Source organism: Crassostrea angulata, chromosome 4 (assembly GCF_025612915.1).
Source record: "Crassostrea angulata isolate pt1a10 chromosome 4, ASM2561291v2, whole genome shotgun sequence".
Taxonomy (NCBI): domain Eukaryota; kingdom Metazoa; phylum Mollusca; class Bivalvia; order Ostreida; family Ostreidae; genus Magallana; species Magallana angulata.
The window spans coordinates 48,054,031-48,126,119 of NC_069114.1; the positions used below are offsets into that span (position 1 = coordinate 48,054,031).

The 72,089-nt window shown below is 34.1% G+C and overlaps 3 protein-coding genes across 8 annotated transcripts in view; all 3 read left to right on the forward strand.

Annotated features, from left to right (window-relative positions):
• Positions 1–10,321: 10,321 nt before the first annotated feature.
• LOC128181979 (uncharacterized) lies at positions 10,322–25,952 on the forward strand. 5 transcript variants are annotated; one of them, XM_052850563.1, is made up of 11 exons: positions 12,195–12,377; positions 13,786–13,915; positions 14,005–14,270; positions 14,396–14,642; positions 15,494–15,679; positions 21,873–22,085; positions 22,181–22,691; positions 22,896–23,103; positions 23,944–24,171; positions 24,633–24,857; positions 25,006–25,952. In XM_052850563.1, the coding sequence occupies exons 8-11, from the start codon at positions 23,043–23,045 to the stop codon at positions 25,236–25,238; spliced, it is 747 nt and encodes a 248-aa protein (XP_052706523.1). In that variant the 5' UTR covers positions 12,195–12,377; positions 13,786–13,915; positions 14,005–14,270; positions 14,396–14,642; positions 15,494–15,679; positions 21,873–22,085; positions 22,181–22,691; positions 22,896–23,042; the 3' UTR covers positions 25,239–25,952. The 5 variants fall into 5 exon arrangements, 1 of the variants encoding a protein (XP_052706523.1); XR_008243388.1 differs by lacking the exons at positions 21,873–22,085; positions 22,181–22,691; positions 22,896–23,103; ... (1 more) ...; positions 24,633–24,857; positions 25,006–25,952 and adding exons at positions 16,013–16,381; positions 16,503–16,615; positions 17,291–17,447; positions 17,661–18,613 and having other exon boundaries at positions 13,786–14,270; XR_008243389.1 differs by lacking the exons at positions 21,873–22,085; positions 22,181–22,691; positions 22,896–23,103; ... (1 more) ...; positions 24,633–24,857; positions 25,006–25,952 and adding exons at positions 16,503–16,615; positions 17,291–17,447; positions 17,628–18,613 and having other exon boundaries at positions 13,786–14,270; positions 15,494–16,381.
• Positions 25,953–31,697: 5,745 nt separating this feature from the next.
• On the forward strand, positions 31,698–52,308 carry LOC128181988 (uncharacterized). 2 transcript variants are annotated; one of them, XR_008243392.1, is made up of 4 exons: positions 31,698–31,829; positions 49,443–49,608; positions 49,749–51,488; positions 52,215–52,308. XR_008243392.1 is itself a non-coding variant. In XM_052850573.1 (3 exons), exons 2-3 carry the CDS (start codon positions 49,462–49,464, stop codon positions 50,610–50,612), a joined length of 1,011 nt encoding a protein of 336 aa, XP_052706533.1. In that variant the 5' UTR covers positions 31,698–31,829; positions 49,443–49,461; the 3' UTR covers positions 50,613–52,308. The 2 variants fall into 2 exon arrangements, 1 of the variants encoding a protein (XP_052706533.1); XM_052850573.1 differs by having other exon boundaries at positions 49,749–52,308.
• Positions 52,309–67,743: 15,435 nt separating this feature from the next.
• The window catches only part of LOC128181205 (protein SPEC3-like), a 5,280-nt gene continuing 934 nt past the window's right edge, over positions 67,744–72,089 (forward strand). The window contains exons 1-5 of the mRNA XM_052849511.1: positions 67,744–67,863; positions 67,979–68,021; positions 70,601–70,809; positions 71,167–71,242; positions 72,007–72,089. The exon at positions 72,007–72,089 is cut by the window's right edge and continues 934 nt beyond it. Of these exons, the coding sequence (XP_052705471.1) occupies positions 68,013–68,021; positions 70,601–70,809; positions 71,167–71,242; positions 72,007–72,024 (312 nt within the window). The 5' untranslated portion in view covers positions 67,744–67,863; positions 67,979–68,012 and the 3' untranslated portion in view covers positions 72,025–72,089. The remainder of the gene's footprint in view (positions 67,864–67,978; positions 68,022–70,600; positions 70,810–71,166; positions 71,243–72,006) is intronic.

Here is a 72,089-nt window from a genome sequence, read left to right on the forward strand (position 1 = left end):
GCAGATATGCCATTTAAGTACATCACTGTCTATCTAGTTACCACAACGTTTACAAAAGTCGCTTATACATACTATTCTTTGTCGACATATCGGCTATTTTCGTCCACGTTCGCCTTTCCTTGGATGGTTATGTCCAGTTGCATTTTCCAGCGATCTCACATGAAAACTAGTTTTAATACGAGTTTTTCTGCACAGGGAATAATATCACAAGCTATCGCATGTATTTTCCTTTCGTTTTCAAGTCAGCCGGTTCAGATTTTAACTCACTATTTGTGTTTAATCCATTAAATTCAGCCCAATAGCTCTGCATCAGCTGAAGGCGCATCCATTTTGAATACTGTTGCTGTTGTTGTTTTGTATTCATACGCACCGCTTCATTTACATTATTTACATGTTTGATCAATGACACTTCACATTTTTTTATTTGAAAATGTTTTATTAAATGATAAGAAATGAAGATAATAATTTTTCTATTGATCGACGTATCAAAGAAAAAATTGACCGGAAAACTTTTTCATCAATGCGCTACGCGCATTGATGAAGTTTTCCGGTCAATTTTTTCTTTGATACGTCGATCAATAGAAAAATTATTATCTTCATTTCTTAAATTCTTCTTGTTGTTATAGAGTACTATTTGTCTTACTGTTTCCGTCACCGTTTGATGGATTTTTACAAGAGTACACATACCTGTCAAAGAAGTACAATTGAAATCGATCTTATATTTCTTCATTTACATCTCATCTATTTTTGCCCGGAAGAATTAAAAATGAGCTGAAAAAGATTTCTTTCCGAGATTCAAAATGGGAAATTTTGACATCTTTTCTCCATTTAGAATTACTCGGGACACCTCACAGAACTTTTCAACGTTACCATCCGGGTTCTTTTCATGTTGCTCGCAAAGCAAAATCCCCATAGACTTTCTATTACTGGTTGTGTATTGAAACGTGGAGCGATAGAGGAGCGTTTTAAAACTACAAAAAAAAAACTGGACTTATGCATATTAATGGATGAGCGAAGTTTGGGCACAGCGGTAATAGTGATTTCAAAATATTAAGCAAAAAATGGTGGAAACAGTAACTTTGGATAGAGTATAGTACGGACGCTGTGATGTAATATTCTGTATAGCGGAGGATACAGACAGTTACATGTAACCACAGAGGTCTAGGCCTAGTTTCTTGAACTGTATAGCGGAGGATACAGACAGTTAACCAAGGAGCTCTGGGTCTGGTCTATTTGAGAAATAAAGTACGAGTTTTCGTGTATGTTGCAGAATAACCTCCGAGGTCGAGGAGGTTATCCTGCAACATTCACGCTAACAAGAATTTTATTTCTATTCTACTTCTACAGATTGTTTCTCCTATAGAGAGACGATCTAGGTCATTTTGACGGCTGTTCCGTGTAACCCCAATGGTTTTGTTAGTAATGTTTACACGTGTATCGATCAAAGGAATCACATGCAGACGACAGAATTTTTCTTTGGATTTTTAATACTCTTTACTTATTTATAAAATATCTTTGAATCATGTTCCTCATATTTTAGGGGCAATTTAATACGTTAATTACTACTACACGTTATATATTTTATGTAAAAACACGCAGTGAAAATGTGCCAGGGAGGTCCTAGGAATAACCGCATTGATCTCTTAAAAATAAACATTTGAGGCAATACACATCGTTTTGGCTGGAACTAACACGTGAAATTGACATCGTTTTAAAACTTTTTACGGTTTGAAGTTGTACTTTCATGGTCAGTGCGAGACAAATAGGTATTTCTGATCTGATAATTTACTGATGACGTTCGTGGTAAATTGGAGAATTATGTCCGCGGCATCTCTTTGATCTCGGCAATAGCTGTAGTAGAATGGAGGAGTCAGTTAATGAAGGAGTTCTGGGTCTGATCTGCTGACACTCTTTCAGTTTTATTAACCCCATAATCACTTTTTTTATAGATGAGTATGGAACGCCATGGCTGCCTTGTGTTAGATGATTTTATTATATGCTGTGGGTCTATTATTATATGCTGTGGGTCTATTGTTATATGCTGTGGGTTTGTAATTATATGCTGTGGTTCCCTTATTATATGCGGTGGTTTTAAAATTATATGCTGTGGTTCTATAATTATATGCTGTGGTTCTATTATTATATGCTGTGGTTCTATGATTATACGCTGTGGGTCTATTATTATATGCTGTCGATCTATTTTCATATGCTGTGGGTTCATGATTATATGTTGTGTGTTCAAAATTATATGCTGTGGTTTCATTATTATATGCTGTGGGTTCATAATTATATATGCTGTCGGTTTATTCGAAACTAGCTATTCGAATCTGGATTTCTCGTTTTGGAGTTTACATTTACAAGCACTTTCAACTGACACCAAGGACAATGGTCGTGTGACCTTGACTGAGACCCATATGCTAAAAATTGCTTTTTAGAACTTTGTTGTCGCCGGGCACATAGTGTTTCACAAACACATCTTGTTTCAATTTATCAATATTATACTTTCAGACAAAGCAGAAAATGTGTTTGTGTTTTAAATCTTTTATTTTTTTTAACTACAATAAAAAATGATTAAAATACTGATTATGCAAAATTGATTTCTTAGTTTATTTACTATATCAACTATAATAATTTAAGCTTAACTATTAATCGTTGATGTTTATGATTCTTTAAAGGGAGTGTGCTATTGAAAATCAAGTACAAGCTTGAGAATTTATGCCGTCATTTGAGAGTACGTTACTGAAAGTCCAAGTAGCTCAAAAATTCTATGTCTCGGCATCTCTCTTAGCGCAGCCGTACGTGTTTGCTCACGAATTCTATCAGGACACATTTTTATGCGTCCGAATCGTATATTGTTTTTGTCCTGTTTGTCTGTCTGTTGTCAACTTTAACCTTCGCCATAACTTTTGAACCATAGGAGATAGAGACTTCGTATTTGGTATGCATACTTCACTAATTAGGTGCTTTTAAATGACACCTAGGACAATGAGTTTGTGACCTTATCTGTGACCTATATGCTAAAAAATTGCTTTTTCGAAATTTGTTGCCGCCGGGCGCATAGTGTTTCACAAACGCATCTGATTTTAATTTGATAATTTGTTTGCCCTCTAACTGCACCGTCACTGTATTTCTTTTATGGATCCGCCATCATATTTTTATAAAGAGAGTATGAAAATTCTTATCTTAAATTCATGTCATTTGATAAATTATGAGTAGTTCTTCAAAGGGAAAAAAGCCAAGTTAACCAAAATAAATACAAGATGTGTTTGTGAAACACTGATGTCCCAGAATGGCAGCGTATGGCGAGGGTTGAAGTTTCTCTAATGCAAGTCAAACTCCAAAGGTCAAGGTCAAAAGACAAAATTTGTTGTTATCCAAAGGAAGAGCTTGAAACAAGGAATACATCTATGAAATATGAAAGCCCTAGTGCTAAATGTTCAAAAGTTATGACCAAGGTTCAAGTTTTTGAAAAGTGAGTCAAACTCTTGGGTCAAGGTAAAAAATATACCCATTGAAAGGTCTTGTCAGAATGAATACATATGTGAAGTATGAAAGCCTTAGCACCAATTTTCAAAAGTTATGGCCAAGGTTAAAGTGTGAAAATGTTTTTAAAAGTTGATTAAACTTCAAGGTCAAATTTGGTGTTACCGCAAAAAAGGCCTTGTCATAAGGGATACTTTTGTAAAATATGAAAGCCAGAGCCCAACCCACTCAAAAGTTATGTGCAATTTTAAAGTTTTTGCGGACAAACAGACAGACCGATGGACGGAAAGGGCAAAAACTATGTACCCCCAAATCTTCGATGACAGTGGCACAAAATAAAACTGCTATTGCATAAGAATATTGCACGTACTCTATTACCACTACATTGAGTAGGATCCCCACCCGCCAAATTGAATCTGTGTTGGATTTCCGGGCATTTGGCGACGCTGAATGCACATCTCTACTTCAGTTCCTCAAACAAATAAAAGATAGTGTTTTCAACATTGCGTACATGTATAGAAAAGGTAACGCACTACAAAATGTGAAGCTTAGTTCCACACAATATTTTTAAAAAAAAAATTTCTAGTAATTTTGCCCAAACGCAAAAGACAGGTAACAAGATTAAAACAATATATGTATATATGTGTGTATGATGTGAAACACTGGTAGGTATGTTTAATATCTTGTAATTGTACGTGTATATATCTGAGCTGTCCCAGTTTCTAAGTGTATCTTTCAACAATATCCAAACATCTTTGAAAATCAGCTATTCCATTACTTTGACAATCCCTGTGAAATTCTTGTTCTAAAGCATTTTGGCATTCTTGACTGATCACTGTGGAAAGGGATTCAAATATTGGCCTGCCTTCCTCAACAATGAATTCATCTACAAATCCCTCAACTCCATAGTTCTGCATATTTTCATGTTCATCCATACCAACTGGGTTTTGTAACTGCCCTGAAGTCCATACAATTAATGGGTTTGACTTTACTGTGCGCAGTCTATGCCTAGCCCATGCATCACTCCAAAATGCAAGCTTTCTGTTGATTTCTGAACAGAATAAAAAATAAGGAACAGCTAAATGAAATGGGTTGAGGGAGTCCAGAATACCAAGGTCCTCCATATGATAAAATAAGTTATAAAAATATACAAGAACCCCATCGTACACGTCTCTCCAAAGTCTCTCAATGCGTTGATTGTGTGTGTTTTTTTCCAGTAAGCATACTCCCATGACCTTTTTTGGACAACGTGTAGTCAGCCACAGAAATATTTTCCATACCTTTATCTGATCTAACCCGATTTGGTAAACCATATTGTTCCACGCCTGACAAAAAACACTGCAGTACTGTTTCAGCTGTATTAGCTTCATACTGTGCCATTCTTCTGCAAATCGTTCTTTTTGACACTGAGAGAAGGTTTAAAATGTAAGTAATTGTGCATCCATTTTCAAGGAACATTTCTAATACTGTTTTTGGAATATCATACATCGGAGGACCACACTGAGGCCATACCTTTTTTGGCTTTTCAGCTCTATATTTCACACACTCGTTTCTTAATCTCATCATATCCCTTGTATTTGAGATCCCCAAAGTTTGGAATTCGTGTGCAGATATTTTCACATACAATATCTGTGGTTATTTTTTCAGCCCTGAACCTGTCGTGATACAGATGTAAGTTTAAATCCTCCAATACCTTTCCTATCAACCCTGTGGAATCTGCCGCCATTTTGTTTAGGAACATTTATAATAAAAGCGCCTGTGTAAATTTTACGTATACCAGCATATAATAATGAACCCACGGCATATAATAATTGAACCACAGTATATAATTATGAACCTACAGCATATAATTATGAACCCACAGCATATAATAATGAAAACACAGCATATAATAATGAAACCACAGCATATAATAATCAAACCACAGCATATAATAATCAAACCACAGCATATAATTATAGAACCACAGCATATAATAATAGACCCACAGCATATAATTATAGAACCACAGCATATAATAATAGACCCACAGCATATAATTATAAACCACAGCATATAATAATAGATCCACAGCATAAAATTATAGAACCACAGCATATAATAATAGAACCACAGCATATAATTATAGAACCACAGCATATAATAATTGACCCACAGCATTTAATAAAATTACCTAACATAAGGCAGCCATGGCGTTCCAAAGATGTGCTTAATACCGCTTATGTTCTTATTCACCAGTTCAAACGAACATAAATTATTTATAAATTAAAAATTCAAACACATATATAGGAACTGCTTCGCCTGCGTCTGTGCAACAGACTAAATTTTAATTCAAAAATTTTTACAACAAGTATTTAATCTTCTGGTTCATAATCAACATTCTACAATATAAAAAATAAAACATTAGATACATGTACACAGCAAATGTAAAGGGAGGGGAGGGGGGGGGGGCTGTTGCACGTAAAGCAGCGAAACCTCGAATGACTTTAATTCCCTAATACCTGGACACAGGTAAACTACCTGTTCCGCACGAGTACACTTACCCCGTATACTCGTCAATAAACCAATCGAAATCGTTATACTATAAATAACACCGGAAACAATAACAACACGTGTTTCCCTTACCATTTATATATATGAGCTATGTCGTCACATACTTTGATATTTAATTCAAGGAAATATGGTCCATTCACTTTATCCGGGAATAGTAAATTCATACAAGTTGGTTTCTTAAGTACTACTCCACCTAAGAATCATGCAGAGTTCAATGTGTAACTGATTTATGACATACAGTACAGGCAACGCGGATCCCGTGTTTCCCGCGCCCCGTCACGGTATAAACACATCGAGGTGATCGGCCAGGTGAGACAGGTATACCGCGTTCCCATCACGGTAAACTCATCATCTACCTGTCCCCGCCACAGTAAAATTATCGATGGAAAAGTAGTTATCTCCCCGAATGACAAATAAATTGGATGTTTCTTTATATTTAATGATGTTATTTAACCAGATTTTGACAGAGATTATAATCGAAATACTTGGAGTCTTTTTTACTATCTTTTTTTTATTCCATAGCTATTAAATAAATTATTAAAGTATTTAATTTAATTTAATACTGTGAAATAATCTATTCCATTATCATATTTTAAGAAGGTCGTTAAACTAAAAATTATCATGAAATTATATTAATTGTCAATAGAATTATAAATGTGTACGCAGTGTGATTGTGTTTTCTTAACAATTAAGTCGATCGAGCTGAGGTCTTGCATGCTGGATGTGAGCAGGACATGAGGGCCAAGCTATCATCAAATTTGATAGCGAGCGCGGCGAGGCGGTGCGAAGCGCCGCTCGCGTAGCGAGCTCCATTGACAACGTGTACGAACGGAGGTAATTCGAGTTGAAATCTGCATATTGTTCAAAGAATATTTTGTGGACCCGCGTGAAAAAGTTCTAACGTTACATATCCCAATAATCCTTTGCAGTGCATAGCAACATGGTGGAACAGGAAGCGTTTCAACGGAAAATTCTTACCTCTAAATCGCATACATCATTTTCATTTTACAATAGAAAATCCTTTTAAAAACATTAGTCTAAAGTAAACTACACATATGCTTACGTAAAAAAACTGTACCTATCTGAACTTTTGTTGACATATGACGTCATTTCCTTCCCCGAATTTGTCCGACAATTTACGAAAACTGTCGAGCGCAAAAGAAAGTTAAGTATGACGTCACAGTGATCTCGCGATAGATTTAGAGGTGGATCAAGCATCTGTACTGGATGTAACGTGTAGGAAGAACTCAGAATCAGTGTTAACCGAATAACGGTGACTCTTTGGCTGATTAGTTTTGTTTTGATAATTTTTTTGCTTAGTAAATACACATGCAAGTTCCATGCTAAATTGACTGTCATATTGATCCAATCATATATGCATACGTTAGGTAGGTGACAAAAATTATTTAAAAAAAAAAGGAAAGTCCAATCATTATTAGATCTACGTGCAGCCACGTCATTCTGTAATGAATGAATAAAAGAAAAAAAATAAACTGTTAAAATATCTACATGTATTAAAATTTTGTTATAGTTGCATTTATAGATGGTCAAACCTTTCAATAATATTGGATATTACATACTAAAAAAAGGTGAGGGCACATATCTACAACGCTTATATAGCGTACAAAAATGAAAAAATAATATTAAAAACAAAATTGATGTCACAGAGGAAAAAAATTAAAACACAGGTAACAGCAAGGAACAGAATGAGAAATAACACAGACACACAATTTATTGTTTACTGATTTTTATCATAATGATCATTATTAAAAGGTAAAGGAATGATAAAATTTACATTTAAAAAAAACCAAACGGCTTTGTGTTTATCAAAATATTTTATTATACTCTGTCCCGAGTTTTTGCTTCCACTACTTTTCGTTTGATATTTCGATAATCATAAATACATTTGAATTCAAACTACGTTCATCCACTAGTTGATATGAAAAATGTCAAGATTATCTGTTTTGAAACGCCTCCTCTACCGCTTCAGGTTTCAATACACATCCCAAAATAAAAAGTCTACGGGGATTTTGCATTGCATCAGCCATCAATAAGCCCGGATGATAACCCTGAAAAATTGTGCGAGGTGTCCCGAGTATTTCCGAATAGAGAAAAGGTGTAAACATTTCCCATTATAAATCTCCGTAAGAAACTTGTTTTCGTTCCTGTGAACTTTTAAGAGTGAAAAATGATAATCAGTCAATGAAGTTAACTTGGGTATTTTTTCTTTCATCGATTTCAACACCATTTCTTTCACATGTATGTGTATTTTTATTAAAAATAATCAAAAAGTGATGGAAGCAATAACTTGGGACTGACTATAAGTCTGTTTAACATTTTATTAATGCTCAGTGGTAGTTTGTTTAAGTATATAAGCCCATGAAGGGACCATTGGAATAAAAGTTTGATAACTTTGGGTTCCTTGCGGTAGTAAAAGTTTTAGAGACAAAGCCAAAGTTTTTTGGTTAGGGCAAGTCCACGGGTTGCATTTAACACTGATGACAGATGTGTGGTTCATCATTCAGCGCTCGCCCCAACGGTCACACCGTAAAACATATAAAATACTCCAGCAAAATGATGTTCAGCTTACTTGTAAACCTTTGTATAATTTCTATATCAATACACGTTTGCATGACAGAGAAATCATGAAGTGAAAAATTACATCACATTTCCAGAGAGACTATATAAATCTTAGTAAATTGAGCTCATTTTACAATGAAACATTTTCTATATCCATCCCAACTTTAACAAAATTACAACATAGAAGAAAACATTTATTAAATCCTAGTTATTCCTGAAAATTTCACCAGATGCAACACCATTATTTTATTGAGAATCTACTTAATTCAATGTTCAAAGGGAAGTAACTCTGTATGCATATTAAGAACATGATAAAAGTACAGTTTGTACAAATTAAGCGAGTTCTAAAAACTGTTGATGTTTTTTCTGCAAGAATAATAGCGAGCGCAGCTCGCCGGCGCGCAGCGCCGGCTAGCAAAGCGAGCTCTAAGAACCAGTGTGCGCGGGAAAAAGAACGAGCTAAACCTACAGTTCACCAAACAAAATTTTTTGTCTACGTCCCATAATGCTCTCTAATGTTTTCACCCGTGGTGCTATGCCAAAAATGGCCGACTTTTAACTCGTAATTTACGGTGACTTAAAGTTTGAAGACACGTTTTGAGTACCGCATATGCTTTGGCGAGACTCAAAAGATTTGTTACATGCTTCCATACCTTCGTATTGAGTCGAGAAACGTAAACAAAGACGAACAAAGTCATGGATGACGTCACAGTGCACTCGCGCCATATTTCTTGCGATAAATTAATAGGTGGATCAAAAATCTGTAATGAGTGTGCTGGCTATTTCAGTATAGTCTGCGATACCTGCCTCCTCATGCGCGGATCTAGAGGGGGGGTCGGGGGGGTCCCGACCCCCCCTGGAAAATGAAAATTTATTAAATTTACATAGTAAAATTATCGCGAAAATATGCCTCGGACCTCCCCTGGCAAACACAATTATCCTTCGGACCCCCCCCCCCCCCCTGGAAAAATTTTCTGGATCCGCGCATGCTCCTTGACATATGATTTGTTTTTAATCTTTTTTAATATAGAGATTTTATATATATATCCTAGCAAGAGCCATACTTTACTGTCATATCGATCCATTTTTAAGCTAATTGTGCATGCATGTACAGTAGGCAGGTATATAAGTATGTGAGTAGGGGGGAGGAATAAACAATAGGACATTTTGAACTAAATAAAAAGGAATAAAATGAAACAATAAACAGGTAAAAAAAAATTATGTAGATACTGCATATAGTCAGACCATTAAATTTAAAACTGGGAAATTACACACCTACAAACAGGTAACGGTCTCTCTCTCTCTCTCTCTCTCTCTCTCTCTCTCTCTCTCTCCCTCTCTCTCTCTCTCTCTCTCTCTGGGTAGGGGGTTGCGCTCTATGTATCATGACCATTAAAATTAGTACCTTTATAATTAACATACTCATTGTAGAGCAATACTCTCAAAAAAAATTTGACGTTCGTTGATACCTAAATAAAACTATAAGTTGACAATGATGCAAGGTTGGTATGTGTAATTCTTGCTGCGCTCGCCAGAACGGTAGCACCGTAAAACATATTATTGTTTAAATAAAATCTTTGCTTGAAAGATTTAAAATTAATCATTGTTATATACTGACCCAGCCAGTGTCACTATCCGGAATTATATCTCCCACTGCACAGTGACATTTTTACTGTGTTAATTGAGATATCCGGTTGTCGTAATCTCGCAAATTTTTACAAGTGTTGTGATTGTTTTCTAACTTTGACCATATATATTGGCACGGTGATGGCATTATATCTACTCACAACTCCAAGAACTGATTAATGGATATGTTCCCCCGTAACTTACTCGTTACTGCGGAAACGAGCGACCGCCACAGTGCATTTTACACTGTTTATTGTGACCTCCCACCATGGCGAGCATCTTACATGTACGTAAACAATGCTGTTTTACAAAGTGTGAAACGGTAACGTCATTTCAATATTAGCATTAACATTTTCTGTTTACACTTTCATTGAACAAGAATTCCGTCCCATTCATTATGTCTAGAACCTAGTTGGAGATAAAAACAAAAAAAAGAGTACGCCATTCCGAGGATTCAGAGACGACAACGAAAACGTACCCAAATCAAGAATCACGAGTACAAAAAGTTTTAAAACATTTTAGAATTAATGCTAGGCAGTATTGTGAACTATAAACCTATAATTTCCTGCAATATCATAGTCAAAAATTCTATGTCAGTAGGCCGAATCGGCAAACATATATGGCAAGAATACAGTACAGTTTCCCAGTGCAGCAATTCTGCGGTACATAGAATTACCGAAATACCCGCGATTTACCGAAATACCCGGTGAAAACACCGAAATACCCTTCAAAAATATCAAAATGCCCATTAATACACCATAAAGAGTGTATGTCTAGTATTTTATGTAGATAGATATTGTATATAAAATTAATTTTTTTTATAAATCGGCCGATTTTCATGGTTATTGATTAAAATGCAATTCTTCCAAGAAAGATAACTCTTTCAGTAAATAACAATGATTAAATTCATTTTGAATAATTCATTTAAAGGATATAAATGTTTTCATCTCATTAGTTGACATGTATATTTATTTTACTACTTGACGTGAGAAGAGAAGGGAGCAATTCTGGTAGAAAAAGGAATATTTATAGTATTATCATGTAAAATTTGTATATGATATTAAAAAATAAAAGCTGATAAACTGTTATATTTAATTCTTAGTTATTTAATTCTGGGAATAAAATTTCACACCTCTATTCGAGTGAAAAGCAATTCATGCAAGAGTTATTGTTCTTAACCCAATGTCTACACATGTTAGAAATCGCTATTTATATCAAAATACTTACATTATCAAACTGAAAATTGGGGAAATACATTTAAACACTTAGATTCAAACTATGATGTTAAATATTTGTGCTCAAATGCGGCATTTCGGTGTTTTTGAAGGGCATTTCATTTAATCACGGGTATTTCAGTAAATCTAATTACCCGCAATTCTGTAACCCAGTTACAAACGAAACCAAACCAATATGATACTTACCCTTCCTAATTTAAACTTCAACCATGCTTGAAATTCTGTATATACTAACTAACCCATGTCTCTATACTAATCACTGGTCTGAAACAGGGTTACAAGGGTTACACACCCTTGTTTCTATATAAATCTCTGTTCTGAAACCGGGTTACAAGGGTTATGAGGGTTACACACCCTTGTTTCTATATAAATCTCTGTTCTGAAACAGGGTTACAAGGGTTACGAGGGTTACACACCTTTGTTTCTATATAAATCTCTGTTCTGAAACAGGGTTACAAGGGTTACAAGGGTTACACACCCTTGTTTCTATATAAATCTCTGTTCTGAAACAGGGTTACAAGGGTTATACACCCTTGTTTCTATACTAAGCTCTGTTCTGAAACAGGGTTACAAGTGTTACGAGGGTTACACACCCTTGTTTCTATACTAAGCTCTGTTCTGAAACAGGGTTACAAGGGTTACAAACCCGGTTACAAGGGTTACAAATACATGTATATAAATAGGCATTAAATGTACATGTTCCATAAATTTCTCTTATATCTTAATAGGTACCGACAAGCTGGTGAGAAAATTCCATCAACATGTACTGAATAGTAATCAGGAATTGCCTAGCTGCAATAAAGACACTGGGGAGAAATCCAGACTAAGACAACGTTCTCCAGGTCACTTTGTTACTGTTACAGGAGGTGGACACATTCTACAGTTTAATCCTCTATTTAAGTAAGTCATATTTTTTTCCTGTTTGTATATTTCTGTGCAATATTTTTTAAATTAGATCATTTACGCGTGCATGTTAAGGCTTCCCGAATGATTTCACAGTAATGTGTAAAAGTCACTTGTCTATTTTGCTTTAGAACGTGACATCATTAACTTCGATTTCATGCTCTGCTCATGGAATTGTATAGTAACATTATTTATATGTGAATTTCATTGAACATACATAAAAATGCTTCTTTAATTTACACTGAAGCCGTTGTTAAATACTAGTGATGCTATATTCAATATAATGAATATTGAGCAACTATCAAATAATCAGCAGCTTTAAAGCTTAATTTGTATTAGGTGAATGACTATTTATAAACTTATGGTTTGGAGACTCTCCCTGCTACTTGTAAAATATTTCAATTAAAATATTTTAATATGTATTGCTAGATAACAATGAAAGTGAAATGAACAAAACTCACAGGACTGACAACATATACCGGGACGTAGCTGGTCATTTTGCACTTTAAACTCATTTGAAGAGTTATTTCCCTTTGATGAAATCAAGAAAAATTTAATTTTGTCAAAAAAAACTGCAGTAAATGTTTCATTTTATTTTACATTTTAATTAAAAAAAGTTTTATGCATATATTCACCAAAAGATATTCTTGAATTTAAAATTACTTTTTGACAATACATGTATTTTAAATTGCCCGTAGACTTAATGTAAAACTCAAGGTGCAAGTAATTGGACAAATTTCTGGAAATTTCTTTGGTGGAGTATTTTGTCTGATAATGACTTCAAATAATGGTAAACAATATCAGAACATTCTTTTACAGGTATTACATATAAAAAAATGTTGTCATTATGTACATTGCATACATTAAAACTGTACTGGTTTCTGATACCGTTTTAGCTTTGGAAAGCCATATATGGTATCCGATCCATATTAGGGCCTAATTTTTCTAACCTTGAATATCCATCATGCATTAAATACTCTGATATTAAATAAAGCATTTTAGAGTAGAAAAAGATTTACCGAGAGAAATTTAAAAAACATTATTAACCAGGCAGTAATAAATTAAGATTGCATTGATGTCTATGGGAACCAGCATATTTAAAAAAAAAAAACCCCATTATATATCAATAAATGCTTCGGTGGAAAGATGCATTTCATCATTAGGAATGCAAAATCCATTGAAAATAAATTGTATACCCCGGTACCGTATATATTTTTTTAGAATTAATTTAATTTAAAAAATGTATAAAAAATCAACTCTGACTCATTGATACAAGTTTGCAGTATGGGGGTTCCAATCAAAATACCAAATTATTACACATATAATTGTATTCTTTACTTTTGCAAAGTGTCTAAAGGACTTACATGGTAGTTTATTAACTTTCTATATCATGTTTGTTCAATAGGTCAGAGAGTCCCAGTCAGGCCTTCATGTTGATTGTACAGATGATGTACTCTGAACTGAAGGAACTGACAGAGGACGAACAAAGGAGAAGACTTCAAGATTACACACTGTGTTATGATAATATTTGCAACGTTGATGCATTAGGAGCAGCCAAAGAAGATCTTCCTCTTCCTGGGCCACTTTCAGACATGTGGAAAACAGTAAAGAAGGTCATCGACAGACTTCACATCCGTAACCACAAGGACCAAAAGTGTCATGAACTCTATCATCCAGATGACAACCTCCCATCATCTTATAACACAATGGTTGGAGAACAAACTTTTGCTTGGATGTCAAGATTCAAGAAGATTGTCAACTCTATGACCCAAACGCATCAGCTCTTCTTCCTGCATAGGATGTGTGTAAAAAATGTCAGTATTTTGCTAAAGCCTTCAATGGATTTCAAAAATAAAGCTCCTGCCTTCCATGGAATAAACAGTTTTGAAGGTTTATATCATAGTTGAACAAAAAACAAGAAAATGATGTAAAACATTGGCCATGTAAATTGTTATTAAATTATTAATTCTTAGGGACAATTTCACTAATCTCTTACTAATGAAATAATTTTGAAGGTATCACTCCAGGCTGTTTGTCATAGTCTTTTTAAGACCCAAGGCCAACCCCCAACCAGGCACCTTTGCGGTTCTTACTAAGGCAGCAATTGCAGCCTCCTCTGCTTTCATTTCCCTTAAGTTGATGGCCAGCGTAATTGAAGCGGAGGAGATTGCAACCGTAACATCGGGATTACTGTCTTATCTGGAAGGACAGGACAGCAGAGTTGCAGAGGGCATTGTCCTCCCTCTGATTTTTTGCAAAAAGGTAATGAAAAACCTGTCGAATTGATATAAAAATTTTAATTTGTATTCCAGTTAATTTATATAAAATCTACAAGATAACATTATGCTTAGGCCATTCCAAGTTTTTTCTATGTTTAGCGTCTGCGGACGGATTGGTTTTGAGATGTAAAAATTAAAAAAAAAAAAACCACAATGGTTGTCCATAAGATTAGAACACTTTTTCATATGTCGGGCTCAGGATCTCATTTTTAAATCCGGATCAGAAATCAAATATAACAACATTCAATATGGAAATCATATAGTAGGTATTTGTTATTTTTGTTACAAAGTGAAGAAAATACTTCAAAATATGTAACAAATTTTATTTTGTTGAACCTTTTAAGCTGTTTTTTTTTCTAATGTTTGTGGGGTTTTTTCCTGATAGAAAGATAGGTTTTTGAGTTTTGGGTGGACGCTAAACAAAGAAAAAACTTGCAATGGCCCTAGCTCCATACAACAAGTGATTTTCCTCAAATTGAAATATGTGTTTACATATTTTGTTGTGTTATTTCCTTTAACATACTTCAAAGCTTAATCTTTTTATCATAATGTCAAAAACACAATGGCAATGCTCACCTAACATACACTGGAAAAATCATTTGAAAGAACAATTTTCCTTTACAAATCGAAGTATTTTTATCTGTATTTTGTTTCTTACTTTTAATTTTATGAGTGATATAGGAAAAAATCATAAAAAGTATAAATACACTGTATTTCATTAGATAAGGCAAAACCACAGGCAGTGAAAATTAAAGTCTGCCTCATTAAAAGCTGAACATAAGAAAATATATACTAGTAATAGACAGAAAATTAATGCATTAATTTTTTATTTAGATGCTGGAGGTTACAGCCAAAGGGCATTTTTTGCAGGAAGTCAGGGAATATGTGAAGGATGTGTTGCTGCCCTACCACGAAAAAACAACTTTGAACCACCAACCATCCCAAGCAGCAAATCGTAGTAGGCCGAATCGGCAAACATATATGGCAAGAATACAGTACAGTTTCCCAGTGCAGCAAAAGGTCTGTAACCCTCGTAACCCTTGTAACCCTGTTTCAGAACAGAGATTTATATAGAAACAAGGGTCTGTAACCCTCGTAACCCTTGTAACCCTGTTTCAGAACAGAGCTTAGTATATAAACAAGGGTCTGTAACCCTCGTAACCCTTGTAACCCTGTTTCAGAACAGAGATTTATATAGAAACAAGGGTCTGTTACCCTTGTAACCCTTGTAACCCTGTTTCGGAGATTTTTTCTAAAACAATGGTCTTCCCTCTTATACAAATTTGTATAAGTTTTTCTTAAACGATTCACCTTATCTAAGATATACCTGATTCTTTTTTGGCTCTACATAAGGATCATCATTTCTCATCCTTGTGTAACCGGGTTACAAAATTGCCGCACTGGGAAACTGTACTGGATTTGAGACATATCTATCGGCAAACTATCAGGCTTCATTATGGCTTCAAAACATCAAGGGCTCACTTGATAGACTTTAATTCGCTTTTACCCAGATGAGCGTCCTGAAGATTTGATTCATAGACTTTCAGCCTTTGTTAAAGATTATCTTCATTGGAAAGATATGGGTATTGCCCATGATTGTGAAACAACAAAGGGGGATGAAAAGTTCAACAAGGCCACAACACAGTGTCCTATCTCTAATAAAGTTGTGGAATATGTTCATATACATGTACAACTGACAACTGATAATTATGGAATTGAAGTGTAAGGTTTTTTTTTCATTTATGTTGTATATATTTGTATATTTCTGTTTGATACAATTAAGCAAGTTGATTTTATTCCTAAAATTATTTTTTTGTCATTAGTAAAATTAATATTATTTTAGGCTATGTTGGCTTTCAAGGGACAATGAGTTTTAAAAGATTTGAAAAGCTCAGTTGATATTTTCATCTAAATGACAACCGAACTCAAGGACTCAGAGGGACACTTAAGATAGAGGTAGAAATTTTTTATTCAGTATTAATTGAACGTCAAATATTTTAGTGAAATATGATGTTATTTAAGCATTAAATTATTATTTTTTGAAGATACATTATCATAACTGAATACAAATTGAGTATCTTTCCAAAAAATAATGATACAATGCTTATATTAACATTTTTAAACTTCTTGTCTTGTCTGCATAAGTGATTTACACATTGATATTTGCATATTCAGTGTTCTTTCCCCTGAGCGGGGGTACTGCAATTATATTTCTATAATCGCAACTGCAGACAAGACAAGAAGTTAAAAAAATTTTAATATAAGCATTGAATCATTATTTTTTGGAAAGATACTCAATTTGTATGCAGTTATGATACTGTATCTTCAAAAAAATAATGAATCAATGCTTAAAAAATTCCTATGTTATCCTTAGGGTAAGTTCATATTAATGGAAGAGCCACTGTAACAGCCACAAGTGTGAACTTCAATTTTTGCATGTGAAGTTGCAGTTAACGGTGTTCAATGTTTATGACGTCATAATTGAATTCATCATTTTAACCTTTGAGTATCATGTGTGTATTACAGTATTATAACTGCCATAGCTTTCAACACATTTTACAAGCCAAAAATACCAGTATTTGGAATATAAATATTGTTCTATGTTTGATTTTTTTGTTTTGTTACAAACAGATTACATAAGATAAGACCAATCCTTGATAGAAGGGCAATAAGAGGTCAGGTGAATTCACCTAAGCATCAAAGTATTGGTGAAGGCATGATCAAATTCAAAAAAAGATTTTTTGCAAGACAATATATGACAAATAAACCTGTCAGGAGAGGTCTCAAGGTATGTAACAATAATGTTATTAAAATATAGCAACATTTTTATACCCTTAAGTGCAGTGTTGGGAATTTTATCATATTTACTATGTGCATTTCGTTTGTCTGTCTGTCTGTAGAGAAATGACTTTTTTGATTTACTTTTAATGGAAATGTGCCTTTTTATTGCTTTTTAAATTTTCACCAGAACAGCTAATAAAGATATTCTGCTGGATTTCAGAATGGAAGTGACCCAGCAGCTGATGAGAGACTACAGAGGATGAAAGCGTGGTCATGATATACAGAATGTTTTGATTACACCTCATATTTTTTGCAAATTGAAACATTCAAGATCAACCTGCAATTTGTGATTGCAGAAATTGTGATAGACAGCTGTGCAGCAAACAATATTTCAGTGCATTTCATTTACTAGATATCAACTTTTAAGATTTATTATTATATTTGCCATGAAAGAACATTTATCAGTACATGAGCTCTATGTCTATATTCCTGATTGTAAATGTAATATGTACAATATGTAGATATTGTAAGATACAGGTGTAACTTCTGTGTACATTAACACACTAGCATTGACTTAGTTCGTCTCTGCCTTGGCTGAAGAACTCTGTGTAATAAGTTTTTTGTCTTCCTCATTGCTACAAATGTATGTTAATACAAGTATCTATGCAGTCAAATGATGTTTATTAACAAAAGAGGTTACCATGCAGGGGGTATGTCTTGTCTATTGCAGACACAATTTTTATGCATATTTAGGTCATCTTAAACTTTATTTTGAAGTTGTGATTTTAAAATGAAGTATTTAAACTTTGTGTTTCATTCTTAGTTTTACTTCAAGGTCATTCTGATTTTGAAACTGACCGCATTTTACTCCAAATTGTTCCTCAGGTGTTTTTATTTTTTTTTTCAATTCTATACATATGATAATGGAAATATTACAACTTTTTTATATATTAAATATTAAAATATGAATTTTTTTGCATTTTAATTTGAATATGTTGCCATGGCAACAAAGGGATATTTGGATACTTTAACCTGATTTTCAAAAATAAAAACACTGTGTATTGCCTTTAGTGTATTGATAGGTAACAGGTGATGGTCAAAGAAACAAGAATTTCTCACTTGACATTTGTTATTATTTCTGGTCTTTGAGTGTCACAACAATAAATATTTGGTTATTATAAAAATGCTTAAATTTGTCAAAAATAAATATGGTGAAATGGGATTAAAAGTAGAAGTAGAAAATTGAAATAAGTTGTAAAATCTTTACATTAATAAATTTACAGAGCTTGTTTCATGAAATAAAAAAGTATTTCGTAAAGTAAGAAAAGAAAATGTAGAAATTTTCTTGATTTGGGTTAGATCGTTGCCATGGTTACTCTAATAGCATATTTTTATTATCATTTTAAGAAAAACAAAGATGCGTACTTTGAGAACATATGAATATGAATTATATTGGTATGTACAAAAATTTGCTTCAAATAACAGAAAATGGCATGAAAAATTGGTGTAAAAATCATCATGTCAGAAAGACTAAAAATTCTTTGTATAAATGTGCTCAGTTATACTTAAAGGTTTCCATGCTAAAATATTATTTTAGATAATTCTGAATTTTGTAAAATATGTCAATGACATAATAACAAAATAGAAATCGACGTTTGATAGCACATATGTGCCTCACTTTCTACATATTATATGGTCTATATGGTATAATAGAAGATATATAAATCTTGTAATTTTATAATTTCAAGTCACTGTTACCATGGCAACGGTTCCCTTAGTTACCAAAATTTATGCTGATATGGTGCAACTCTTACATTTACATCAATGTATGAAATAAGAAGAAAATTTATTTCTATTCATTCGAGCAACTCTTCAAAAGATTAAGTTGCAATATGAAGGTTTTTTCATCTGATGACTTTTTTGACCTCTCTGCACTTAAAAATTAACCCTACTGCCCCTGGTGAAATTTTTACATGTTATTGTCAAAATTGTCTTTTCTTAATTTTTTGCAGTAATTTAATAATACTGTTTTTCTCTAAAGAAAACTGTTATTTTTTAGGTATTTTAAAATAATGGTTACTATGGGTGATTTAACCATAGCAACCACACTTTTAATGTTGTGATAAAAATGATTTTGTTTTTTCATAAAATTGATTTGACCTTCCTTTTACAAAAATATTTAAAATTTCTTTTTGGTTATAATTTTCCAGCTGAATCAATCTTACTTAAGATTTCTAAATTATAAAACGGTGATTGACGTTTAAGCAATAGATGTGTCTATGGAACATGTGTATCCTAGCAACAAAGTATCCAGAACACAAATTGAAGGTTTATTGATGTTCACTGCTAATATCTAAACAAGTTTATAATGAAATTAGCTGAATATCCTACTTTGAATAAATCGCCCCTGCATGATTCTAAGGCGGAGTAGTACTTAAAAGTAAAATCATCAGCATCTTTCTTTCTAGAATTTTCCTTCGCATGGTAAGGTCGAAAAAATTCAGCTCTCAGAAATTCTAAAAAAAATTCAATTCAAAAGCGGTCGTATATCATCGCTCCCCAACGCAAATGGAGGAGTGCCCTTAATACAATATTTGTTTGCACGACATTCAACTTGGACATAGGCTATTTACCATTATATTGACCCTTTTATCTTTTAAATTAATTAGGGTCTTCCGTTTCCAACGGAAGACCCTATTGTTTTTGTTAGGTTTCTTTTTCTCTATTTTTCACTATTATTATTCTTTTTTTTCTTAACATTTTTCTTAAAACTCAAATATCTCAAATATGCTACAATGGATTTTTATGAAAATTTCACGAATAATACAAAATATCAAGGTCTTTTATCATGTACATTTTTGTTGATGACGTCACTTCCGGTCGGCCGTTATATTCGTTTTTCTTTTTGTAAAAAGTGATCCTGTCCTCCCTTTTTCGCAAAAACGATTAAAGATAGAAAAATTGAAAGTTTCAGGAATGATAGATTTTTGAATTTCTACGGCCGATCAGGTAAAACAACGATCGTCCGTCACTTCCGGTCCGCTCAAACAGCATTTTTGGAAAATTGTATTTTAAAAATTTTTTAAATCAAATAATCTACAATTTTTTTCCATCAGAATATGTTTTAAACTTATCAAATTTTAATATGAGCAGGTCGTCCGTCACTTCCGGTCGTCACCGGAAGTGATTGTAATATTTCGATTTTTGGAATTTGAAAGCATATGCGTTTTGTTGACATTTTTGTACTGAATACAAAACTGAAAACCGTTTTAAAATCGGACAACGCATTGCAGAGATATTGAAGTTTAAAAATGACGTTTTCCGGAAATCTGCATTTCGCAGTGTAGGTTGAAAAATTAGTTTAAAAGGAAGTTAATATGATAGTAAATCGTACCAAATGTCAACAGTTTAATTGAACCCTATCAATTCAAAATCAAACGAAAGACCCACTTGTTGCTCGCAACAAGGTGCTTTCAGGTAATTCAGGCATTCTCAAGAAATTAGGCGTTAAGGTGTAGCGAGGGTCTGAGTAGCTCAGTCGATAGAGTCATGGACTTGGCCCAGGTGATCCCGAGTTCAAGCCCCGATCGCCGCAATTTTTTTTTTTACTATTTTTCGCTTAGATCTACGATTTTATCTTTGAAGTGATAAGTTTAATCTAATATATTCAAAAATCGGACGGAAGACCCACTAGTTGCTCGCAACGAGATCGTGTCTAGTTATTTCATAATGTTTGCATAGTTTGCATAATTATCTTAATTGCTATCTATGACGTTCAGGCATTTGCGTTTACCCAATGCGTGATTTGCCATATTTGGGCCGTCATATATTTGCTCCGTCGGTAGCCCCCGCAATTATCACCGCGGCCAAAAGCGCCAGAAATAAATAATATGGTCAGTACTCCAGAGTTTGTGTTTTTGTGACAATCTGAGATAATTTGAAAATAAACTAAAGGAAATCTAAATCCTTTATCATTACCGAAACGTACACCGTCAAGTTAAATAAAATAGGACAAAAACCATATTTTGACACCAGGAGGTTAATGATTTTTATCTCCTGCACCAGTTCATGAACAGACGTATGACCTTGAAATTTGAAACAGATGATGTTAAATCTCCGGTCTGTCAATTAAAAGTCCTCTTTGTTGTAATTATGACCAATAGGAGAACACAGGAAATTATCTTCTTGACTCGATAAGATTACGTTTTAGACAATATCCTCCCATGTGTTGCACCTAACTTTGCTAACATATACTAGTACACGTTTAAACTACTTTAATTTTATTAGAAAACTGTGTCATTTCTTTTCCCTCGCGTATTTATTACTATATTTAAACAAAATTAAACGACAAAGCAAGACATGTCTGATCTGTATAATAAGATTTGTTGTGCTCCGTTTCACAATCTTATTATCTATATCTTATTTTCTATAGTTGCTATACGGGCTTATTGCGAGGCCAATCCAGGCGAAATAAAAGCCAATCCCGTGAACTGTGCCCAGTACTTTGATTGCGGAGAGGAAAGTATCAAAGCATGCATGTTCCTCCGAGAATGTCTGTACCCCCACGTATTTGATTACCAATCCTCAACCTGTGTCAACTTTACCCTTGTTGATTGCGGGAAGAGGAGATAGTATACTTCACTTTGTAAGTATTAAGTTTATGGATTTGGATTAGGTTGAACTGAATATCTTTGAAACTTTAATTTTAAAAAAAAAATTGATCTGTATATTCTATCACAGGTGACTATTTGCTAAACCGTTGTCCGCCATCAAATTCCACGTGTAAACCGTGCAGTGAGCGCCATTTTGATTGCTCCAATTTAGTGGACGGGCTTCATCCTACCAACAGTGATGCAACCCGCGATAATTTCGTCATGTTTCCGAGGCAGAACCATCGCCACAGAGAAATGTCGGGAAGGTGTGTTTGACCCTGTAGAGAGGCGCTGTACGCGATTTCGGTCAGGTGGTGCATTAGGACGCGTCACAGATACCGGATCACAAGGGATGCTAGGACGCGTCACAGATACCGGCTCACAAGGGATGCTAGGACGCGTCACAGATAATACACAGACACGCCCAAGAGATGGTTCACAAGGGATGCTGGGAGGCGTCACAGATAATACACAGACACGCCCAAGAGAGGGTCCACAAGGGATGCTAGGACACGTCACAGATACTACACAGACACGCTCAAGAGAAGGAACTCAAGGAATGCTAGGACGCGTCAGAGAGGCAACACACCTTACAGAAGGTAACTATGCAAGGCAAAAGTTTGAAGAGTTATACTTAAATTGGTTAATGTTGTCCAATTTCTTCATGAATTTTTTGTTCAATTTGTCAGATGAACCATAATTGTAAGCACAATCTCAACATTATCTTTTCAAAAGTGAAATCCTTTTGGTTTTTGTTACACAGACAACAGATATATGTTCATGTACTTTTTTTTTTACAACAGACATGGTTAAAAAGCACTGCACTGAAAAGCCCAAAGACATTCTGCCTCACCCCCCTCCAGTGCGCACAGTACTACGACTGCAGGCAAGCTATCGGCGATAGCCATCTTAGGGAGTGTAGATATCTACAACTGTTTGACATAACCACCATGACGTGTAAAAACTTTAGTGACGTTACATGTGGGGATCGTCTAGAGCCCCAAGCGCCTTGTGAGTATATAATCCACGAATTCATGATATCATTTAGTGATAGTTGACATCTTTAATCAAAGTACTGAAGAACTGACGGGAGTTGATTTTGTCGATGTTTATTTATTTTAAAATCAATGATATGTTATTTTGCATGACAAGTACATGTATACGTAGTTTCTAATTTGAATTACGCATATTCTTATAATGTGAATTTTTAAACTTTTTCGACTAGAATGTCGAGAAACCTCCATTTGAATCATGTTAAATAATATTTAAAGATAAAATTAATTCAATCAAACTATGTATCAGTGGTAGAAATATTTCTCGAAAATTGTATGGATCCAAGCAATATTGAACTCTAGTCTCGTTCAACCAAACGCTCGGCTGACACCGTAAATCTCCGACAAGGGTTTACGGAGACAGCCGAACGTCGATTTGAACGAGACTATATTAAACTCTGGCGTAGGAATACATACGACTACAAAAAATATTTAAATTGTTCGTACCATTTAAAATCTGACTATTTTTTAGGTATTTGTAAATAAGTTTCCTTGAAAAACAATGCTTTAGCATACATTACATCGAATTCATCAATTATTTTCAAGAACTAAGTCTTGTCAGGAGCAATGATTTGTGCTGAGGTTCAAACACTGTTTCACTTTCGGTTTGTCCGAGTGACTGCATAGGAGAGTTGATTAAAAATCAACTCCCAAAAAGTATTAACATACACATGTACTTGCAATAGAAGGAAGTCTGGATGGTGAATGGTTCCATCCAGTCACACGACGCTTCAGCGTTATACTTGATCTTTGGCCATTTCTTTATCGCCTAGTTTAAGTTTTTGTCTTGTTTTACCAGGCGACTACCTGCAGAACCACTGCGAGCTAAACTCTGCCAACTGTGTACCATGTGAGGACCGCCTGCCAAGCTGTATCAACCTTCCGGACAACAACAACCCGTACCCCGGGAAACTGGACTCGGAGTACTACATCAAGTGTTACCGCAACCGAACCGTGTCCGTGGAGGCCTGTCAGGTGTCCAAGTACAACCCGGCCACGCGCCAGTGCTCGGAGAACGTCTCACCAGGTAGGTTAAATGAGAAATCGCAACTTCTAGGCCCCCCCGGAAGAGCTCAGAAAAACACATCGTATGTATTAAATCTTTGACACCCGCTTTTATAAAATAATATCAATATGAAAATTGATATATACCACTACAGAGACACACAGGGCTGTCTAGCTAATACCTTGATGGGAAGGGACTCAATTTTGTATATAAAATTTTACATCCAGTAATATTAATACATCCGATGTGTTTTTCCAAATTCTGCCGGAAAGACCAGAGAAGTTGCGGCTGGTTACCTGAGTAGTCATTTTTTTTTTTATAACTGAGTTATCTATACACAAAAGGTATGTGTAAAAGATTGCTAACATTAACTCTTCTTGGAGATACGGTTTAAGGCCCACATTCAGCTACTTCAGTATGAATTTTTTACATCATGAAGTTTAAAGATTAAATGCCTTAAAATGTTTGTCCTTATTTTTCAGTGGTTTTGGGGAAATTTTGCCGAGACAACCCGACGTCCATCATTCCTGATACTGAGAACTGTGGGAGGTACTCTAACTGCAGCGACCCCTCCACCGTCCAGGGTCTGAACAAGCCCTACCTCAGAGAATGCACCTACCCCAAGCTGTTCGCCTCCCCCGCTGTCTGCTGCCAACTGTTCATGATGGTAGACTGCGACAAGCGGAAGAAGATACCCATGCCTCCATGTGAGTAGGCATGCGGAATTCATAACCATTGTAAAAAAAATATCATATGACAAAGTGAATCAAATAATTTATTAATGAATCTGCTAAATGTTACCTATATAACTAAGTGAATCAAACGATTTATGTATTTCTTTAATTTCTGTTTTAGGCGAGTACGTAGAAAATCAGTGTTTTGGAACAAACTGTGAGCCTTGTGAAAGCAAATTCCCATCATGCATTGGAAAACCGGACGGAACTAATGTATTCCCCGCCAAGGAAAACACCGGATATTACATCGTCTGCTATCGTCAAAGGACAGTAGCAATCGTATCTTGCAATCAAGGAGTTTACAGTCATAGTGAGCGCGCATGCGTGAGTGATCCTAAACCCGCGATCGCGTAGTCTTGTCTGACTGTTTTTAGACTGGGAGAGAATATGAACATTTGTAAATACTTTGTTAGAGTATGTGTCTGACTTCTATTCATTGTGAGATGAAGGTCCGTTACATTGTTTATATCGCTGAATCTGCGCAGATTCGATATCTACAAACCACGAATTGGATGGAACGAGAAAGAATATCTAAATTTTATTTATGAACTCTGCGAATGTACTCGGAGACGTTGGCAATTGGTTTGTAATTCTCAGTTCGTGTGCACTCTTGCGGAATTAAACACATAATGATATGTTCCAGATTTTTCATTCATTTGTATATTCAATGCACGATAAACTCGTTCCTTTAATGGGAGAGAACTCTTAGCTACCTCTAGACTGGAAGTTTATTAACCAATACTTTGTTTATAATGTGTCCAGAGATTTCATCTTCTCATATTTTTTTTGATCAGGATTTTCCAATGAGAGCATAAGTATTCTGTCCTTTGTCGAGACAATTACTGCGAGCCTACTCATTTAAGAAATAAAAATCAAAACACGCGCACGCTTTGACCATCAGAAATTAAAAAATGCAAATGCTTTTGGAAAAAATAATCTAAGAAATAATCTCCTCTGTATTCTCATTGACGGCCTATATCCAGCTTTATTGCTCACTCATCTACCTGTCATCTGTATTTATTGACCATCCTGTTAAATTATGGTATTTAATAAAAAGAATAAAAACTCTTTTAAATTTATTGAACACTTGATATCGTGGAGACATGGAGATTGTATCAAGACACCGCTAAGCACCCTTTTTGGAAAGCGTCAACCTACGGTTTTTGTTTGAATAAACCAAAATAGGTCTAGGAGTGTTGGGTAAGTCACCCTACCACACTACAATGTCGGACGTCTATATATGTAACAGGAAAAGAATTAAATTTTTTAAAGAAAAAATTTAACTGCGCCCAATTTTCCGTCCCTGTATACACCCCCAGTAATGACAGTACATTTTTTCCCTTCATACATTTTGGCTATATATATCCGTTATTGGTTTCTTTTGGTCTTCTGATATTACCTATTTCGACCAAAGGCGTTTTCTTTATCCAATATTTTGATCCGGGTCTTTTAACCCACTATTTTTTTCAGAGGGGTATTATTCAAACCATGTAACTGTATTACATATGAAGTCTTTGCCGTTATAATCTATAAAGATGAAATTGAGAAAAGTAAGTTTTTTTTAATTCCAAGTTCGATATTTCTTAATGACCAATTTTTCTAAACAAAACATAGGGCACGGTTGGTATGAGAATGCTATACAAAAGTGTACACCTTACAACCGGTGTACACTATTGTATATATAACCAAGGGCAAAAGTGTACACCTTACAACCGGTGTACACTATTGTATATATAACCAAGGGCAAAAGTGTACATCTTACAACCGGTGTACACTATTGTATATATAACCAAGGGCAAAAGTGAACACCTTACAACCGGTGTACACTTGTATATATAACCAAGGGCAAAAGTGTACACCTTACAACCGGTGTACACTTGTATATATAACCAAGGGCAAAAGTGTACACCTTACAACCGGTGTACACTATTGTATATATAACCAAGGGCAAAAGTGTACACCTTACAACCGGTGTACACTATTGTATATATAACCAAGGGCAAAAGTGTACACCTTACAACCGGTGTACACTATTGTATATATAACCAAGGGCAAAAGTGTACACCTTACAACCGGTGTACACTATTGTATATATAACCAAGGGCAAAAGTGTACACCTTACAACCGGTGTACACTATTGTATATATAACCAAGGGCAAAAGTGTACACCTTACAACCGGTGTACACTTGTATTATAACCAAGGGCAAAAGTGTACACTACATGTAGGTGTACACTGTCTATACTCTGAGCAGGGCTTTTTTTTTAGGAAATTAAACTTCAATTTTTAATATGGTGGTAAATGGTAAGCTGAAACATCTGCGGGGTTTCTTTTTTTTTCAGCATAAGCAATATGCTAGAGTTTTGATAGCTCTATTGTAGCACATGAAGTGCATAGAAATTATTTTAGTACATGTTCATTGCATAAGAAAAATAAATTCCGATTCGTTGTATTTTTTTTATTAGCAATAGAGCATGTTTTGGCGACGACAGTCAACGGATACGTATTAGTAACATCACATTATGTAAGTAAAATATACACGCGATTTAGAAGATTCTGAATTAAATGCACTGTTAGGTATGAGAAGATTCGTTTGAAACGAATCATTTATTAATTCTTATAAATGTACATGAAAATAACACAAAAATTCAGTTTTAACTTCTATGAAATACTGCAGAGATGCTTTGATAATGATATATCCATTAATATGTTAATATGATCGTATTCCGGCGTGACCACACACATAACTTACATGTACATGTAAGCCTATCCCTTGTCTTCTGTATATTAAAAAATGATAAACATAAAGTATATCAATAAGCATTCTGAGAGTATTGCATTTGTATTGAAAATGCCAAAATTTTGAGACCCGTTTATTAAATATCCCATCACAAATATGGACATCCCATACCGCCTAATTGTTCCACTAACCATGCATCTTGGCAACAGAAAGACGTACCTTAGAAAGCAAGAATGTTTATAACGGATGATTAAAAATCTAGATATGTTTTAAATGGAAGGGGAGAATGATTGATAATATGACGTATTTTTTCATTGTCAAACCATACCTTAAAAGGAATGATATCAACCTGATTGAATAAAAAGAACTCGCACAGAAACTGATACCAGTTAATTTACAGGGGAAGAGAAATCATCCCGGTCTCTATCGCCATGACAGATTTAATCATTCACCATGGGTCTGAAATAGGCGCATCTCATCACATGCGTGAATCCAGAAATTTCATAGGGCGGAGGAGGGGGGGGGGGAGGGGGGTGTCCGATTTATAATTATGTTTGCTTAAAGGGGGGGGTCGATTAATTGAAACAGTTTGAATTCAGCCACTCATTAGATCCGACATTGCATGCATCATCCCATTTGGATCTTTCGAAAAACAAATGTTTTTTTACTGCAACAGGCTTAAGAAGAATACATGTATTTAAAAACCATATAGGGGTGCTGCTAAAACGCGGAACGAAAAACGGAACGGAAAGCGGAACGGAACTGAAAACGGAAAAATACTATGACATTTTCAGCTTAAATTTACTTTGTATTTTTATTCTTATTTTATGAATGATTATTATCAAAAGATTGTCTAATTATTTGATATCATTCTTACAAATGTCTATCAACTAAATCATTGCATTTACATGTAATTTGCTTAATTAACGAAACGGAAAAATGAAATGTACACAGATTGTGATTAAATAAGCTATTAAAATAACTTTTTAATTATTTTTCTTTAGTAATTATAATATTGTTAGAAAAATGGTGCATGACAGTTGTTTGAAGCGTTTGGTTGTGTTTTTCATGACTGAGAAACTTGCTTGGGAATACAACTTAGTTTAAAAAAAAATCAAACAAGATGTTCTCTCATCCACATTGAATTTTTAGTGATCCATACTATTTTAAAAATTTATTAATAGCATTATTAACATTGATATAAAAAAACGTGACCGACGAACAACAGTTGCGAGCTTCTGCTGCAACATGTTTTGCTAGTGTAACCTTTTCGTCTCATTATTTGAAGGATCATTTAATCGAAAACAGAATTTTATTGGATCACTAACGCTCTAGATGTCCTACAAAGTCTCCTTTCTTATAGAGAGCTGGATATGTTGTTTAGTTTGATAAACTGAGACTAATGGTCAAACCATGAGATACTAAAATGTTGTACGCGTAGACCAACGATGAATTCTTTTTAATAAGAATCTTGTATGCAAAAAATCTGTTAATATAGAATATCACACTTTTGTTTTGATCTCGGCCCTGGTATCAGCCCGAGTGCGCATGCCGATTCCATCCGAGGGCTGATACCAGGGACGAGATCAAAACAAAAGTGTGATGTTGTTTATATCATATATCTAAAATCAAAGACTTTAATTCAAAGACTTTAATTCAAAATAAGGAATATAATTTATCATGAAGAAGCTATAGATTTTTTTCGGATTTACAAAACTTGTTCGTTTTTGTTTCTTTTTATATGTGTTAAAACTGTAAGAGTTGTCGGACTTTGTTGACAAACCATCGTCATTTGAAATACAGTAGAAGAGAGTCTGTCGTCAGAAATGAAGCACTATATTCTAGAATTCAAAATAATCGAGAGAGAAACTTCCCTTCTACGCAGCTTCATAATGAGTCAAATTCTTTCACTGGGATTTCGTAAGTTTCCCGTCAGATTCCATTCATAAAGATCCATACTGTTATACATGTAGCAACTAGAAAGTTGTTTGAGAACGTTCATAAGCGCGTCCATTGCTTTAACCCCTTAATTTTTACAGTCTAGTCTCTGATTTTCTAAGATTAAGTCTCGTTCCATCCTTCTCTATATCCTCCATAATTTAAACGTTGATTAATATTAAATAAAGCGTGCTATTGTTCTAAATACACAACCGTTGTGTAGGTTACCTCCCCTTACTTAGATACACACCACTCTTTGGCGCTATTTTTGAATTATTATTTTTCAATTTTCGGTAATGAATAAAAATATTCAGACGTGTAAGGTGATAATTTGTATTATATATTCGTTATTTTATCGTTATTTCACAAACTAGTCTTAATTTAAAGCAGAGATAAATGGAAATTATCGATTTCAAATTTGAGGGCAATACACCCCCTTGACGACGGGCTGAGACAGAGAAATATCAGCCCCGAGGGCGATACAGCCCTAGCTTCCAGTTGCTGTCTCACCTAGTCCAAAACACGTGTATCAGGGCTAATACACATCTAGGTATATGATATACCAGTTTATCAAACAGTTTCAAAAAATGAATGTATTGTACATTTACAGGTATGTCTCATAAAATATCTTGCGGAACTTAACTATAAGCTTTTGTGCAATATTCTTTGTAATAATGTCTATTTGATAAATTAAATGAATAAATCATAGATTTTCTTAATAAATAAACTTGAATATGGACAACAGTTTTAACACTATTAAAAATACATAAAGTTTATCCTTTTTACCCAGTTTAACACATCGATCAAGTAAATAACATCATATAACATTTTCAATATTCCATTCCGAGTTCTGCCTAATCTTGCATTTGCTTTCGTTGCCTCCTCCCCCTCCCCTCGCAAAATATGAATACTACGTGTATTGCCTATAATTTCTTAAATTTCTATGTAGCTATGAGCGAGGTCAAAATTCTATGTGGTCAGTTTTCAACGTGTGGGGGTTCGTAGATCTACAGGTTTCTAATGAAGAAAAAGGACCCTACTTGTCGTAGTAGAATATTGACTCTGGGTCAGTTTTCTCCAAAGAAAGTCCTTGGGATCAATGGATTTACTTCGTTACATCCGTAATTCGTTATATCCGCATAAAGAATTCGTAATTATAACTATAGCGAATTCATTACATACATGTTTTTTTAAACCAGACTTCAGTTTTTCCTAATTTATTTTTTCAAGTGCGTTAAGTGTCATGAACGAAAAAATGTTGGTGTCTACACATAAACGCATTTCTCAAATAACGTTATTACATTGAACTTGCATGTATTTTTTTTGGCATGGGTTTTTATGATCGGCTTCAGCCGATCACAGTTGTGTCCATATAAGGCATTCCGGAAATTTTAACTATTTGCGCACGCATTGCGCCTTGCACTATTTTATTTACTATGCAAAGACAACCTTATCTAAATCTTTAATTTGAAGTAGATTACTTAAAACGGTAATCTTATCCGTTTACCCTGAAAATAAAACATTCATAGAGTTACATACATGTACATAATGATTCAAATCTCGTTTTTTTTCACATATGCGTAAGAATATTAGTCGGAAGTATAATTCGCCCACTAAAAATAAAGCACATTCATGCCTTTCCATTTCGGAAATCAATAAAACGGTGCTATATATAGTTTACCGCATGTAGCGTATATTACATAAAGAGAGCTGACCAATGACATTCCATTAAAAAGAATACTTGTTTTCCTCATCAAGTTTGTTCATATTAGCACAAATCTTGCAGCGGTCACAACGGTTAAACGATGCTTATGAAAAGTTGGAAAATCCTTTGTCAAATCAGTTCCCTTTTTTCTAAGGTAGTGGATTTATGGGACGTTTTATCAGACTCGAGAGCCTGCGTTACATACATTGTTTGCATTTGGTGTCGGTATAACAGGCTTATCTAATGTGACCGGCTGCGTCCAGTGTGAGTCAACCGACCCTCAAAGCGCAACACGTACCTTCTTATGTCCATAAAACGCGAGCCAATGATCGATTTAATGTTACACCTGTGATAATATGCATATGCATATAACCTTAAAACACCATCAACATGTGTTGACTCTTTATAAGCTTATTGGGTAAAATGAATGTTAATTCCCGGAGCATGCGCAGTCAAGGCCTCCCCGTTAGCGCCCCAGTCTCTGATAAGAAACGCTAAGTATAGTTGTTATCAGTATTCTGTGTTCATATTATAAACAGTTGACTACGTCATGTTAAAATAAGGTAAGAAAAATGTGACATTGCTAACTCTCCATTCTTTTTCAATCTCTATACTTTTTATGTATTATCCATAATTCTTTAGATTCATATCATTCAAGTAATTAACGTAGGTTAGGATACCCACCTTGCGTAGGTGAAATCGTATTTCAATAAAAATACGTGTATAAAGTGCTCTCATGCAATTGTTGTTGTTTGCATAGAAAGATACCTGTACATTCATTCCTCTAAAACAATACAAGTTTCGCCAGATATTGATGAATATGAAAGATTAACTTTTTGTTTACACTGGCAACGCTGTCTTTCAATAAATCATATCTTAATATATTTGAGGAGTTCGGGGAGGAACAGGTCAAATTAATCAGTACAGCGCGCCGACAGGCTTTATTTTGTGTCTGTTGGCGTAATTTTCCAGTTTACACGTTTATTTTGTTCCCATTTTACATGTACTTTGAACAAGTTTGTATCAGAATACAGTAACATAAGTTGCAGTATTTTCGATCTCATCTATATGCGTTCTAATTAATTATCCAATACATGCAAATTCCGTAGTCCAAACGATATCCTAGTACTTCGAGTCACATTTTTCAGTTTATATTGAAAATGTAAAATCGGGAGACCATTTGCCGAACATCACCCCGCCCCCAAATTTTATGTAAAGTAATGAAGTAGGCTGGACGAACAACGGTCAAAGCCTGTAAGTTCTATTAATCTTTTTGAGAAGAAGAGTTCTAAATAAGAATAATAAATATAGATGGAAATATTCAAATTTCAAAACTAAGAAGAATTTTTTTTTTTACAGTTTAATGATTAAAAGGTGAAAACAAATAGCTAAAATTAAAGGTAGATCAGGGTGATTTGTTAACCATTCGGTCTCGTCGTAACCATGTATTTTATAAGGCATTTTTCTTATTTTCGGACAGAAAAGAGTTTGATTTGAAGAGTTATATTTTTAAATACGACTTCACAATTTTTTTTGAGCTAATCCAAGAAGAAAAGAGATAAATTTTGGCATGCAAATTAAAAAAAATATATGCAAGGTATGAATTTCGAATAAAAATTACCATAATGTAGGCAGACAATTCAAAGTTCGTGAAAAAAAACCAATGGTATATTGTGTTTTATTTCTAGAATTCAAAAACCTTTCGAATAAATGTTGGAATGTAAAAGCAGGTTAAGTAAATTTATATAATCTAAAAAGCCTTGACTGTATCGTATGTGGCGTATTAAGGATTTGTTTTACCGGTATATTATGATAGAACTCGGTTCAAATCTTAACCTAGCCGCAGCTAATCTTGATTGATAATATTATCATTGTCGAGTATTTTTACCAACTGTTCGTAAAATTTGGTTGTCATGGACGCTTAAAGTCAAGATCTAGTAGGTGATTTCACCATGCATCGGACACATACCTTGGATCGGACAACCTTGGTTATAAATATACAAATAAATGTGCTTGCGCTCCTGTGTTGCCTCGTATATTCCTGAATTAGAACTAATGAACTTTATCATTTTGACACTCACATTGTCATAGAAATAGCAATAAAGGCATCGTAAAATGATCTCAAATACGCCATCATTGAAAATTTAGTAACGAAGATTTTACACTAAAGCATTATTTGAATGTTGTGCATTTGATTGTGAATTAGTGAAAATGCACTCTCAGTCAAAAATGATTAGAAAAAGTAAGTTTTAAAACAAAATTTTATTAAAATAAGTGCAAGAAATTTGAACAATTAATGTCAAGGTCATTTTTGCTCCAAATGTTCATTTCACCATGGATCGGACACAAAAAACTCACCCTTATTGATTCCAGGACTGTCTTTTTGGTGCTAGAACCATTATGACGTCATAATTGATTTGATGAATCTTTTCCCGTAATTTACGGCTTTAAAGGAATCATGTAGAAAATAAAACAATATTTTGACATTCTATATCAAATCGCGGGAAAAGTAATCCCGGTACCTATATTCAATTTGATACCATTTTGAAGAGAAAGTCGAGAGCTTGTTTAATGCCGTTTTTGGAGAGACTAGGCAATCTAGATATATTTCAACAGTCAAAAATGGACAAAACTCCGATATTTGTTACTTTTTATCCTACGTATCTCATAGTAAATGATTGTTTAAAACATGATTTTTAATTGTATTTACCAAACATTTAAGCCCCGGTACACCCTATGACACAAAGATATTGTTATGAAGCATTATTAAAAAAATATATATCTTAAATTAACCTGTAGGCACCTTTCATTTACTAGATCTTGACCTTAATTAGCAAATCTGAGGGTATATTATCGTCCACTACAATTACTTTATCAAAACCAGTTAGTATATAGTTTACTAGCTCAAAACCACATAGTTTATAGGCAATGTATAAATAAATAGATAATCAGTATAAGCAGAGAGAGAGAGAGAGAGAGAGAGAGAGAGAGAGAGAGAGAGAGAGAGAGAGATCTACATTATGTGCTTTTATAGTTGTTCTATCTAACTAAACTTAATTAAATGAACTGTGTTATCATATGGAAAAGAGCAACCGTTTCTTTCGGTTAATGCTATGATTTGTTTGCAACATCTTTTGCGATTGCTATACTTTTTTCGCCAATCTGTCCAAAAAACAACAAATGAAGTTTTATTAATTTTTTATGATAATATAATGATTTTAACTTTCACGTTTAAATGATATAAGTATTGATAATCAATAGTGAGACATTACCAGTTGAAAAAGTGATAAAGTAGTGTAAGTAATCGTAGAATTTGATTTCATATTCTCTCATTGTTGGAGTTCCTGCGATGCTGGTTTCGCGTTCTTGTTATGCTTGATTTGGGTACATATCAGTTAGTGTTATATTATTCCTACGTACTTGTAAATCTTAAACAATGTAAGGAATATATCCACATGTACATGTACCTATTGCAACAATTCTAGCTACTTCAGCAACACATTGTTTCACTGTCAATACTATCATAATTATTTTTGATTCAGGACAAGCTGTGTCTTGATTATAAATGAACATACAGTGGTGCACTTACTACCTTGTTGAGCCAATATTTTTGTGTAAGATTAAATCTACCATTAAAAGTAATGCCTAAATAGTTAAAGCTATTTACAAGCTCGATCGGTTGCTTTTTACAAAACCATTTGTCAATTCTAGACCATTCTCAATTTGGTCCTTTCCGGAATACAACAACTTTATTTTAGCCACGTTAACATCAGCCAAATTTCACAATAATCTTGCAAACTATCTAGAATGTTTTGAAGACCCTCCTTAGACTCAGACAGTAATGCATACATCAAGAGAATCCATGAAATGCCTTTTAGTAGGGTTGGCTCACATACACTCTAAAGAGATCAAATTTGAAGTCATCAATATGTATTTACATATTGCAATTCATAGCTCCGTAGAAACTAACAGGACTAAAATTGACACGCCCTTTTATCGATTGATCGAAACCATCAACCTGTTTCTTTTATCTAACGTGTTGATGTACATTAACAATTTATTCAATTTCACTTACTTTTTACGATCAATTTATGAGTTTGCTAAAAGAAAGATGTAAAGTTTAAAAACAATACAAATGCTTTCTTTGATGATTCATGCGGGTTATGAAGGTAGCGTTCATTGCAGAAAAAAAATTTACATAACTCGCTGACGCGGTTACATATTTGTTCTGCACCAAAGAAAGCATTTTATTGTTTAAACAAAGAAAATAAGAACAGAAACCCCGCGTTTTGCAAGTTCATAAAAACATTGTGTTTCTATCAGTACTGTAAAATGCTTTTCTGTAATCTACAAAGCAACACTACAATTTTTACCCATGTTCAGGAATTTATTCAATAAATCATCAAAATCCGTGGGTTTACCACATTTTAAACCATTTAAAACACCTGCTACTGCGTCGTCAGAAATATAACTACCTAGTTCGAAAAAAGACTAATTCGTCTGTCTTTCAAAAACTACCATTGGCCATATTAGGTTCATTTGTATATTTATTATTACACAGGTCATTAAAATACTGGAAGAAACCACATAAGTCAGTGGGCTCCTAGTAGCATTCTTACGTTTAAATATCCTATGAACCTCCTTGGGGTAATTGTCATTGTTGTTGCCGTCATGTTTCGTGTTCCGTCACCTGGTTTCTACTAAACATGCTTTTTATTTTTTTCCTTGCTTTGTTGAAAATTTCTCTGTTGTTTCTATCTTGATAAAATACACGCAGGATATTGCGATCATATGTATGTAAATTTATGTAAATAATTTTTTTCAATCTAGATTTTGTGATTTTAACTTAAGTGGGTTTGTTGCTGCTGTTATTCTCCCTTTTTACAGCAATGGCTATCGAATACTTTATTATTTGTGTAAAACTATCAAGAAAACAATCAATGCTCAGGTTTGCGTTTTCAAAAAATTCAATTCCAAATTCAAACTAATGTAATTTCCCCTTTCTGAAGCATGGTTTCATGTGTTTGTATACGCATTTCACGTTTACCCCCAACCCCAAACAAACACCTCCTCCAAACACTATTGATGTGTTCTCGTAATAACGAGATATTTTCTCGTAATTACGAGATAATTAACTCATAAAAACGAAATCTTTTCTCGTAATAACGAGATAATTAACTTGTTATAACGAGATCTTTTCTCGTAATTACGAGATAAAAATATTTTTTATGTGGCCCTATTCGTCTTTCGTAGAAAATAGTGTTTGGAAGTTATTTTTTTTTATTATTTAGAATAGTAGTATAATTTACCCAACCCAGGAATCCAATACTAATTAGAAGCACTGACGAATAATGTAATTAAGGAATTACCATCAGCGTTAAGTCTGCATTTTTGCAACATCATTGACTAGATGAGGCCGTATTCGAGGCAACCTGAATCCTAATCCTAAATTGACCTATCCTTTTTGCTTAAAATCAACTAAAAGTACTAGATGTGGCATTAATATTTTCTGTTGCTATCTGTGGTCCTTTATATACCATGTACAATAAAGATGAAATTGCTGATTGTGCACAGATCTTGCTCTAAGCTAATCTGATATTGTTACGCCATACGTAACAAAGATCATTTCGAAACCAATCTTTCACTTGAAAAAATAAAAAATGATTTCCCTTAGTGAATTGTTGACCTCCGTCGATTTTGGTCAATAAGTAGAAATTTCATTACATGATTTTGTATGTTTATGAATTTTTGTTAAATCAATATCATGGAAGACTGTGAAACCAACAGAAGTCCTTTGGAGAGAAATGATTTCTGTGTTAACAGTTTCGAGAAATTCATAGATCGAAGTGGTTGTATATGATAATTTTCCTGGCCCTAAGAAAAAATAAGAAACAAAAGTAATAATGAAAACACCGTCTCCTACAAAACCCAGCAAATTAGTTGCTCAATAAAATTATACTAGTATATTCTAGGTTAATATGATTTAATAATAATTCTTCAAGATCAGTTGATTAAGATTTGTGCCATTATTAAATTATTGCTGTTTTTCGAGGTTAATACCGTAACGGTGGTTGAGCTACGTATACATAAGTACACAATCACCGAGCCGAAGGCTCCATACTCAATTCGTAAGTTTAAAGATTTAGTTATTTCAATCTTCAGCCAGTCGGGCTGTTTGGTGTATACACCTTATAAAAGGAAAAAAAAAATAAAGTGCATATGTAGGTGTAACTCGGAAATCAACACGGACGACTAACTTTCCTTAGTTTTATTGTTACTACATTATCTATATGGATATGGATAACACTGTATCCTAAGAAACTATCACAACCGTTTGAAATTTGAACTTCTCAAATATAAAAAAAAAAAACACGAGGAATACATGTAGTTAAAATTGAGTAACCCCTCCCCCTCTAAATAATTCAACAGTTATCCTCCCAAACAGGCACTATTTATATAGTGTTACCCGTTGCCAAGTGTGTTGCTAACGCTGAGGGTAATAGAACAGATTACCAACTGCGTCTAAACCAATCAGATTTCAGTATTCAACATGAAAGTATAATAAACAATTGTAAATTCCACAAAATATGTCAGACTCCTATTTACTGCCGTGAGTATTTTGATTTCTGTATAACAAAAATCACTTTAAGAATTTATTCCACATTACAAGGTCAACAAGTATATAGTTTATCATTAATCAAGGTACCAAACCTATTTACTCCAAACAGAAGTACTGAGTATATATTCCTCATTGTACGCCACTATCCGTGGGTAACGAATTATTTATTACTAGGGATAATTATACCTGTGATAAGGAGGCATTTTTGCACCAACTTAAGATGCAGTTTCGAAAAAATCCATAAATACCTTATGATAAACCATTGTCTAGAGAGTAAATGACCACTTTTGTTTTTAGTGTGAGGTGAGAAATTTACCTTTCAAAAGTAAAATCCCATAGAAAAACAATAATTCCATAGGAGAAATAACTTTCCTATAAAAAATATTGAAAATCCTATAGGAATTTCCTAAAAATCTTATAGGAATTAAATTTCTTAAAGGAGAAAAGTATTTCCTGCAGGAATTTGATTCAGACAGGAAGTTTTCTTATGGAAAAATAAGATTTCCTACAGGATTTGTTATCTTATGGGAGTTTAGTTAAAGTCCTATCGGAATTTTAATTCCTTATATGAAGTATTTCTATTCCAGTAGGAAATTCCAAATATCCTTTTAGAAAATTGATTTCCAATTTTCCTATAGGAATCTATCTTTTAAAGGTAAATACATTACCTAACATGTGAGATACAAAAATTACAAAGGTGGTTATAAACTTCTTAAGCAAAGGTCTATCATGTTGCATATTTGAATTTTTCGATACATGCAGCCAAGACGGATGCTAAAATGCCACCTTGGCACTGGCATAATTATCTGGTACAGTTTTTCATATTAATTAATGTCACGTTGACAAAACTCAGAGGGAAAGTTAAAAACTTCTCCATCTTCCCAAGTCAATCAGAAACCCTTGACTTGGGAAGATGTAAATTCCCATGATGTTCAATATCTATTGGTAATAATTCATCACAACAAATTCTCGTCCTCACCGTTTCCTTAAAAAATCACATTACTGATTTATTTGCTTTCTAAAAAAGTCCTAAAAGTGTACACCCAAAAACTATATATTCAAACTGTTTCATCATCGCAAAACGGATATATTCTACACCAAACAAAAAAGTCAGCCAAGAAATGGGAAAGTCAATTTAAACAATTATAATTAAAGATGAAGGTTTCTAACCGACGAAAATTGTGAAATAATAGGTTTTCAATGATAAAACAGTACTTTTGTTTCATACGTAGATACATATTCGATGCATACATATATTATCTGGGGGTTTTTAACTTATAGAATAGCAAGATGCATCTTGTTTCAAATAATTATTCTTTAAAATCAAAAATAGGTGTAGACAAGATGTAATTTTAGCAGAGCTCAGGGTTTTAAAACAAATACTGCCGACATGAAAGAAACGGAATGCAGTTTTATAGTAGGAAGTCTGTGTCATCAAAATACCCGACGAGTGTGTACAAAAGATACCTTCTTTCGTAAAAGATTTGTTATTCTGCGCTATTGAAAATTCGTTAAAAAGAGTATTTTGCTTCTTATAAAATTTATTATTCAATAGGTCAGTAAGTTTCTTTTGGGATTAAGATAAGACTGTTCATTCTTAAACACGTTTAGCTCCTCTTATTGGGTCAAGTACACAGTCAAGGGGAAACCCCCGAGACAACGGAGAACTAGAACCATAAAAATCGACTGAATGATGGTTCACTCAGACAAAGCAAACAAGGGGCAGTAAAATACGAGTAATCAGATGGTGGTTGTACGATATTTGCTCGTCCGGTTTAACCCGTGGGTTTGGTAAGACATCTGTGTCAAATCAAAACCGTCCACGTTGTTGTCATTGATTTCACGCTGTGATAAATTTACATTGTATCAAACACATCTGTGACTGGCTCTGTCTGAGGTTCCGCGGTGGCCATTGACAACTCCAACTTTCTTTTCTGTTTGATACGTTTAAACAACGCATGCTGGCGGCGCACCATGTTTTTTTTCCATACCACTGATGGTTATAGCTCAGATGTGAAATAAACTTGGGTTAGAAATTAATTATAACTACAGGTATCCGCAATCTGCCTCTCCCTACATAAGATATGAAAATATTTACTTATTCCAAAATCTTTAATATTTTTTTTGACAGATCTAGAAACATGTTTTATGATATTGATCAATGCATGATAATTATGCTATTGATTAATTCACAAATTTAGCAAGTATTCACAGCGTTAAATAATAAACTAGTTGACATTATTCTTGGGAGTTGATTTTAATCAACTGTCCCTGACAAACCGAAAGTGAAACAGTGTTTGGACCAAAGCACAAATCATCGCCGCTGACAAGAATTAGTTCTTGAGAATAATTGATAAATTCGAAATAATGTATGCTAAAGCATTGTTTTTCAAGGAAACATGTGTGTATGTATTCCCACGCCAGAGCTCGTTCAACTCGACGCTCGGTTGTCTCCGTAAATCTCCGACAAGCAAAGAGTCTCTCTTGCTTGTCGGGGATTAACGGCGATAGCCGAACGTTTGGTTGAACGAGACGAGAGCTCAATATTGCTTGTATCCATAAATTTTCCAGAAATATTTCTATCATTGATACATAGTTTGATTGAATTTATTCTATCTTTAAATATTACTTAACATGATTCATATGGGGTTTTATCAACATTCTTGTGCCGAAAAAGTCCGAAAATTCATAATATAAAAATGTGCGTAATTCAAATACAGATTAGAAACTACCTGTACTTGTCATGCAAAATAACATATCATTGATTTTAAAATAAATAAACATCGATAAAATCAACTCCGTCAGTTCTTCGGTACTTTTGATTTTTTGACATGTAAATACATTGTATCATCAATACTCTTTCTATTTCGATTTGGTTCATCAAAAGTGACCCGGGAATGTCATTTTGGGAAGAAATAAGTGCTTTTTGGACTTTTTACGAGAACAATGCGTTTTACCGGCAATCGCTAATGTAAAAAAAAAACCTTGATGGTCGATAGTATCTCTGTGAAGTTTTGTCCGTTTCTAATTCTCATCCGGCCTCCCCCCCCCCCCCCCCCCCCTCACATCATTTATGAAAATTTTCAACGTCATTATCCGGGTACTTTTCATGTCGTTTGCAAAGCCTTGTAGACTTTTATTCTTAGTTGTGTATAGAAACTTGAAACGGTAGAGGGGGCGTTTCAGAAAATCTGGACTTTTTTTCATTCTAGTGTGGCCCAAAAGTACATGTATTTTTGATTATCGAAATAGTCATCAAAAAGTGGTCGATGCGGAAACTTTGGACAGAGTATAGTTTCTTTTTATATAGTTACTGCAAGGTTTTCAAATGAATAGCCGCACTTTTTGAGTGCGTTGGAATATCAGTCCCGTCAGCTGTCCATCATTCAATATGACAATGATAAAAAAAGGCATAAAAAAAGGCAAAAAATTCCCAGGTCGATAACTTGCTTAGCAAAAATAGTCTGTTTCTTACCATTAAAGTATTGAAAATGTAAAATTGATAAAATATGAAGCTGTAACAGGTCATATGATAAATGTGCTTAGATATTAAGTTTTATCAAGTTTTAAAATGCGCCGATGTCACTTATTATAAAATTGTTTGATGGTGACTACTGAAAGTTTATCAAATAAGGATGTCCGCTACTGTTCTAACAGTTGTATAATTATTATCACTGCTGATGAATATTTTCTATGAATAAAGTTATACGGGTTTGATTAATACATCATTCATTATTGTTGACATTCAATTTAAATTCGGGAAGCATTTTGGAAACTTCTAATAAAATTAAGCAAAGAACTACATTATATGAAATACATGTAGATTATCATATTAAAAAAAATTCAAGTCTTATAAAAAAATGCATCAATGATAATCTTCTACTTCTTTTAAGGTGGATCTCTACACCAAATAAGTGCAAGAGACTTTTGTTGGATGCATTTGTTGCAAATAGTAGACCCATAGTCCAACAATATAAGACCCCAAATCTACCAATATAAAGAATACTCATTGGTTAATACAAATATTAAAAAAAGAAATTGAATGAAATTGAAAAATCAAAACAAATACTATTTAATTATTACAAAAATCATGGTACTGTCTTTCCACAAATTTATTTTAAAATTAAATTTGTTGTTATAACTAAGATTTAAATTCCTAGTTGCGAGAAATGTAAGTTTATATTGAAAAATGATTCATGATCTTGGTAAAAATGAACCGTGTTTTGGTAACCCTTACAATACCATCAGAGTTTGTCTAACTCAGTATATTCTCTATACCCTCTGGTCCTCCTCTCTCATATGCCATTTTAAAATGCTGGTATGAGAAACCAGATTGTGCTATTTTTTCTTCGAAAGAAAAACCCGGTTATTGTAAAGTTGAAAATGGCGGCGAGTGGGCTGGCGGGCGGCTGCCAAAAGGGTACCCTTATTTTACGGATAACTCCTCCTACAGTTTTTAAGATAGGAAATTGTTGTTTTGCAGATCAATTGTACATATATCAGAGCGTGCACATTTTTTGGAAATTCATTTTTGATTTTAAAAAAACCAGCTGTTGAACTTAGTCATTTTCTCGCAGAATGGGCTTTAAAGGACATGGGCATACAAGTCTTTTACTAAGGCGTCAAGTTTGTAGTATTTCCTGTCTGGTACACAGGTGCTTGAGGACAGGATCGACCCCCGCCCCAATATATAGACCCCCGGGACTTTATTTTTCGTTTTTATTAAATTATCCTTTAATGACATATTTCTAATCTAATTTATTCATCCATTGCCCAAAATTACATATAACAAACTTTTTGTAACAAATCAGACCCTCTGTACATATAATACAAGAAGGTTGCTAACTTCGTCTGCGAGCCGAGAGGCACTGCCGATGAATATTTGTTGAAATGTACTATCAAACTACATCTACCAGTAAAAACGGTGACCTCATGTCGTAGCCCGATAATTCCCTTCACTGAATATCTGCATGCCATGCCCATGTAAATACATTTATTAGGTAAATAGGACAATTTTCACCGACAAGTTGCAAGTTTTGAACCGATTCATCTAGAACCAACGGAAGTGAGGTTTTACCGCAAGGAAGTTAACTCCGAGAGATTTATGAATTTGCATGGCAAACTCGATAAAAGTACAATTCATAAGAAGTATGAATTCTATTCAGAAGGCACTCATACTGAGTGTATTACAGTGGAAGACATAAAAGAGAAAATTAAAAAAAATATGTTACGATTTATCTTCCTTGCGATAAACCCTTACTTCCGTTGGTTCTAGATGGACGAAGTTAGCAACCTTCTTGTATTATATATGTAGAGGGTCTGATTTTTTTTTAAAAATATTTGTTTTAGGTAATTTGGGGCAATGAATGTATAAATTAGATTAGAAATATGTCATAAAAGGATAATTCGATAAAAAAAAAATAATAAAGTCCCGGGGGTCTGTAATCTTGGGGGGGGGGGGGGGGTCGATCCTGTCCTCAAGCACCTGTGTTCTGGTAAAGCTTCTTTAAATACATATAAACTCAACAAAACCCTCAATTGGTAATGAAAAAGAATAATTTTGACAACTTTTAAATAAAACAAGCATTCTGAGAGTATTGCATAAGCAATACACGTCCGCTACCGGTTTGTAGAAATTTGTGAAAACAATGCACTGTTATGCAGAATATCATTCTTACCACATCGAACCCGATACCAAACCCGAACATTAAAAAATTGGAATATAAAAATTTAATTTTCTAGAAAATATGTCAACCACACGCTACAGAAATGTAAACTTGATCTGTAGTTTGACATTTTGAAGCTGTTCAGCAAATTTCATGTTATTCCTCAAACGCATAAAGAAAATAAGCGTGGAAAACTGAAGTGGGACAGGCGGGCGGACGGACGGACAGACAGACGGACTGAAGGACATAGAGGAAAGCTATAGTCTCCTCCGGTGAAACCAGTAGGGGACTAATAATAGAATCCAATGTCCGACCATTATGACAAACAAGTCATGATTTTCTGTACTGTTTTAACCACTGAGTAAAATCTTCTAAACACCTTTCAACGGAAACACATCAACCATATTCTTGTGAAAATACATCTCTCCATTTGCAACCAAATATAATCCAGTGACAGCTGTAGCACCCCGGCTGTGATTGAGGACTTAAGGTGGAATAACACATCGTCACAAAATGGCTGACCTCTGATCGAAACGACATTTCGTTATATTAAAATGATTTTATCGACGGCAATATGTACCTTACTTCATAACCGGGTGGTTAAAGTCTTGGGCTTGTGATCCGTACATCCCGAGTTCGAATCCATCGGGGGCTTTTGCTGTTACTTACTGAATTGAATTTTTTAGATATTCATTTTTTATCCCCAAACTGCAAATATTTCGCTTATTTGACATATGTACAGTTTATTTATCATAATATCTTTCATAATCAGATAATTTACTGTTAATTCGAGTTACTTTTTCCAGGTGTGTTATTCCACCTTAAAGAAAATTCACCTATTAAAACTGTCCTCTCCAGCCACACATGCCAACTGAATCAAATCGCAAGAAGTTCCTGAAAACATAAAATCAAATAATTTTATATCTGATATCATTTTTTTGTCATTACATATCCTGTATATTGTGACACCCCCCCCCCCCCCCCCCCCCCGAAACAGCATGCATATGTTTTGAAATTTTGAAATTTTGAAGTTTTGCTAAGAAATAAACAGGAAGTTAAAAAGTTCACCGGGATATGAACTTGGTGGTCACGTGATCAAACCCGAAGGACTTCTCAGAAGATTTGATCACGTACCAATCAACTAAGTTCATATCTCGGTAAAAATTTTAACGTTGCTGTTTATTACTTATATTTACATTTGAAAAAGGCAAATTGTTCAGAATTGATAAAATTACCAAAATTGTATGTGTTCCATACGACAAGCGATAGGCGTGTGCTATTATCATTGTAACGTCATGAAAAAGTTCGTACAGAATTGAACGTTTTCGCTATTCTAAAGGTTCATTTGCAAATGTAAATATACAATTATAAAAATATAGGGGCATTGACAATTTTTTGAATAGCTAATATGCTTATTTTCAAAGTGTTTTGAAATGTCGAAATATTGCTGAACTATGCCGACTCGTTTTATTGCTGTTACAGTGCAGTTCAGATTTCTATACAGGAATCTAAGGTCCAATTTAAAATCTTATGTTTGAAATTTAAGTGTCCTTTTTTAAAAATGCTTTTACTTGGGTAATTATTTATTTTTTAATAAAACTTTCATTTTATTTATTCAATCATTTCTTCCAAAGGACAGACCGACATTAGTCTCTGAAGTAACCGACACTTTTTCTTAACTTCGCGTTAGTAACTGACTTTGTCAAGTTCCAAAACACAGCTGGCATTAATTTACTCTCGGATGATATTGCACAAATAGTGTATAAAAAGCTGTGTGTAAGTTACATGAATTAAGTATTATGTCTGAATAAAAGGACGAGCATTTGATCACTATGCAGTTTGTTGACATTTATAACAATGTGATGTTTTAAAAACTTCGCTATGTCAATTAAAAAAATGATCTAATGATAAAATAATTTTAACGAAAATGCGTTCGGAAAAATTGTTTTATGTTTCATTCTTCTATGTAAACAAAAAAGGATGACAACATTAATATATTGTTTTATTGACTATATAAACAAGCAGCTGTATACGTCTGTGTGAAGAGGGGTGGAGAGGGGGTCATTGTTGTAACCTTTCTACAAGGATTTTGAAATAACCCAATTGTACTGCGTTTTGTGTGAACTTCTGAAATATAGCCTGAAATAGATTCACAGCTGTTATTGGAGCAGCCTTCTTGCACTGAGTAAGGCTATTTACAGTTCTTCCTGTGAATCTTGCGTCATAAGCAGTGTGATGACGTCATTCTTAAATATCTTTTTATCTCTACATATTTCGAAGGTTAGTTACACGCGTGTTATGTTATTTCCAATACATGTAATTTACTTGTTTGTTATTGCTAATTTCACACTCAGGGCATTCTAATAATACTTGTAGTAAATCCATGTGTAGGTTAATTGATTTGATTGCATTTATAAGTAGACACTTTAACAAGATGCATACATGTACAGGGTACAAGAACGTGGAACTTTATTCTTTCAAAAACCTGCGTCTGTAGAAAAAATTCGAATGAACTGCAGATAGTTTTCTTCGGGTTCTCATGGTCTGTCGGAAAGATGAATATTGAGTATTAACAATTCTGTCAAAGTTTCTCATTTTGTACACATTATCTACTTTTAACGTTTGTATTAGACTTTTAAGGAAAAAAAGCAAGTTAAAAAGTTCACCGGGATATATAATAAATTAATAAAATAAAATTAACAACGTGAAATTTGAATGCCAAAAAATAAAACATACCTATTTGCAGTAAATTTTCATTATTCTGATTTATAAGATTTGTTATAATTTATTTATTTATATGTAGAACAATAGTTTAATTAAGGAATGAATTCAATATTTATTAGTTTTATTAAGGAATGAATTCAATATTTTTTAGTTTTATACGATATAAAATGGTTTGGGGCAGTTTACGCTTTATAAACCGCGAAGCGGTTTTTAAATAAGCGTAAACTGTTCCAAACCATTTTATATCGTATAAAACTAATAAATATTAAATTCATTCCTTATAATTTAATTTATTTGCGATCAATTGTTGATAAAAACGGTCATTTGATCTATAAAATGACATCAAATTGTACAAAATTCATACGTAACGTCAGGCGGATTGATACGATTTTGACGTTTGTCATACTATGACGTAGGCAACATTCTTTATACGATATAAAATAAATTTTTCAACCAATCAGAAAGCGTGTTACAACCAGAATTAAATTATTACGATATAAAATGGTTTGGGGCAGTTTACGCTTTATAAACCGCGAAGCGGTTTATAAAAAAGCGTAAACTGTTCCAAACCATTTTATATCCTATAAAACTAATAAATATGAATTCATTCCTTATAATTTAATTTTTTTGCAATAAGTTGTTGATAAAAACAGTCATTTGTTCTAAAAAACGACATCAAATTGCACAAAATTCAAACGTAACGTCAGGCGGAGTGATACGTTGTTGACGTTCGTCTTACTATGACGTAGGCAACATTCTTTATACGATATAAAATAAATTTTTCAACCAATCAGAAAGCATGTTACAAGCAGAATTAAATTATTCTCAGATACAATGTTGTTAAATAATAAAGATTTTAATATTTAAGGAATGAATTCAATATTTTTTAGTTTTATACGATATAAAATGGTTTGGGGCAGTTTACGCTTTATAAACCGCGAAGCGGTTTATAAAAAAGCGTAAACTGTTCCAAACCATTTTATATCGTATAAAACTAAAAAATATTGAATTCATTCCTTATAATTTAATTTATTTGCTATCAATTGTTGATAAAAACGGTCGTTTGATCTATAAAATGACATCAAATTGTACAAAATTCAAACGTAACGTCAGGCGTATTGATACGTTTTTGACGTTTGTCTTACTATGACGTAGGCAACATTCTTTATACGATATAAAATAAATTTTTTAACCAATCAGAAAGCGTGTTACAACCAGAATTAAATTATATAAATATTCACTGCACTGCATCTCCTCTTTTAAAGTGATTGTGATTATGATTGATTGATTGATTTCCCCCTTTTTTTTTGCAGTAGACATTTTTTCTTAAACTTACATATAAAACTTGACTCATCATAGAGCTCCCCCCATGCTTAAATTTATTTTTTTCATTTTTGTCAATTTACACATAGAAAATCGACTTACCATGGATTTGCCCCTCCACTTAAAAAAAAAAAATTAATGTTTAATTTTATTTTTAATTTACGCTTAAGAATATTTGCTTATCATGTTAAAAGAACATGGTGTTGTCCCCCCCCCCCCCCCCCCTGCATGTAATAAATGGAAGTAAAAATAAAGAAACCATTGAACTGCTAAAGAGCTGAAGGATTAGAATTTTCATGATTTATTTTTCTTTTTGCTTGCAAAGATTTTTTGGATTGCCATTCACCCACCCACCCCTTTAAAAAAAGGCGCTGCTACGTATAACGTTACGTTTCAGGAAATTACCGTAATTATAGTGAATAAAATATTTGTGAGCATTCATCCAAATTAGTGCAATTTACAACTGTTTCCTGTATCTGAAGAAATGTCCTTATTCGTCAGCTGTTCTTTATCTTAGCCTTTGCAAGATTTTGAGAGGATTTTGGTCATTTCAGCAGATTTACAATAACTTCAATTAGAGTAATTTCCCCTTATCAGTGCTTATTGTGACGTCAAAGCTGACGTTGGTTAAGCGTCGTCTTACTCTTTAAAACTCCCCTGAGAAATAAAAGTATGCGAAGTATACTGTTTTATTTACTTAAACAGCATGATGTTCTTAAAATTACACATCTTATAAGCTTTTCAAAGGTTTTACTTTGATTCTCAGGAGAACGTGATGTTGGAACGTGAGGTTGGAAACCATTGGTACTATGAATTGTGGGTCAAAATTTACTGACTCCGAAAAAATATATCGGATCAATAAGTAAACGTTTGTGACGTCACACGATTATTTTTGATTGAAAGTGTACTGAGGTGAACTTTAGAGGTAACATTGACTGTATGTCGCTTACATCGTTATTGTTTTTACTGTCTAAATTTGTCTTGCTGATTCTCGTGAGAGTGTGAAGTGATAAAAATTGCCATGATTACAGGGAACTACTGGGACAATTAAAACGATGCATTACTGGTCCGATTTACTGACGCCAAAAAAATCCATTGAATGAATGTGCAACTAGTCCGAATTTTCTATTCACACACGCCTTGCCGGTAGAGCTCGCTTCGCGCCGGCGCGCTCGCTATAAATTTACGTCGTTTTAAAGGTCAAATGACCGTTTTGATCTACAATGAAAAGTAAAAAAAAACTGAATTATAAGCAATGAATTCAATATTTATTAGTTTTATACGATATAAAATGGTTTGAAACAGTTTACGCTTTTTATAAACCGCTTCCAAAACTGCCCCAAACCATTTTATATCGTATAAAACAAATAAATATTGAATTCATTCCTTAAATAAACTTGGTTTGTCACGTGATCAAATCCTATGAATTCCGAAGGGCTTCTCAGAAGATTTGATCACGTACCAACCAAGTTCATATCCCAGTGAACTTTTTACATCGCTGCTTATTACTTATATTGACGCTTTTAAAAAGACGAACCGATCAGAATCATTAAAATAATCGTGTTTTTTAAATGTTCATGATCATAGTGACATCATGAAAAAGTTTACACAGAATTGAACGATTACGTATAGTTCATATTTAGAAGGAAACATATTCAGTTGCAAATGTTAATATTATTAAAACATTCCGCTTCTATGAATAAGATCTCAGCCCCCGATTCATAACAATTTGCAATATTACACTTTGTGTTGATCTCAAGGAAATATTGCTGTGGTGTGACCCTGTGCTTTCAGGGAATACATGTAATAATTTCCTCCCTCACCGGGCTCTTCCTGTTTTGCAGGCCCTTCTTAGTGGGGACGATGAAGAAGCTGGTAGCGGCCCTGTCCGTCTGTTTCGCCGTGCTTGTATTCACGATACTTCACATCAACCAGTACCAAGACATCAGGACTACCTTGCTCCGGGCCCCGCCCTTAAACGCCATACGACACTACCTCTCTCTCCAGCAGGTACCCAGGAAATCTCAATTGTTGTTCTATTCTCGTTGTATAATGACGTATTTCGAATTTTGTGAGGATAGTCAGCTTTCTCTAAACATCCCGGTGCGTTTCAATGAACATTGATACTAACTTTCTTATTTTTTTTTCAGAATGACACGCTTCTAGAATCAATTAAAGGAACAAATAAAAGTTTAACAGTAGTGACAGCATTTTTTACCATTGGAAGCTTTCCTAAAGGGACTTTACATACAGTTAGAAAATCAAACACTTATAATGTGTGGATGAGAACATTCCTTTTCATGAAAAACCCTGTGATTTTCTACACAGATAATAAAACCTACGCAGACTTTTTTGTGGCACTCCGAAAAAATGCTTCTCTACTGACGGAGGTCGTTCACTTAAATCGATCGGAATTGTGGGCATTTCAAATCATTCCGAAAATAAAAAAAATATACTCCACCCCTGGGTACCCCCGACACTATCCGAACACATTTATTCCGGAATATACCAGTTTGACCCATTCCAAACAGCAGGTGCTCGACAGCGCTGCTCGAAAGAAAGTGTTTGATACCGACTACTATTGCTGGTTGGACGCCGGATATTTTAGAGATATCGTTCACAGAGAGAAGAAGTTCTGGTTGGAAGTACCGGATGATTTTAATAAATCTCGAATCGGGGTAACTCGTGTTTTTCAGTCGGATTTAGAAAGAACTAGTGCACGAACAATCATATTAGGGAACTTAAATTGGATAGGGGGAGGGGTTTTCTTGGGTACACCGGAAGCGATATCCAGATTCCACGATCAATATAAAAAAGCTGTGATGCGATATCTAAATCAGGGAATAATGAATGTAGAACAACAGATATTGTACGCTATGTACACAAAACAAGAAAGACACAAATACCCGATTGATATTGAAGTACAATTATATGTGCCCGGACATAGACAAGTGATTAACACCAACCCGTGGTTCTATTTGGGATATGTGATGTACAGGGAGGGTACTGTGTAGTGATCAATTCATTATAAGAACGTTCAAAATCCACTAACATGTGCCCCAGTCGCTGCTCTGTTTATGTATGGGACTTTGTCACTTGGAGAAGAGAAACTTTTCCAGATTTGTTGCATCAAAACCACAATAACAATGTAAAGCAAAACTCTGCTGAACTAATGATATTTAAAACTGCTACAAGATATCAGTTGCTAGGTTGTTGATAAATGTATGAGTAGTCATGACTTACGTATACTTTATCATTTTATATGAATTGTACCTGCATCGGTTCAGTACAATAAACAAATTATTCTGACAGTTCAATGTTTATTTTTGTGATTTCCTTGTCAAATTCAAAATGGGAAATGTTGACATCTTTTCTCTATTTGGAATTACTCGGGACACCTCGCACAACTTTTCAACGTTACCATCCGGGTACTTTTCATGTTGTTCGCAAAGCAAAATTCCCATAGACTTTCTATTTCTGGTTGTGTTTTGAAACGTAGAGCGATAGAGGAGCGTTTTAAAACTAAAAAAAAAATAGACTTTTTTTTATAAAAATGGATGAGCGAAGTTTGGGCACAGCGGTAATAATGATTTTCAAAATATTAACCAAAAAGTGGTGGAAACAGTAACTTTGGACAAAGTATAGTACGGACGCTGTGATGTAATATTCTGTATAGCGGATGATACAGAGAGTTATATGTAACCATGGAGTTCTGGCCCTAGTTTCTTGAACTGTATAGCGGAGGATATAGACCAAGGAGCGCTAGGCCTGGTCTGTTGGAGAATAAAGACAGTTAACCAAGGAGTTCTGGGTCTGATCCACAGGCGCTTGTTTCATACAGGAGGTCTATTAACTATACACAATAACACAAGGTCTCCATCTTTTTTTAGGTAAAAAATGTAGGTCACCGATTCAACCCCCAATATCTTTATTCATAATCCGTATATCGCGACAGTAACGAAAATAAGTGCAGCTCTAAACTGCTCAGAACTTCCGGTTTGGCGATCGCGATTTGTTACTTGCGATCTCATTGGCTCAAGCTCTTTAGTAATAAATATACCGATTTCGAATTTAGCGCTAAATGTATTTTCGCATTTCTCTTGTTTTTATTCTAATAAATGGAAAACACCCGAGAGAGTCGTGAGCCAATGAGATCGCGTGTAACAAATCGCTATCGCCAAACCGGAAGTTCTGAGCAGTTTAGAGCTGCACTTATTTTCGTGAGTGGTGAACCATGGATTATTAGGATCATTGTCAGGGTTCTCGAGGGGGTGAGGTAAGAATGAAAGTAAGGGGTGCTAGAAGGGGGTTTCCGCTAAGCATTGCATGTGTTACTGTCGCGATATACGGATTATGAATAAATATATTTATAAATGGTAAGGGAAACACGTGTTGTTATTGTTTCCGGTGTTATTTATAGTATAACGATTTCGATTGGTTTATTGACGAGTATACGGGGTTAAGTGTACTCGTGCGGAACAGGTAGTTTACCTGTGTCCAGGTATTAGGGAATTAAAGTCATTCGAGGTTTCGCTGCTTTACGTGCAACAGCCCCCCTCGCCTCCCTTTACGTTTGCTGTGTACATGTATCTAATGTTTTATTTTATATATTGTAGAATGTTGATTATGAACCAGAAGATTAAATACTTGTTGTAAAAATTTTGAATTAAAATTTAGCCTGTTGCACAGACTCAGGCGAAGCATTTCCTACATATGTGTTTGAGCTTTTAATTTATAAATAATTTATGTTCGTTTAAACTGGTGAATAAGAACATAAAGACATTAGGGGTTGAATCGGTGACCTACATTTTTTACCTAAAAAAAGATGGAGACGTTGTGTTATTGTGTATAGTTAATAGACCGCCTGTATGAAACAAGCGCCTGTGGTCTGATCTGCTGACACTGCGACACTTTTTGATTTATTTCAGTTGTTTTATATAGATGTGTTTAATACCGCATATATGAGCTATGTCTCAGATATGCGAGTTTATATCAAGTCGTCACATACTATAATATTCAATTCCGGGAAAATATGGTCCATTCACTTTATCCGGGGATAGTAAATTCATACAAGTTGGTTTCTTAAGTAAAATCATCCGCATCTTTCTTTCTAGAATTTTCCTACGCATGGTAAGGTCGAAAAAATTTAGCTCTCCAAAAATGCTTAGAAAGACTCATTTCAAAAGCGGGCGTATATCGTTGCACCTCAATGCAAATGGAGGAGTGCCCTAAATTATTTGTTTGCACAACATTCAACTTGGACATATTTACCATGATATTGACTTTATTATCTTTAATTATTTCATAATTTTTGCATAGTTTGCATAATTATTTTAATTGCTATCTATGACGTTCACGCATTTGCGTTTACACAGTGCGTGATTTGCCATATTTGGGCCGTCATTTACCTGCTCCGTCGGTAGCCCCCGCAATTATCACTGCGGCCAAAGCGCCACAAATAAATAATATAGTCAGTACTCCAGAGTTTGTGTTATTGTGACAATCTGAGATAATTTGAAAATAAACTAAAGGAAATCTAAATCCTTTATCATTACCGAAACGTACACCGTCAAGTTAAATAAAATAGGACAAAAACCATATTTTGACATCAGGAGGTTTATGATATTTATCTCTTGCACCAATTTATGAACAGACGTATAACCTTGAAATTTGAAACTGACGATGTTAAATCTCTGGTCTGTTAATTAAAAGCCCTCTTTGTTGTAATTATGACCAATAGGAGAACACAGGAAATTATCTTCTTGACTCGATACGATTACGTTTTAGACAATATCCTCCCCCTGTGTTGCACCTAACTTTGCTAACATATATACGTTTAAACTACTTTAATTTTATTAGAAAATTGTGTCATTTCTTTTCCCTCGCGTATTTATTACTATAATTAAACAAAATTATGTTGTAGAAACGACAAAGCAAGACATGTGTGATCTGCATAATAAGACTGGTTGTGCTCCGTTTCACAAAATGATGTCTCAGTGATAGAACGAGGTAAGATCGCCTATTTTCACTGACATTCACGTTATCAAGCCCATCACAACTCCAAGCGTATATCCCATAAAATCATGCGAGAACTGCCATGGCTGCTGAAAATGACGACTGGTAAACATACTGATGTGTTTTACATGTATCTGGTTTTTATGGTGGCATATCTCTTCTCCTTGTGTGCAAGTTATTTTTCTATTAATTATGTCGACGTGCAAGATAAAGATGTTGACATGCAAGATAGTTATGTCAACATGCAACATAACTATGTTGACATGCAAGAAAACTACAATCAAATAAGAGTTATAAAAAATCTCAAATATCGCCAACAGGTGACATCCAAGATGCGAGATACGCTACCTATTGATGTTAGCATGCACCTTTTTTATGTTAACACGCAACTTCTTTATGTCGACATGCAACTTAGTTATGTCGACATGCAACTTAGTTATGTTGACATACAACTTATAAGTTGCATGTCAACACATTTATCTCGCATGTTATCATAACTAAGTTGCATGTCAACATATTCATCTCGCATGTCAACATACGTAAGTTGCATGTTGACATAAATAAGTTGCATGTCGACATAAATGAGTTGCATGTTGACATAAATAAGTTGCATTTCAGCATATTAAATTTAATCTCGCATGTTAACATAAATAAGTTGCATGTTTACATTAAAGGTAACATTTAGCATCTTGGATGTCACAGGTAGGCGATATTTGAGATTTTTTGAGATTTTGTATAATTCTTATCTGATTGCAATTTTCTTGCATGTCAGCATAGTTATGGTGAATGTTGACATAGTTATCTTGCATGTTGACATAATTATCTTGCATGTCAACATATTTATCTTGCATGTCGCCATATTTGATAGAAAAATAACTTGCACACAAGGGGCAGAGATATGCCACCATAGGTTTTGATTTATATACGGTTAGTTTTTTTTTCAACCTGAATTTAAAATTTTAAAAATTATTTTATCTTTAGAAAGTCAAATATAAAAACGATCTCTTCAGATCGAAGTCAGCCGCATAAAACAAATTAATTTTGCACCATAACGGAGATCCTATGGAATTGTAGCCCTCTCCAGTAAACATCAGATATAAATCAAAGTACTAACTGTTTGGAGTTGGTTTTATCGATTGTTATCAATTTTAAAATCAACGATATGTTATTTTGCATGGCAAGTAGTTTCTAATCTGTATTTGAATTACGCACATGTATTTAAATTACGCATATTTTTATAATATGAATTCTCGAACTTTTCCAACAGGAATTTCGAGAAAACCCCATATGAATCATGTTGTGTAATATTGATCCGCCATTTTTAACGCCAGTGCGCATGAGTGCGGGAAAACCTAGTATTGAAAACACGATGGAAGAAAAGTTTGTTTACAAATTAGAATCACGTTTTTCATGTTTTAAATTAGATAATTCTTATATTAGATGATACCTGAAGCATTATCATTCCGTTATTCAATAATGTAGAACGATATAAATCGCTAATTATGTGTAACAAAGATGAATCACTATTTCAGCATCAACGACACGATTAAATGAGTGAATACCCCCTCTCCCGAGGGATGCATGTACTGAGAGTGTTTATTTATTCTCTAAATTCCTCTAAACGAAAATCCACTTGTGGTTTCTAACTTATAAAGTAAAGACATGGAACCCATGGAGCACGTACGAACCTGACAAGCAAAGCCCCTGTACAACTTCATGAGAAAAACTGAAGTTTAATTCGGCTTTAATTCCTATTCCATCAATCTACAGTCTCCGATGACAATCTTCCCTTTGTTCCTATCTTTGTCAGTCTGTTTTGTTTTTCTTTCTTTGCTAAATCGGTCAAACTTAACGGTATACCTATCTTTCTCGTCGTTGCCATCGTTGTAGTGATAGAATGAGCGTGGTATCGCGTGACCGCTTTAAGGCGGGGTTTATTCAAATGATGCATTTATTGTGGACCAATAATTATAACAATTATTTATTAATTTCTATATCTTTTTTACCCGATTGATATAAACTGCTCTGTTCAGTTCAGTTTATTTTCACTCAACACCATATAATGGTACAAGAGGTACATAAGAAGAACAAACATATTTACATATATACAATATAGTTGTAAAGTTCAAGAAAGTAAGTGGGGTAAACGAACAATATGATTAATTTTTGAAATAAAGAAACACAGTTTTCTTAATGTGATATAATCGACTGAAGACATGATTTCATAAAACTTTTTAGTGTTAGGAGAAGAACAGTAATATGTATCTAAAAACTGACTTCGTAATTTACTTAATGCCTTGCATTCTAATATAACATGAAATTCATCACCAATTTTGTTACAATTACACAAATTACAATAACGTTTACTTCTTTCAACAATACCCCACCTTCCTATTTCAACCGGAAGAAATTACTGCGTAATTTATTGTGAAGATCTATCTTTATATAACATATTTAATATTTTATAAATCAATCAAATATTTTTTAGCATGAAAAAATACGCCACATACATGTATACCTTTAAGTTTTCATTGCGCATATTTTTGCGCTTTCTTGTAAAATACATTATATATAGACCTTTTATGAAATTGTTTCGATACCATTTATTAAATCGAACACAATAAACAAAATAGAGATAAAAATATTTAGATTTTTTCAGTTGTGCTTATACACGTGTATGACGTCATCATTATAAACTGAAGTTTTGTAGGAGTACATGTATGTTATATCTTGCAATTTAATACACAAAATAATGCTACCCTCTGGGTTATTTTTCTAAATTTTTAAATTATTTTATTGCCCCAATCTTTATTTGTTATGCAATACTCCAAATACAGGTATATAACATAGATTCGGCTCTCATTGTCATATTGTTAATTAAAGGGACTTGGACACGATTTGAGCTCAAATTTTTCAAAATTAATTTTTTTTTCATTTTTATTGTCTTTAATGATTAATATTGATGTTTTTAATGCTTTGTCAAAAATTTAAATTCAAATATAGAGTTACAAGCAATTTACAGAAGTTAGAATTCTTTGTTTTCTAAACAATGCTCGAGTCTTGTTATTGTTTACATACGTGTTGAATTGGTATAATTTTCACTCTAATGTTGTTTTTTGTTGTTGATAAAAGTATTTTGGAACAAATAAAATCATTTATCTTGTTGTCATACATGTAGGTTATTTTGCCAAAGAAATGATAATTTCATTTCTTTACATTATTTGTAAACAAACATAAGACTCGAGCTTTGTTTACATAGCACTCTGACTTCTTCCCTCAGTATCTCGCCTGTAACTTAATTTCTAGCAATGAAATTCTAGTGAATTATTTAAAATACACAAATAAATCATTTGATACAGCGATATGGAAATGATTGTTTCGACCGGCGATGAGTTGATAGTTCCAATAAATCGTTCACAGTTACCGGTCACTCGAACACAATGCAAGTCCTACCAATAAATCGGTCACAGTGACCGGTCACTCGTACACAATGCAAGTCCTACCAATAAATCGGTCACAGTGACCGGTCACTCGTATACAATACAAGTCCTACCTGGCTGAGCACCTTTTATAAACTCTATTAAACATATTGTAATTACCCTTGCTTTTAAAAAAGGCCTGACACACAGAAAAGCTGCAATACAAATATAAATAAAAAAAAAATAATTAAAAAAATAAATCACAAAAATCACAGAAGACACTGATTTTTTTTTTCAACTAAATATGATTTTTCCTTTTTATTATTTTTGTGTGTGTGGATTTTTGTTTGATTGTTTGTTTGTTTTCGTTTAAATTCATCCGTATTCGATATATACATTTAAACATTTAAACATTACATTGTTTTTTTTTTTCTGTTCGGTGTTTATTCCGTAAGTCATTTGAAAAATATTATAGACAGTACAGCCAAAATACATTTTATCTCTTTCCTTTGGAAAGAGGCCAAGAGCGGTGCGTCTTTTTACCCCAACGAACCCCAATGAACCTCTATTCTATAAAAACCGAAAATGTTTCACACCTATGATATCAAAGGGTTTTAATACAAACACATTTGATGTATACTGCCAGTTACAGGTGGGTGGTGCGTCTTTGATTTACATCAAATTGACTGGATTGTAACACAATCACAAATGCAAACCTATCGTGTTTCTAGTGTTGATTTATCATCAATTCTTAAAAGTGTATTAGATATAAATATTATATCAGCTTGTTTGAGATATTTTGTGACCGTGAGAATAGATTCGATTCTTTACACATGAATCAAATTATCATTCTGGCGGCTCAATCGATGTTCACAACGAAAAATTACAGCATATCTCTGAGTTATCTTTCTTCGTCAGTGAATACTATAGCTGCACCATCATTCCCGGAGATTTCCTTTGTGCGTTTTTGTTTTTATCTGTATTTGCAACTACGAAGTAGTTTTTCTCACATTCTTCTATAAAAATACAGCTACCGGCAAAACAGAATAACGATCAAACCAGTTTTAATCTCATGAGTAGGCATTCACTAAATTTTATTAAACTGGTTTGATACCATTGGGAAGATGGTTTGATACTGCCTGTTTGCATTGTATCAACGGCTTCTAAGAGAGATAATTGAGAGTAAACATACCTACCCCCAAGTACACGTGGGTTACACATGTTGTCAAACAGGCTCAGCACCATCCAGGAAGTTGCATCATGCGCATCTAAAAAAAAATAGTTCCATTGAAATTAGTGTGACAATTCCACTAAAGTAATAATTCTCTCGCCACTGAGTCCAAAATAAATACTATAGGCCTAAAATAAGGTGCCGAAAAAGGAAGAAAGAAAAGAAATCGTCTTTATATATATGATTACAATTGACTGAACTTATTAATGTATTTTTAGTTAGAGTCATTACCTTGCGTCAGACCTGAAGCGGACAGCTTATTAAAGTATTAGCTTAGCCACCCCCCCCCCCCACTTGTTTTTTGCAAAGTAAGCCCTAACCATTAGTAATTCTGTAAAACGAGAAAATTTGGCGCATACGTATTTTAGCGCAAACGCAAGTGCCAGTACATTAGCGCATTTATATTTTAGCGCATGTATCTTTTCTTTAAAAAAGAATACAAAAAATGTTGTTGTTTGGTAAACGATCACGCCCAAAATTTAGTTCTGTGTTCACTCAAGCACGTGAATACAACGACTTTGATTTCTATCTCGCATGCACGGAAAACTGTCGTTGAAAACAATACACTCACTTTTGTGTAAATCGTCAGTAGATAGATATGAAAACTTCATTTTTTGGCGATGATGTGTAATTTATGTTGGTAAACAAATCTGAGTTATCGGACTTTGAATTTAACGTGTCGATTTGGATAACACTAGAAGAGTCCCGAAACTTAAAGTGAAATCGAATGCTACATTTACCATGAGTTTCGATCACCATGAGATAATCTTTTTCACAGTAATTTTACATTAAAAAAAAAACACAAAATAGGTATCGTCTTGTTATCTTTATATCCACTAATCAGAGATCAAAGAAATTATGATCAATCATGTATTGTCAGCGTTAACGATCGCCCTGCTTAATCTCATGCGCTAAATGGAAGTGGCATGGGGAGAAGCCCAATTTTCAAGGTGCTAATGAGAAATATTAAAAAGCAATTAAAACTGAATTAATTAATCCATGTTTAGGCACTTATACCCGGTGGATTTTAACTTGTGTTTTATCATTCATTCATCAGCGCCATGAAACAAGAAGAATATAGATATTTTGTTGTGTTTTAGTATAATAACTAATAACTATCACCATTTTTTCATTTGATAAAATAAAGATCATATTAATATTTTTAGTCTTAAATTTCTGCTCACTGATAAGAAAAATAAGGATGAGATGATTTGACTTTTACATTTTTGTCCATTTACTTTAAATATAAAACTCGATGAATTGAGGACAAAATTGATGGTCCCAAGCCAATTGGAAGCTGATTCAGTGGATAATTATATGATAAAGGTGAAAACTACACGGACAGTCATATGGGATACTCCGTGTCTCTTTTTCCCACTCACATTGTAGCTGCAAAATATGTAAAACGCATGTTTATAATTGGTTGTTTGGTATCAACAGAAAGATTATTATGAAAAGAAACAGACCTTTATCACAAAAAATTTCAATCTTTGAAGAAGCAGCCTTGACAGTACATGTAGATCTTATGATCGACATCACCGCTTTAGTATATTGCGGGTCACTTTTCTGGTTTTTCAAATCAGTAGCTCAATAAATTCCGACAAAAATAATAATTTAAATATTGATTTGATAAACCTCAAACTGAAGAGGGTTGAAAATGTAGGAATTAGGTCTACATTTGATAGGTTTTGTGAAAAAATATTTTCAGTTTTTGAAGCATGTAAAATTGCCTATTTAATTATCATCATATCAACCAAAAGTTTGTCTATTATCTTCGATTATTCAAGCCATAGCATAAGTATAAAATATTTAGCAGCGTTTTCACTAGACACATTTCCTCCATTTATGTAAGCAAACGCAATAAATAAATATTAATGTATGATATTTTCTCTTCAAACTTGTAGCATGTATACGTGTACTTCCTAAAGGCGGGAAATTAAACAAAAAGCATTACATACACAACATTTTTGCAATAATCAGTTTAATTTAAAGAAATTTAAATAAATAAAATTGTTCATGACCAAATCGATGTTTAAAATTAAATTCAAGAACATGGATGTCAATTATTATGTAAATGTGCTTTTATGCAAGTTATATTGTAACATAAAATAAATGTAAATATCAGTTGCGAGTAGATATGTTTTATGTATTTCATTGTCAATTGCCCTTACAGGAACTATGATACAGACTATAGCAATTAAGCAATTATCTCACCTGGTCAAATTCTGTAACCAATGAACACATAATTCATGGTGGTGCATCACTTATCGCTTGTATTTTGAAGCTGTTTAATGCTATTGTGCAATATAACTATATCCCTCTCTGTTGGAAACGTGGTCTTATAGTTCCATTACATAAAGGAGGAAACAAGTCTTAAGATTCCTGCAACAACTACAGACCAATAGCCTTATTACCATGCCTCTTTAAACTTTTTGAAAAGGTTGTGTACAATCGAATCAATCAACAACTTTTACAAACTAAAGATTTTCCACATTCTCAACAACAGGGTTTTCAGAAGGAACTAGGTTGTCTGACAGCGTCATTTAATCTCCAAGAGACAATAATACATAATTTAGAACAAGGAAGCAATGTATTCGTATGTTTTCTTGACACCAGCAAGGCATTTGACACGGTGTGGAGGCCTGGACTAATGTTTAAACTATATGAACTTGGTATTAAGGGCAAATTATGGTCTCTCATTAGCAAATGCCACCAAAACACCCTAAGCTCAATTGTCGTAAATCAAACTCGTTCAGAGTGGTTTCCCGTACAACAAGGTGTTCGACAGGGTGGCGTACTATCAACGTTCCTTTATCTTGTCTACATAAATGATCTCATCCATTCCATACAGTCCGGTAGTCCAAACACAGGTATACTCAATATACCTAGCAGCTGCACTTCCTTAGCAGATGACTTGGCTCTAATTGGTATTTCTCCGCTTGCGCTACAAACACTGTTAAATATTGCATACAACTATTCCTGCAAGTGGCGATTTACATTTAATGCGTCTAAATCATGTGTTCTACAGTTTGGCGCTAAAAAAGCTAAACTAGATAACACAAACTGGCATCTAGGTCCTGCAAAAGTGTCTTGTGAACAATCTTACAACCATCTAGGAATCGTAATCAACCACAAGTGTAAACTTTCGGATAGAATAAACGAAGCATGCAACAAAGGACGAAAATGCTTCTTTGCATTATCCGATCTTGGCACACCATTTCTTAACCCTAATACGTTATCCCATCTATACAAAAAAATTGTACTCCCATCAGTGCTTTATGGATGCGAACTTTGGTGCAACTTGTCTCTAACAGACAAAAACAAACTAAACGCATTTCAACACTTTGTCTGTAAGAACTCGCTGGACTTACCAAAACTGTGCAGATCAGACATGTGCGAATCCTTTTTTGATGTCTTACCTATCAACGCAGAGATTGACGTTCGGAAGCTTTTATTCTTTGGGAGACTTTGTCGTTTAGACCCAAAAACGTTAACAAAAAGGATATTTCTAATGAGATTATTTTCTTACTTACACGATCTTTCCGTAAATCAGTTTGGCTTTATTCCTGATATTATAAAGGTTCTCCAATCTTACAACCTTACAGTTTACTTGTGGGATTTTCTAAAAGACGGAACCTTTCCCGAGAAACCTTGCTGGAAGAAAATTGTCCGCAACAATGTTACTAATTCACACCTTTCTCAACGAAAAGCGCGGATGTCTCATGACCCTGACTTCCTAGTTTTCACAGAAATTTTCAGAGAGTCAAAACCCTCCTCGATTTGGAATATACCTGAAAACTATTCGGAAATCAAACTCTGCAAGTTCATCTGTAAAGTCTGCACAAGTGTAAGTTTCAATGGAAATCCCTATTCATGTATTCTGTGCGGTAAATCCTTTGTCGACGTGTTTCAACATTCTTCTTGTGTCTGCCCAGCTACTGTGGTAATACGTGAAAATTGGTGGAACATAATAACAAACTGTTTCAACATAGAACTATGCGCGGAATTATGTGGTCTTTCTGAAAACGACCTATTTCATGTACTTCTCGGGCGTCGTACAAATCATGAATCGGACAATAAATCATTCCACATTCTGAACTTCAATCTTGTTCGGGCGACAGCGGCAGCATACTTCCGATCCATAACAGTTGCCACTTCCGCTACTACCTGATCCACTTCAAGGCTATTACCCCTATGGGACACTGTAAATACCTTTTTCTCTTGTTTTCATTTTCATGTATGTGTACATGTAATGTGTGTGTGTGTGTGTGTGTGTGTGTGTGTGTGTGTGTGTGTGTGTGTGTGTGTGTGTGTGTGTGTGTGTGTGTGTGTGTGTGTGTGTGTGTGTGTGTGTGTGTGTATAATCATATGCTAGTTGTATGTTGTCATATCTCTTAACAGAGGAAATAAAGTATGATTGATTGATTGATGGGAACAAACCTTATACCCGATAACCCATACCGTTTACCTGTGTAATTTTTTAAACAAACAGAACCGACAGCATCTGATATTTAAATGAACACTTCTATATAGCCTTAATAATGGACTGACGTTATTGTTTTGCAACTTGAAGAAATTTAATACATATGGAAAAATGGTTGGCGCACTATTAATTTTAGCGCTCAGAGATAGTTGCGCCAAAGGCGCTAAAATTTGTAGTGCGCTATATTTTCTCGTTTTACAGTATAGTATTATAGAGGGTTCAGCCCCCCCCCCCCCACTTTTTCTTGCAGGAAAGATAATTGTTCCTAAATGTAACTTGAGAGATTGAGTCATAAGCATACTGCCCCCCCCACCCCCCCCCCCCCCCCCAAATGGAATACGAATTTCATGATTTGGGAAAAGAAATTTGGAAGGTTAGAGTTTTTTTAAACTACCCCCCCCCCCCCCACGGATGATTTCGTGATATTGGGGAAAACAATTTTTTTGGAAGTATAAGTACATGTATAACCCCCCCCCCCCCCCCCCACGGATTAGGGAATTAGGGTTTTTTTCTCAATATTTTTGAGGATTAGTCTAGCCCCCCCCCCCTTCCCCACTTTCATTTTGCTTCCGACGCCGGTGTGAAGCGGGCAGCTTATTAATGTATATTTGGTTAATAGAGTCATTTCCTTGCGTCAGACCTGAAGCGGGCAGCTTATTAATGTATTTTTAGTTAGAGTTATTGCCCTTTGATATCTTGATTTTTTGATTATGTAATTAATGTTCCCAATAATGACCAATGAGTTTGCTTAATAAATAAAATATTATATATAAATAAGTTGTTTTTGGGGTTAGGTCTAGATAGTTTGTTTATTTTTGGTTTTCTATTTTAAAATACTTCGAGCGACTAATTGGGGTCAAACTTAGACACATACAGCTAGACGAAGTGTGTGGACATACCTATTCTATCTAATCTTCGTGTGATCTAACCTACAATACAGAATAAGCGGTCATCCCTGCTCTGTATCGCAGTAATACAAGTGTGCGGTCATCCCTGCTTGTATTGGCGGTGGTTGCGGAGGAGCACTAGTGTGTGGTCATCCCTGCTGGTGTTGTGGCCTTTCTAGCGCAAGTGTGCGGTCATTCCTGATTGTGTTAGGTTGCGTAGTTGCCGCAAGTGTGCGGTCCTCCCTGCTTGCGTTAACGTTGATACCTGTTGAGTTGCGTAGGTGTGCGGTCATCATAACGTTGAGTCCCTATATATGTGCAGGAGCGGTGATTAAAGTCTTGTAAATATTGGCAGCAATCAGGGCTATCCGATTCTATCTCGGGTACGGGCCCGCGGGGGAACACAGGTAGTGACCCCCTTGCACGTTACACATCTACAAACATCACTCTTCCTGTTATTTCTGTCGGCAAAACTAAGGCGAAGTGTATTTGTAACAAAGCAAAATATCCGTTTAAACTTTGAAAGTTATGTTTTTAAATGTATTTACTTCTAATTTAGAAAACAGTGTATGTTAATAAAAGTTTTACTTAGATTATTAATAACGAGAGTTTTATAAGGGTATCTATCAAGTATTTTGTAATTTTATTGAATTCATATTCATATTCAGATAAAAAGTTTGGTGAGCGATTGGTCAATTTATCATGTGATGTGACTGACCGGATAGACTTGTTCGACTCTGAAGGTCTTCTTCATATTGCTCAGAGTCCAGGTAGGAGAAGGTATATCAGGGATTTCAAGATCTGGTATGTTTGGTTTTAGTCTATATAGTTTTCTATTTTAGTTGCTCAGTCATTGAGATTTGGATTTAATTATAGCTTGCCTTATTAATATCTAACAAATTGCATGGTTAATTCATTCACTTAGGTTTATCAGTCAGCGCCTAAATTCCATAATTTTGGTAAGTCAGTATTTCAATATATTAATTAATAAATAAATATGTAAATAATTCATCTTTATTATATTATAAATAGGTTTAGCAGAGATCACTTTGAATCGAATTCATATGCAAATATATAGTGAAATATACAAGTGTTGTATAGTGTATTACTATATTCATGTATCACAGTTTATTTAATATTTGATGTTTATGGTTTATAAATACATTGTATAATTATACATACTATTCAATGCTCCTTGTATTTATATATTTTACAGAGCTATTTATTTACCTATTGATCGATAACATCTATATTATCTATTGATTGAATTACCACCAAAGATAAAAGTTACTGGGCCACACAAACCTTGTTGTCTATTACTAAAATAACCAAAGTTTACATATTGGTGTCGCAAAGAGTGAGAGAGATTGCAACCTTTGAAACCGCGTTAGGTGAGACTTTCGATAGTTGCTTTACTCTGTCCCGAGTTTTTGCTTCCACCACTTTTCGCTTGATATTTCGATAATAATATATACCTTTGTGCTCCAACTATGTTCATCCATTAATATGAAAAATGTCCAGACTACCTGTTTTGAAACGCCCCCTCTATCGCTTCATGTTTCAGTACACATCACAAAATAGAAAGTCTACAAGGATTTTGCATTGCATCAGCCATTAATAAGCCCGGATGATAAGGTTGAAAAAATGCGCGAGGTGTCCCGAGTACTTCCGAATGGAGAAAAGATGTAAAAATTTCCCATTATAAATCTCCGTAAGAAATTTGTTTTCGTTCCTGTGAAATTTTATGAGTGAAAGGGATAATTTGTCAATGAAGATATCTTGGATATTTTCCATTTCATTCATTTCAACGGTACTTCTTTCACAGGTATGTGTATTTTTATTAAAATCATAAAAAAGTGATGGAAGCAATAACTTGGGACAGACTTATAACATGTCCCTGGTTGTAAAACAACGCATATAAAGTACATGTATACATATCGTATTATAAAAAGTGATATAAACTGAAAATAAAATTTAAAGATGATAAAGAAAGAAAAGCATTCATGACTGGGACAACGACTGTGAAACTTTTTATTCTATCACTATACATTATGAGAACAAGAACCTAAGAGTTTATTGTGTATGGTCTAAAATCAAGAAGTGGTACAAAAATTGATATGCTCTCTGTAAAGCCACAAATACTGACCTATATGTCATTCTATTTGATATATACAAGTGATTTTTTGAATCGAAAAATTGAAAAAACCCAAAATCGAAAAAAAAAATTCGAAGTGAGATGAGGCCACAATGGTCAAGAATATGACTTCAAAATACGAAAGATTTTTTATGTATACATTACAATTCCACAAAAATAACACATAAAAAGTTAAACAAATTATATATTTATTTAATATTATAATACATCAAAACATGTAATCACATTACAATAAATTGAGTTATATTTCTTTAAAGCAATTTTAAGTGATAACTTTTTAAGTTTGCACGTTGACACATACTTTATTATTCTATCTGATATCTTCGAAAAAAGGTATTTTCTTATTTGTCTATTTTTTGAAAGAATAAAAATATGACATGTCTCTTTAATTCTTAAGAAATGATCCTTCACTAAAAAATATTTATGTAAATTTTCAATCAGAAACATGAACCAGGTATTCTCTTACGACTTTTCCAGGACACTATGATTTTTCAAGAAAGCCCGTAGTGTCAAAATAAAATACAACATGAGCGGCCATTCCGCCATTGTTCGATTGAGACGTTCAATTTATTCATTCCCTTTAAACATTGACTGATTAGGTAAGAAACAAGTGTATGTAAACAGATACATGCACTTGTCCGCATCGGTGACAGCACGTCTCTGCTCGGGGTCATTCCAAAAATATACGGGTCATCACCATGGTAACTTCTATTATCAGTCGATCCATGGCTTTTCCGTTTGTATGATTTGCATTTATTTTAAATAGCCATCATCGATGTACAATTATTCATGCCTGGTCTGTTGTATTCATCTGTGACCTGGGTTAAAAAACTAGTTTGCGATTTCGGCATTTAAAAGGATTTTTGAACCAAAAAGTTAACAAAGAACATGGTTTATTCATTTTTGAGATGTGACGGACAATGCCTCTTTACATAAAAAATGCCGATTCCGAAGTTAATTTAGAGGTCTTTAAGGTGTTCTTTTTCACAGTGAAGACCCAGTCCCGTTCTATATTGCAGATAGAATACTCAGTGTATACATGTACATGCCAGTTACATGGACGATATACGTTTTATCGCGGATTATTTAAAAGTTTGTTTAATGTATTAGAATAAGAGCATTAGAGCATTGTAAACGAGGTATTCATTAGCTCAAGTTTACAAACAAATGAAATTTAGGGTGTATCAGATCTTGACCAATTTCACAGCGTTTATATGTCTACATATGTGCTGTTGCTTCAAAAAACAAAAGAAACGGGCATAATTTGTCCAAAAAAGGAAAAAAAAGACCTAATCAAGTTCTTCTGAACTGCTTGTATTGCAGTGACGTCGACTTTTTAAAAAATAATATATTTAAAATGAAGGTCTATATACCATACGTATAAAATACATTGTGTCAGTCAGACAAAGACCATCCCGTTATCTGCTTTGTAGGTGGACGATGCTTATTGAGAGTGAACTCTGTATTGATTTTTTGTCCAACTGCCCCTCTGGTTTAGGGCCCACAGGTGAATAGGTTCACCGTGAACATAAAGTGTGCTCCCCAAAACAGTCGGGGTATCTCTACGAAAGGTATCCTCAAGGTAAAACAGTCAGACATGAGGACATTTTACAGACAAATAGTTTGTGGTATCAACAGTAAGGGCATCCAATAGCTAAACAGTCAGGCATGAGGACACTGCCAAAAACATTAAGGGTATCCACAAAACTGGAGAAATATATTCCTGCAAACTAAAAGGTATACCTTCAACAAACGAAATATCCTCTGTTCTTATACCTTTTGTCAAACTCACTCTACCTTATATGCTGAAAAATTAAACATTCATACATGCAGCATTGCTGAAAAAGCTGTTCCAAAACGGGGGGGGGGGGGGGGGGCGCAACTAACAAAAATATCTTGGAACCACAGCACAGTGTATTTAAAATTACTGATGATCGCAGACCAGTGAAGTCCGCGTAACATTGACTGGGGGTGAGTAAAGACTGAATATTTACTGTACATTTAAAAATTAAATACCACCGACACATTTGGCGAAGTTGTCCTCGGGTAGTGGCGGGTCCTCTTTTCTCTCTCAGGTAATATTTGATAGTATATCTTATTCATTTTGTACATTTCATGAATTTTCTGTTTTCTATATTAATTTATAGATTAAAGAATTTAAAAACATTCTTCTGTTTTCTTAAATTACAGCTAACATACAAATTTCGGAAAGTAGTGACTGAAAATGGCCGATGTAAGTATCATATTTTCTTCTCGGGATGTAATCGAATTTGTTTTTAGATTCTTTAGAATTCGGGGATGCAATGTATAATGGTTGAAAATTTAAAAGAGCAGATGTTTTGCCCAAATAAACAATCTTAATAATTTATCAATTAAACAAATATCTCATATTTAATACGGTAAACTGATTATAAATAAATATTGAGACTCCCTTTTTCTGAAAACCCTTATACTGAATTTTTAAAAAAAATGAAAATATTTCAATTATTGATACCAAATATTCTACTTCAGGAAGTATTCAGTTTTTCGTGATTTCAGTTCAACAAATTAAAAGATTTTCCGATTAGCAAGAAATTTGACAAAATGGTCAGCGTAGCATGTCAAAGCGCAATTTAAATGCAGGCTAATTCAAAGTTTTACTCTACGGAAACACATTTCGGTCATAAACTCAATATTGGTGACAGCTTTGTCCTTTGTTAGTCTGTATAGGGCATTGATTTGTCTCCATCCATCGCTCAAATATATGTTGTAAGGGTATGTTTAATATGAATTTAATTTTATCTTTAAGGATAAAATTAATCAGTTAACTCTGATAAGAATGAAAACATATGCAATAGTTTAGGCTGATATACAGCGAACCAAAGGCTGTTAATTCTAATACATGAACAGATTTTCAAGTCTGATTAGTCACGTATTATCCAGGGAACTCAAGGTCAATACCCGCAAAGTAAACATTACCGTGCTGCATTTATCGATAAATGCGCTTGATATTTTCTGGACTTATTATAAAAAATTTACAACCACCGAGTAATATTCACCTCTTTTTCTTAAAATAATCGATTATTCTACATATTTATCAAATCAAATTTAGATCTGTTTCGTCCACTTTTGAATAAATGCGTTTATTGAATCAAAATTATATTTCATACTATGTACACTATAATGTTCGAGTTGTTTTCAAGAGTCATTGCTTACAAAATAAATCGAACAAAGCCGTCTTATGTTTTCAAATTGGAAATAGTGTACATGTACTAATATGCCAAGTTGACCTTCAAAAGGGACATATGAAAAGAGTACTTCTGTCAAGCCTAATAAATGAAACCTAAATGTCATTCTTAAACAATTAACGCAGGCAATGTACTCTTTAAGCAATGCTCGCTTCGCTCATATCTCGATGAACCACCGAAGGAAGCATTTTAAGCAACTTCGCCTGAATTGCATGATTACGCAAATGCCGAACATTGTAAATGCGTGTCATTCTGCCTGAGCAAGCGACATCTTAGTAAAAATCAGTGTCTTCGTGAACTAACATTATTTTGGCATTTCAATAACTTTAGACAACAATCGCAATAACGTAATAATAGAAAAACAAACAATCGCAAACAAGCCAGCTTCCGATGAATCAATGAAGCTACACGAGAACTCTTGTAAATCATGATTTATGACACGTCTTCTTATTTCTGTGATCAAAATCTCAATTTCCAATGTCACTTTAAGAAGTCAATTAAGTACTATTATATGATTAAGCGACTTTTACTTATAAAAACTTTTTTTGTTTTGTTTTGGGGTTTTTTTTTAGTTTTTTTTTATACGCTTGACACCTTGATACTTTCATGAACCACCAAATAAAGCATTTTGATTGAATTCAGATCATATGGAATATTGATTGATGATTTACACATAAAATTCTAAAGCATGTTTGATCATTGAAACATTAACGTAACTTATTTTAAAACATTCAAATGTCGGTACACACATGTACGGAGAATGAAAAGGCTTGGAACGTACACAAGGTCTGTCAAGCCAAACTCAAGTAATAAACAATTTTCTTGGGTGGTGCATATAAGGTATCGAACATCGCAGATTTTTTCTCATTCATTTAAATCTAAAAAGTTCAATTAAAAGCGGTTTTTTAACAACGCAACATTTTCGTCATATAGTATACATGTACTTAAAAAGATACATTAATAACTCGCGTTCTTTTACTGATAATATTTCTATGTCGATGTCAGCTAACAAAAATATTGTATTTAAAATAGAGCAGCTTGGCTTTATTATGATTGTTGCGGGTTTCCGTAGTCCTTTAAACTGTTGATTTACTTGACGTCTCTTTTACAGTGTATAACGTCCTGGTTTGCTTGTTGCTAAGCACGCTTTAAAACCCGTAATGCATTTGTCTGTAACACGAGTAGAGCTTAAAATTCTAAAACTCGTAACACTGTGACAAATCGCTGGTGAAGAAATGTTAAAAAATACAATTGAAGTAGAATAAAGAATATTCATTAGCGGAAAACCGAATGAAAATGTGTGCTATGTGTACAAAAGTTAGGAAGGTCACTCATTGGAAATAAGATTTGGGTAGGAATTTTTATAATAGGAACATTGACCATGCCAAATTCGAAAGAACAAATAAAAAATACATCCCAGAAAATATTCTTATATTTCTCTCTCAGAGAAGGAGATATAAAATGATACGCATGATTTTAAATGAAAAGGGCGACCTTAGTGTCAGAACTTGCGCCCAATCCCAATTGTAAATTAGTACAATAAATATATACTTCAATCAAATCATATTTTTATTTTATTTTTCAGCCAGCCTACCCACCCCCTTACGGCCAGCAGGGCCCTCCCCCTCCTCCAGGGGGTTACGGCCCTCCGCCCGGGGGGTATGGTCAGCCACATCCTGGGTATGGTCAGCCACAGCCTGGATATGGTTACGGCCAACCAATGATGCAGCAACAGTCTAACGTGGTGGTGGTTCAGGGAGGGGGGACCACCGTGGTGGAACAGCGAAAAAAGAGGTAAGTGTGCCACCCCGGTACCCCCACCACGCCATCCCCTCTCGGTTGATGGATGGGCTAGAGAACAGTAGTTCATGGGGGAAAAATCGTTTATAAGGTCTGCCGATCCGAAATTTTCTGTTGAGCTTTTTTTTCTGTAGTAAGTCAAGCTGTGAGAACAAAAGTTTTTCCAATGCACAACCTAGATATTTTTACTTCGTCATTTTCTATTGAAATCAACCCTGCTCTCTTTTACCAGTTCAAGCTTGTTTTTAAAAGCAGAAAATCGATAATGATTTTTTTAAATTTTCTTTCAACTTTATAAAGAAATGTTTCGGGTAGTCATGACACAAAGTTGACGCTTGTTCCGTTTTGTAGATTCCACGAAGAGACGTGTCTAAACCTAATCATTTGCCTGCTATTCTGGCCTTGGATCTTCGTCTGGATTGGTTTGGTAAATACTTCCTAAAGAGCTGTTCTCTTTGACTTGCCCCTTGAACGTTTCACTCAACCATATATGATCAAATTTATTTTTTTGATCGATTCTATTTTTATTGCACTAGACATGGATTTTAAAGGATACAAATGTAGCTGATTTTACAAAATATCAAATTATTGGTAGAGACGATTTTTCTGGGCTAATTATATTTACTTGCAGCGCTGTATAAGAATCGAAACGTTTCAATTACACTCAAAGCAAATCACATTAAGAGAGTTTATCCAGCATAGAATGATAACTGGTTAATAGTGTCTTGTCGTAAAAAGGAATTTTCATATTATTTTTCAAACCATGTTTCAATTTAAAAAAACCACAACATGTAAACACACGATGTAGATATGTAGCATTGTCAACAAAATTAGATCCTTATATAAAATCGATTAATGGCGTTTTCTCTACAATCCAACATTAACTAATCTGAAGACATCCATATCGATACCTTTATGAATAACTGTGTAATACCCCGATTTCCTAGGGGTCGTCGAAAAAGTTTTTCCTATCAGACCTCGAGGGAATTTGTTGAAATAAACTAAATTTTCAAGCTTTCCCCATTTTTTGTGTGTGTTTTTGCCCTAAGCAATTCTTTCTTTCAAATATATGAGGCTATTGTAAAAAGTTACCGAATGGTGAACTTTAAAAAAAGGGTCTACCTCGTAGTTTGGACCGGGGTTAATAACAAAGGGTCCGGCGATTTATTTGTGTGTTTTGTTATTTTTCAGTGCATTTGTGACGTGTAAGAAACTCGGGAGTCATGGATTATGGAATCAAAGAAGCCAGCAAACTGTCCATTATTCGACATCAT

Bases quoted from the DNA above. Each gene is read 5' to 3' on its own strand.
- LOC128181979 (XM_052850563.1), top strand. From the start codon at position 23,043: ATGACGTGTAAAAACTTTAGTGACGTTACATGTGGGGATCGTCTAGAG. The intron at 24,172-24,632 runs GTAGGTTAAATG...CTTATTTTTCAG, and splicing joins CTCGGAGAACGTCTCACCAG to TGGTTTTGGGGAAATTTTGC. The intron at 24,858-25,005 runs GTGAGTAGGCAT...TTTCTGTTTTAG, and splicing joins GAAGATACCCATGCCTCCAT to GCGAGTACGTAGAAAATCAG.
- LOC128181988 (XM_052850573.1), top strand. From the start codon at position 49,462: ATGAAGAAGCTGGTAGCGGCCCTGTCCGTCTGTTTCGCCGTGCTTGTA. The intron at 49,609-49,748 runs GTACCCAGGAAA...TTTTTTTTTCAG, and splicing joins ACTACCTCTCTCTCCAGCAG to AATGACACGCTTCTAGAATC.